Source organism: Sceloporus occidentalis, unplaced genomic scaffold (assembly GCF_023333645.1).
Source record: "Sceloporus occidentalis isolate IW3139 unplaced genomic scaffold, rSceOcc1.0.p SCAF_4, whole genome shotgun sequence".
Taxonomy (NCBI): Eukaryota; Metazoa; Chordata; class Lepidosauria; order Squamata; family Phrynosomatidae; genus Sceloporus; species Sceloporus occidentalis.
The window spans coordinates 179907734-179979822 of NW_028316984.1; the positions used below are offsets into that span (position 1 = coordinate 179907734).

At 40.9% G+C, this 72089-nt stretch overlaps 1 protein-coding gene and 1 long non-coding RNA gene across 8 annotated transcripts; both read left to right on the forward strand.

Moving 5' to 3' along the window:
• Window positions 1–5855: 5855 nt before the first annotated feature.
• On the forward strand, window positions 5856–52079 carry LOC149315098 (serine/threonine-protein kinase VRK1-like). Of its 6 annotated transcripts, XM_089522488.1 has the most exons (16): window positions 5856–5948; window positions 7153–7278; window positions 8670–8720; window positions 15834–15995; window positions 17336–17391; window positions 20757–20826; window positions 21602–21689; window positions 23483–23591; window positions 23733–23825; window positions 26996–27128; window positions 32057–32177; window positions 33084–33142; window positions 35111–35289; window positions 45961–46066; window positions 46354–46432; window positions 51652–52079. In XM_089522488.1, exons 4-16 carry the CDS (start codon window positions 15839–15841, stop codon window positions 51749–51751), a joined length of 1350 nt encoding a protein of 449 aa, XP_089378614.1. In that variant the 5' UTR covers window positions 5856–5948; window positions 7153–7278; window positions 8670–8720; window positions 15834–15838; the 3' UTR covers window positions 51752–52079. The 6 variants fall into 6 exon arrangements, with proteins under 6 accessions (XP_089378614.1, XP_089378612.1, XP_089378617.1 ...); XM_089522486.1 differs by lacking the exon at window positions 8670–8720; XM_089522492.1 differs by lacking the exon at window positions 5856–5948 and having other exon boundaries at window positions 7131–7278.
• Window positions 52080–60447: 8368 nt separating this feature from the next.
• Window positions 60448–68627, forward strand: LOC149315099 (uncharacterized). 2 transcript variants are annotated; one of them, XR_016281157.1, is made up of 4 exons: window positions 60448–60653; window positions 61265–61379; window positions 62898–63018; window positions 68487–68627. It is a non-coding gene; the product is annotated as an uncharacterized LOC149315099 (long non-coding RNA). The 2 variants fall into 2 exon arrangements; XR_016281156.1 differs by lacking the exon at window positions 60448–60653 and having other exon boundaries at window positions 61101–61379.
• Window positions 68628–72089: the final 3462 nt, after the last annotated feature.

The window sequence follows — 72089 nt, forward strand, 5'->3', positions numbered from 1 at the left end:
ATAGCACGTCTTAAGAACACCACGAGCATTTAATACGGTGATGTTTAGAGGTATGCTAATGGCCATAAGATTTTTTTTTCAAACCTCCATAATGCGGTTTAATCACCGGTTGGAGATCAAAAACCACCATGTGATTTTTTATACAGCATGGGCAGCTTCCAGGACAGCCTTACATGGAAACAGATCAATGGCAAAATTGGTAGATACAGCAAAGCATTTTCAATAAAAGCTTTTTATGTATCTTGTTCAAAGCATGTAAGTGCCTTTTAGATCACTGATTGAACTGTAGACAGTATAAAGTGGAACCTTTTAATACTAAAATAAATTTCCAGAGTAAAAATTCCATTATAGGGAAAAGTGTTTTTGCTGCAGTGGGATAGATAATAATTCTTTCACACATAATGGGATTCATGAAATGTTTGATGATAAACAGAAGTCCTTTGTACCACTATAGCAAGACTGTACTGCTTGTGTGGGCCTGTATAAGATATATTGCAGGGTAGTAGGATGTGTGCTTTCTTCAAGGTTATGAAAGAAGGCCAAATGGTGGGACAGGTAAGAGGGTAAAAAGGACCATCATCAACACAAATTTAGGAGCATACCAATAAGAGGCAGCATGAACAACTTTAAAAGTCTCCCCCTGCTCCCCAAGCCCTTTAATTTGGAATTATTTTGTTGGCCTAAATATGCAAAGATTGCCCATCTTTAAGAGACATTTGGTTCAACTTTCTGAGCTTCAATAAAAGCAGGCAGTTAAACTTACCTCTGATGAAGTGGGCTGCAGGCTGCAAAAGATTCTTTGGACTTTATCGCACCCACTTTTTTCAACGTTATGGGTACGAAAAGAGGACGCTCGTGTGCGTGTGCTACCACCCCAAAACTGATTTTACCATATGGCAAAGCATCCCCCAAAAGGCCCCATTCCATTCTGTTGTGGCAATCCGTCCCCATTCAGTGCTGACGGGTGCCATTTTGCTCGGTCGGAAGAGTTCCAACCAGAATATTTCACCGCCTCAGCACTGAACAGGGATGGATTGCCGCAATGGAATGGAACAGGGCTTTTGGGGGACGCTATGCGGTAAAATCTGTTTTGGGGCGGTCGCATGTGCGCACATGAGCATCCTCTTTTCGTACCCATAACACTGAAAAAAGTGGTGCAATAAAGTTCTTTGTTATGTCTGATGCAACTGATAAATTTCAACCCTCCCTGCAAGAGTGGAATCATCAGTTTTCTGGGGGAGGAGAGTCCAATGTAACACGAGAACTATTGTAGTTAAAAAGGCTGTACTGAAACAAGCAAGTTTTGATATGTAATGAAGCATAGCACAGGGGTAGACGCCTACTCAGAAGGAACACTTATGGGACGTTTCTGAAGGCCCACCTCTCCTAACACCAGCTGTCATGAGTTCTTTTTTAGTGCTCCTCCAGTGGGTACCAACTAACACTGCAATTGCTTGCACTGCTCCTGAACATCCACTCACCACTGGAAATAAATATGAGGAAAGGAGCAATGGCCCATGGAGGGCATCAGACGAAGGTTCCTTCCAAGGATCCCCTCAAACCTGCAGTTGGCACTGCTTATGGATGGAAGCACTTTTATCAAATTAGTGAGCTTGCCCCAGCATTTATTGTTCATCCTGGACTCCTCCAGCCTTGCCTTTTACTTTTCAAACCCCATTTACCATAGTTGTGTGTGAAGACAATGGCCCTGTTCAACATCAGGTTGGGCTTGGTTATTTGTGGTCCTCTATATGCTAGACTGCAACTCCCAATTTCCTTCATCAGTGGTTATGCTGGCCAGGTCTGATGAGAGTTACAGTCCTATCCCTGATGAAGATGGTAGCTAGCTCCACCTCCTCCCAATACAATTATGTTAGGTCCATCTCCTCACAACACCATTGTTGTCATCTTCCATGTTGCAAGACACCTTTTGAAAGTGACAACCTCTTCTATTGATGGAACTTCCCCCCCCCCCCATTAGAATGTAATTCCAAATTAACATAAAGGGTCTACAGATGACAGCTTTCTCCTTCAACAAGTCATTTTCTACACTTGGAAGTTGACCAAAACAGCCACATGTGTCGGTAGGTAAAGGTAATTTCACTCATTCCTGTTCCTTTTTTCACATGTGTTTACAATAAGAGCTTGGAAAAATTACTTTTTTGTAATACAAATCCCAGAATATGGAAATTGCAATCACCTTCCCTGCAACTTTTTCAAACTCTAGTACTGCCAGCCCTCTGTATTCACAGATTCAACCATCCATGAAAATATCCTCCTTCCCCCTAAAAATACAAAAAAGCTAACATTGGCCCGTTACAGATTGCCCAAAAGGGGCGGTCTTGGGTCGCTGGCTCCTCCGCGCTGCAAAAAAGGAGTGCGGAAATCGCACTCCTTCCGGCAACCCAGAAGAGACGTCGCAAGTGCCAAAGCGCGCACTCGCGACGTTTCTTCTGGGTTGGGACATGCGGACGCAGAGCGTCCACTACGTCAAGATGGCGGCACCCATCTGTATAGGGCACCGCCATTTTGACGTATCGATTACGCACGAGGGGCAAGGTGCATCCGGAAGCATCGCCCCTCACGCGTAATCGCAGCGCGATGTTGGCGCCTCTTGCGCCCGTCTGTAACGCGCCTTTGATTTTGCCATTTTATATTGGAGACACCATTTTACTACGCCATTGCATATAATGGGACTTGAGTATCCACAGATTTTGGTGTCCATGGGGGATCCTGGAACCAAACCCCAGCAGATACCAAGGGCCCACTGAATATAGAGTCACATAGTAAAGAACACTGAAGCAGGGTTAATATGGACTGCTGTTTGGCACTTCGTATCCAGATTCATTTTGAATCATACTATTCTATTTCTGCCAAACATGGCATTACTTGCCCCTTTCCCTGGCCCCCTCTAAGCATGGATATTTATTTTCTGGTACTTTGTCTCATGCTAAGTATACTAATTAGCATTTTATGACTATTACAATTAATGGGGGGTGGGGGTGTTAAACCTTCCTAGGGATGTCAGTGGTACAGGGCATGCAGCTCCTTGAGTGGCAGGACTGGCAGTGCCAGGACTTGGCAGTGCTAGCCAAAGCTACAGCCTTTAATTCTGGCTGACTGAAGGCCGTTTGTGTGATAGCCAAACTTGATTTTGTAGCATGGAACGCAGAGCAGCTGCTTGTTAATGCTGCTGGGGTTTGTAATAATGTAAAACGTTTTCAGAACTGAGAGAGGATTGATGTAATGGTTGTTGAATGTCATGAAGACATAGACCTCTGCCCATGCAGACTTTGTGTGGTTTCTCCTCTGGCTAAGAAACCTTTGTGAGATGTTGTGATGATCCCTATAAGGGATCACTGTATAGACATTTCCCTGCCTTGCAACATGGCAAACAAAACTCACAACTTCCCCAGCCAGACCTTTACTCAATCCCCTTGCCTTCCACTAGTATACATAACAGCAATTACTCTAGGTTTTGGGGTACTACTTAACTATAACTCTGGCACTAGTGATGATGCTGGTGAGGGTATGACAAATAAGAAGTATAGTTGGTAGAATTCAAAGTTATAGCTGTGTTAGTCTGGAAAATCAGTATGCAAAGGGATGGTGTCGCACCTTTGAGATTAACTGAAACCCAACTTCTTTCTTTCACTTAGTTTCAAAGGTGCTACAAGATCCTTTTGCAAACACAGTTGGTGTTATATTTTATTCACCCCTTATCATGGACTGCTACACTAACATATATGGTTACTGTTACAAGTTGAGCCTCCTCTGTGTGACATGGCTGGGACCAGAAGTGTTTTGGATTTTGGAATTTTTCAGATTTTGGTATATTTGCGTATACCTAATGAGATGTCTTGGGCATGTGACCCAAGTCTATATATCAAATTCATTTATAATTTTGTATACACCTTACACGCATAGCTTGAATGTAATTTTATATACAATATTTTAAATACTTTTGTGCACAAAACAGTTTGTGTACATGAAACCATCAGAAACAAAGGTGTCCTATCTCAGCCACCAATGTCGATGATTTTGGAGTATTTCGGATTTCACAATTCTGATTAAGGGAGATTCAACGTGTACCTTGTATACTTAGTACAAAATAAACCATTCTAAATCTTGGCCACATGAACACAACCTTCCCTCAGAATTTTTCTTCCCTTCTACTCTCCAAAGAATTCAGTCCCTATTTCCGAAACTGTGTTCTTTAAAAAAAAAGTCCCTATCTAGCTCTCATCCTTGCTAGACCTGTTCAGGTGTATGCTTGATGCAAAAAACTGGAGAGGCATGGTGGCATATGCTCCCCAGAGCATATACCACCATGAATAGAGATTTGAATAGAGATTTCTAATCATGTTCAACTAAATATGTTTCCAGAACCTCCATGTTTGAGAATCCCTGTATCACTGTGAAAATCTAATTTACTTCTGTGTTAAAGGCTATTTTGCAGCAAGGCTTACATCCATGCTCACATCCTATTTTTGCAACAGAAGTGACCAGGGTTTTAGGCACAGCACACAACCATACCACTATGGCACCACTTTAGCTGCCACAGCCCAGCCTATGAAATCCTTCGACTTCTAGTTTCACGAGGTATTTATAATCCTCTGCTGGAAAACTCTAATGCTGTCTTTCAAAGGAATGCACCAGAGCAGGAATGGTAATTATGTGGTACCTGAAAGGCTATATTGCAATTCCCAGCATTCCTCACCATTAGCTACACAGCCTAAGGTTGCTAGGAGTTGCAGTCTAAGATATATGGAGGGTTGCATGATTCATTCTCCTGAAGTAGAGAATTCTATTTACAGTACTTCTACATACAGTAATTTTGGCCCTAAAACTGGCCCTCGACTTATACATGAGGTCGACTTATAATTGAATATATAGAGTAGTCCCACCGCAGCACCTTCCTCCTCTCACTCTTTCACCCAAACACTATCCACATTACACTGCAATAAAAAATACACAAACTGTAATACAGTTTGTATAACCTCACAAGTACTGCTTACCAGTGGAACGTTATTCAAACCTAGATTGGCACTACAGTTCAGAAAAAGAAAACTAGGTTTGTAAATGCAGATCATTATAACTCATGAATAAAATTAGACAGGGATGCCATTACAGGAGGTGAGATGTGCGGGTGTCAAAGTGTGCAATGTTTTCTCTTTAGCAATCCACCAGATATATCTGGTCTTAAGGCATCTTTAAAAATCTTATTGCTCCAACAGACGACATACAGCGTATGTATTTAAATCAGCTACTCTGACTTTTATGAACTGCTTTTTGCATTTTTTGAGGGTTTGAATGCTTGTTGTGCCTTAATTTGTACGCTATGTTTACAGGATTTTCCAGACAGGCCTCATTATTATCTCGTGGGTGGATAGTATCATCATGTAATTTTGTCACTAGATGTAATTTCAACGAAGTCAAGAATTTCCTATCGTGGGCTCCTCCTGTGGCGATTCTGCAACATTTGACAAACGTTGTTTATGATGCCACGTCTACCAAAATTTAACACCTGGGCTCTTCAGCCCCACTTCCACATACCACAACCCCATCTCAGTTATCTAATTTAATAAGTCAAAAAAGGCAAGTTTCATTTGCAGTTCTGAAGCTACTGTTTTCTACATTTCTGAAATTATACCACTAAAGCCCTGGCTTTTAAAAAAAGCCATCAATAATATATAGGAAATACAATTTATTAGTAAAAAAAAAAAAATCATTACTAAGGATTCGGTGTGGTGTGGTTTGGGAGGAAGTCAATGGGGGAGTGACCGTGAGTTACCTCACCAGGTAACGCCAACCCTACTGACACCACTGCATTGGACTGTAGTTTACTACTGCATTTTTAGTATCATTGTGGAGACACCAGGGAGATTAGCACCTTGGCACTAGCCAGTGGGAGCAAAGCCAGGAAAAGGTGGTTGCTGCTCCCAGGAGTGAGTATAGTCTGCCCTCGATATCCGCGGATTTGAACATCTTCCCACCTTTTCCTTCCGTGGATTTGAACATCCGCGGATGGCAAGCTCGGGAGGGGAGCAGAGGAGGAGGAAGGAGAAGGAGGAAGAAGGGTGGCGGCAGTGACGGAGGAGGAAGAGGAAAGGAGGAGACATCAGGGAGGAGGAAGAGGAAAGAAGGGCGGTGGCAGTGGAGGAGGAGGAGGGAGGAGGAAGAGCGGTGGCAGCAGGGGAAAGGGGAGAATGAGGAAGTGGAGGAGGAGGAAGGAAGGAGAAGAAAAGCGCTAAAGGCAGGGGCTAAGAGGAGGTGGAGAGAAGGAGGAAGGGAGTGGAACAGAAAGAGGAACAGGAGGAAGTGCAGTGGTGGCAGAGATAGTGAGAGGAGGAGGAGGAGGAAGAAGAGGGGCAGGAGGAGGAGGAGGAGGAGGGAAGGAAAGAGGAGGCAGAGGAGGAAGTGTGGAAGTGTTGGCAGTGGGGGAGGAGAGGAGGAGGAGGAGGCGTGTGCCTTCAAGTTGTTGCCAACTTCCATATCATGGGGTTTCCTGGGCAAGTTTCCTCAGAAACTGTCACCTTGTGAGGCTGAGAGAGTGTGACTCGCCTCAGGTCACCCAGTGGGCTTGGCTGGATTGGCCATTTTGTAGCTAGTCAAAACAAGGAGGAAAAACCCCCACAGAATGGGTGCACTATATATCACTAAGAAGTACAAGTGCTAATGAATAATGAGATTCTACAAGAATTCTTCACCAGTTTATTTAAATTTGCTCAGTTACATTTATAATCGGCGAAGAGCTCTTGCAGAAGCCCATTATTCTTTAGCAGTTGTATTACTGTTCTTACTGAGGAACCTGGTCACTTCTGGGGCTGAGAGAGTGTGACTCCCCTCAGGGCAGCCAATGTGTTTGGCTCGAATTGTGGTTATACATTCAGGGATCAGAGAGCGTCATTTCGCTAACGGGTGTTTATATCCCAACCGGGACTCGAACCCGGCTCCTTTAGAGCCGCAGCCCCGCGCTCACACCGCTGCGCCACGCGGCGCCTGTTGGAACCCGCGAAGAGCGGGTGACGTACAAACATTCCAGGAGGACGCTCCCGCTCAAGCCTCCCACCAACCGTCAAAAAAGGCCAGCGTAGCCCCGCCCACTTTGAAGAAGGCTCCACCCACAACCCTTTCTCCCCCTCTTCCAAGGATGCTTACGAAAACGGAAGTTCCCTTCGCGCGGCAACTCTGAACTTCCGTCCGCCCATTTCCGGTTTGGAGTCATTTCTGAGACGGGCGCTGAAGGGGTCGCGTTGTCTCGCCCAGCTCCTCGAGGTACGAGCCCCGGCTGCCCTCGTTCTCCTCCCCGGTCCCTTCGCCCTTCCCCGCCTCCTTTTCCTGGGCGGTTTTAGTTCTGGTCTGGAAAGCAGCCCTTGAGGCTCAGCCTTCCTCTTGCTGCCCTTTCCACCTTTCAGCTCCACATCCGCAAATGTTTGGGGGACTTTAGGGAGGCTTTTATTCGTTAAGCGGGGGAGGTTCCCCTCGGACTGGATGGCAAACAGCTCCTGCTGCCAGTTTCTTTCAGTTAGAAGCCTAGAGTTGGAAGAGACCCCAAGGGCCACCCGTCCAACCCCACCCTGCCATGCAGGAACTCCCAATCAAAGCACTCCCATTGACAGAGGGCCATCCAGCCTCTGTTTAAAGGCCTGAGCACTCGAAGCAAGCTTCTTTCATATGTTTATCAATCTTTAAACATCTTTATCAACAACTTGGATGGCAGAATTGGGGGTATACTTATCAGATTTGCAGATGACACCAAACTAGGAGGAGTAGCCAATACCCCTGAGGATAGGAATAGACTAGAAAGCTGAGCCAAAGCTAACAAAATGAATTTCAACACAGAGAAATGTAACTTAGGGTGGAAAAATGAAATGAACAGATGTAGGATGGGGGACACCTGGCTGAATGAAACTGCATGTGAAAGGGATCTTGAACATGAGTCAACAGTGCGATGCGGCAGCTAACAAGGCCAATGCGATTTTAGGCTGCATCAATAGAAGTATAGTATCTAGATCAAGGGAAGTAATAGTGCCACTATATTCTGCTCTGGTCAGGCCCCACCTGGAATATTGTGTCCAGTTCTGGGTGCCACAATTCAAAAAGGACATTGAGAAACTGGAGCGTGTCCAAAGGAGGGCGACTAAAATGGTGAAGGGTCTGGAAACCATGCCCTATGAGGACCGACTTAAGGAGCTGGGGATGTTTAGCCTGGAGAAAAGAAGGTTAAGAGGTGATATGATAGCCCTGTTTAAATATTTGAAGGGATGTCATATTGAGGAGGGAGCTAGCTTGTTTTCTGCTGCTCAAGAGACTAGGACCCGAAGCAATGGATGCAAGCTGCAGGAAAAGAAATTCCACCTCAACATTAGGAGGAACTTCCTGACAGTAAGGGCTGTTCGACAGTGGAACACACTTCCTAGGAGTGTAGTGGAGCCTCCTTCCTTAGAGGTCTTTAAACAGAGGCTGGATAGCCATCTGTCGGGGATGCTTTGATTTGGATTTCCTGCATGGCAGAATGGGGTTGGACTGGATGGCCCCTGTGGTCTCTTCCAACTTTGCGATTCTATGATTCTATACTTTAGTTAGCAAAGCTTCTGATGAAAATTCTTGTTTTTGCAAACTTTTTACACCCACAAGCCTGCATTTCCTCCTTGTCTCCTGTTTAGCTGGAAGCTGTGGTACCCCCCACCCCCAGCAGTATCCACAATGTGATGAAGGTAAAGGATAGATAGCTGGAGAAATATCTTTTGTTGAGTTGCTGCAGTGTGCAGTAAACAATGCAATAAAACTCTTGCTGATTTTACTGTGTGTACTTGCTTACAAAAGGCAAGGTACACAGCATGCATGAACAGCAAAGCAGTGAAAAGGGGAAAGCAGATGAGCCTATTTCACCAGTTCTTCCATGTCGTTAAAAAAGCACAGATGTATAAGTTTGACCACCAAACTGAAAATCATAAGATGAGTGGAGGTGGGTAAAAGAAAGAAAGAAAATCTATCCATTGTTACATTTTGGAAGCCGCCTTCGGCTGGTGTGTAGAAGGCTCAACATATTTTTATTTACTTATGCAAGGCTTCCTTGGCCTGGTGGTTTCATTTCCCATGTGTGTATTATTGGTGTGGTACAGACCATGCAAATGCACCCTGCTGGCACTGATTTTAGGCTTAGGGACCACGTGTCAACCGCACAGTCCCTAACCCTAGCATGACACGGTGTACACGGGCGCCACCATTGTTATATAAGCACTGTACAGTGTCCGTATGTCACCATGTGGCACTTACATAACGAGTGTTCCAATGGCACATGCATTATGTTGGCCCTGCGGCGCAAAAAGGACCTGTTTTTTCCGGGTTCTTTTTCTTCTGGAGGGAAGCCCCATAGTTTGGCGGCCATGGCTTCCCTCTGGAGGAAATTAGGCTGCCAGCAGGCTGCCCTTTTTGGGTGGTCTGTCTATTAATTCTGAATAAAACGTTTCTTGAAACATGTTGGCATAGTCTCCTTTTATATGCTGTAGGAAACTTTCCCTATTCTTTCCATGATATTTCTGACTGGTATCAACTTTTCCATTAAAGAAATAATGGTCAATAATGTACGTCTACTTTGTTAAATGAGGTATACATGTATATCCCTTCTACGGTGAGTTGCTTAGGGAAACTTCAGGCATGCATTGCTCACGAACCTAATGGTTCTTTACAACTTGTGCAAAGGGAGCAATCTTGCTTAGATAAACTATAGTTTGTGGTGCATTAAAGCACTACCAAATGAGGAAGGATATCAGTTGTTGAGTCATTCTGTGTTTCCATTCCGCAGAACCCATGAATTAAAAATAAATTAGAGGCATGTTTGTTTTAGGTCTACTTAGTGTAAAAGCATGTACACTTGGCCCTCAACTTTCATGGTGGTTAGGGCCTCAGGATCCCTGTGAAAATGGAAAAACTGCAAATACTTTAACCCCCTCCCCAACATGCATGCTACAGACTCTGAATCAGCAAAAATCTCCACCTCACTCCCATGCTGCCTCTGCTGCCAATCTCCAAGCCTTCTGCCTCCTTTCACAACGATGCTAAGCCAAGACCAGCTACAGTGAGAGAGGCTGGGGGAAGAAATTGGGAAAGAGGTGAAGGATCACTTGCTGCTTCTGTAAACGCCTCCTTCTTTCTTGCTCCTCCTGCAAACCTGGTCTTGCTTAACATTGTCGTCAGAGGCCAGAGGTGGTAGGGGGCAGATGCACACAGCAAGTGAAGGGGGATAGAGGGGTGCCAGAGCAGCATGCAGGCTGAGTGAGGCAAACCAAGCAAGCCAGCCAGTGAGAGGGAAGGTGAGCAGGTGGATCAGAAGATGTCTTGCAGCTTTATCACACTAGGAGGCAAACGGGATTTAAACGAGAGTAAAACTAGAGAAAACCAGGAAATGCCTGATGTTTATCATGTGACATTTCCTGGTTTTCTCTAGTTTAACCCTCGTTTACATCCCGTTTGCCCCCTAGTGTGATAAAGCAGTATGTCGCAGACTGCATGCATCGTGAGCTGGAGGGGATTGTTGGCAGGAAAAGAGATGGAAAGGAGGAAGAGGAAGGTGGTTAGGATGAGTCACCGCCTCCATCATCAGCTCAGACCTATGGTGGCTGCTGCAAAAATCTCCTTTAGTGTTGTCCTCCTTCTTGAGACAAGGATGGCCTTAAAGAGATTTCTGCAGCAGTGCCATCGTCCTAGGAGGCGGAGGGGGGAAAGGCTTGGAGATCAGTGGCAGAGCAGATACAAACGTGTGGATAATCAAATCTGGAAGAAAAACCATGACAGTTGAGTGTCTACTGTAGTAAAAATGGTTGCTTAGAAAGAAAGAAGAGAATACTAGAAGCATTGGCGACAAAGCTAGTCAGGTTTAGGTCATTTTGTGCCACCCGGTGTTATTCTTGCTCTTCTGGTTGCCAGTGTGCCTCTGGGTTCAGTTCAGTTTTACTCTTGTTCCAGGCTGCCAGGGGTTTTAAGGTTTCACTATGAACTTTTCTGTGTTCTTTGTTCAACAATGGAGAGCCGTTTAATGTCTTAGTTGCTCAACGGAGGATATTGTGGCAATGCCAGCAGCACCTACCTTCTCAATCGTGGTAGCTAGTGTCTCATAAATGGTCCCTCTTAATGGTGGCACCTAGATTCTGGATTGCTCTTGGTGAAGAGCTCTGTTTTTTCAAATGAGTTGTTGAACTTTCAAGGAGTAGGCAACATGACATTTCAGCAAAGACTTTGGGATGATTTAGAATTATCTATAGAACTGCTGTGACTGGCTTTGTGTTCTTATAGGTCTTGAGCATGTCCATGTTAGCTATCCTAAATGTTTTATGGAAAAGTACATACTGTAATAAAATAATTAGAGTTGTGGTTCTCAGGCTTTCATAGTGAGCCTTTTTTAGTTTAAGTACTATGCGACTCTGGAAGCAGTACAGTACTAGCTTCCAGGCACTGTCCTTCATGTATACCATTTGCACATGGACAATACCACCATATAGAGCTAAAAGAGGTAACTATTCAAAACTGTAGTCTCATTGCAGCCTATGTGTCTTTCCACATTTCACTTTTAGTTTTCTAAAAACAATGACTATAGTTATGAAATGGGAGTAATTTTAAGACAAAAAGAAAATATCCTTGTTTATAGAGACTAAATATTTATAACTGGAGATATAAGCAAATTGCAGGGTGTTAATTAAAACATAGGGTTTTCTTGGTGAGAAGTTCCTGTAAAGAGGTTCATCATTGCCTTCCTTTAGTGCTAACATGTGTTAACTATGATGTCACTGCTATTCTTGCTGCAAGCTTTTCCACTTCTACTTCTGCTGCCCACCCTCATAGTTTAAACAAATGGGTCCTTGAACAGATCAAGCCTGAACCTTCTTTGGTAGCCGTGGCCTGATACAGACAGGCCAAAATAAAGCTGCTTCGAGTCACTTTGGAGGTATGCTGTTTAAATGATACATGCATCCTAAGAGTCCAGAAGCCGCACCAAAGCCACGCTCCGGTTCTAAGGACTGGAGTGCAGCTTTGGTGCAGCTTCCAGACTCTTAGGACGCATGCATCATTGAAACACCATACCACCAAAGTGACTCAAAGCAGCTTTATTTTGGCCTGTCTGTATAGGGCCCAAGATGATTAAATTGAGGCTGTCATACTTGGCCACATCATGAGAAGGCATGGCTCATTAGAGAAGGCAACGATGCAGGGGAAGGTGGAGGGCAGTAGAAAGAGAGGAAAACTGCATGCCTGATGGATAGACTCAGTCAGGGAGACCACAGACCAGAGATTACAGGACCTGAGCAGGGCACTGGAGCATAGGTTACTTTCATTCAGAGGGTCACCATGAGTCGAGCTGACTCAAACAACAAAATAAGAACATAAAAAGGAATGTGTTGCATCACACATGGGTGCAGTAGTTGATTCCCCTAGTGAAACAAACAACACCAATCACTTGTGAGTCAAGTTCTGGATTCCTGAATCCTTGCTAACCAATCTGGCTCCTGCTTTCAGGCCAATAATAGTGGTGTAAAGTATGACTTGATTTGCCATATATATGGTGCTTGTACAGAAAATATCAGATATATGTGCTGGAACAGGTGTCGGTAGGTTTTGTGGGCCTGGGTGTTTGTTTTATGGGAGAGTTGTAGTTCTCACAGTCTTCCAGAAGTGTACTTCTCCCTTTCTATAAGTTAAAAAGAAAGTCTTTCAGTAGCAGAGTTTGCTTCTGGGGGATACATATGACCTATATGCTGCCCGCACCAGTGCTAGACATTTTAGTACAGGATTTGTGTGAGGAGTCATATTCTTTATTACCTAACATGCAGAATTTCCCAGGTTCAATCTGTGGCACACTTTATTAAAAGAACGGAGTGGTCAGTGATGAGAGAGACCTTTGTCTCCAACCCTGGAAAGCTTCTTCCAGTTAGTGGTGCTTTGTGTTTCAGGGATATTTTTAACTGTAGTTTGCTGCACTGGCTTAAATGACCCTGAATGTCCCTTTCAACTTTGACCTTCTGTGATGCCCATGTTAGGCTTGATACAAAAACAGCTTGAGGTGATATAAGGAAACATCCCTAAATAACATGATACTTCAGCCATTTGAAAAAATATTTTAACAAATCTTGCAATTATTTGTGTAGACCGAAAATCTGCTATTCACTATTACCAACATGCTGTCCTTGAAACTGCAGTTTCACACTGTTCCAAGTCATGTTTATGTATTTTTTAAAATCACTTATAGTGAAATTCATATATTTAAATTCTGAACCTCTCTTTTGCAAAGTGGGATCAAATAGAAACATAGAGATGGCATAAAATGGTCTAGTTAGATAATGTAATCTAGACTTGACATTGCAGGCCAGAGGGATAGAATCTGAGATCTTTAGGAGGAACATCTGGAAGGGAGGAGATGTCTGACAGTGGGAAAGACTGCCTCAGAATGTGACACATTGTTGGAGGGTGTTAAGCAGAGACTAGATGCCCACTTGTCACCGATTATTTAGTTGTTAATTTTCTGCCTCAGGGTTGGACTAAATGACTGTTGAGATCATTTCCAACTGGTAATGTTCTATGATTCTGTGTGGTCGTAATTGGCGTGTTGAAAGATTTTGACATTTCTGCAAGGAGCAAGTTGGAAGTGAATAATTTACCTGTTCAGATTCATTGGTTGGCAGTAACACCATAGTAGTAGCTTTGCCAGCTTTCTTGCTAACCCCCTAAATAGGATAATGTGGATAATAGGATAATAATCAGTATAATGGTGAGAGGTAATATTTTTGGAAGTTCTGCTTTTTTCATCATTTAAAGCAGGGATGTCCAAACTCTGAACTTCCAGGTGTTTTGGACTTCACCTCCCAGAAACCCAGATCATTTGCCAAGATGGCTGAGGCTTCTGGGAGCTGAAGTCCAAATCACTTGGAAGGCCAGAGTTTGGACATCATAGATTTAAAGGGTCACACATGTGAATCTTAGGGGTGAAACAGACAGGCTAAATGAAGCTGCTTCCAGATGCTTTGGAGACATGTCGATTAAACAACACATGCCTCCAAAATTGCCAGAAGCCACGTCAAAGCCACGCTTTGGTCCGTAGGAACAGAGCAAAAAGGAGCCAGGATAATCCAACTCCTGGTGCCACCGATCGGTCCATGCAGACAGTGGGGTTCTGAACCTCTTCTGGCCAGAGCAGACTCAGGCCACTCTTTTGTGTCTGTTCCGGGCCATAGTTAACTTATTTTAAGTGTGCTGATAATGTAGTGGAACTGCCATATTGAGGTCTGGGTTATTTCTTTCACTCATGACCATTAGAGAACTGATATGGAATCGGAGTAAAATTTTAGTAGTTGTTTATTGGGTTAGAGACTATGCTTTCTTCTTCCACTCTTTGTCCAGGAGCCTCCATTTAGTATTGCCATCCTTTTTTTTTCATTTGCTGAAAAGTTAGATGAATTTTTATTTTAAAGGAAAGGGTAGCATAAAGGTGAAACTAAGAACAAAACAAAACCAGCTCTATAGTTCTGTATTTGTATGGTTGACTTAATAATACTAAAATTGTAAGAATGTTGCTATAGTTAGCTTATATTTGATGATTATTGGGTAAATAGGTATATCTCAACTTTATATGTTTGAGGTTCACCACAGTGGGTTTTTTGTTGCTGCTGCTGCTGTTGTTTTGATCCAGACAGAGGTAGTTAAACAGATTTCCTCAACCTGGTGCATTCCAGATGTGCTGGATTGCAAATAGCATCATTCCTAGCCAGGAAAAGTACGACCTTTCACGCACAAGGCCTATCTCCATTCTAGAATTTGTGGCACATGCTTTAACAGATAGTTTTGTATATGACAGGACTAGTGTTAGATGATGCTGACAAGAATAGTAATAAGAATTCCTTATTATTCCTGGTTAGCTGAGAAGACCCATCTCAGGGATGGTAAAGTGAAACCAGGGATGAGAGAAGGCACTTTTTTTTGCCAGCTCTGGCTTTCTACTATATAAGTGCTAACTAAAACAAAAGTGGAAAGAACAAGGGAAGTCTCTTATAAGGAAGGTATATGAATAAGGTTAAAGCACTGTATTTCTGCAATTCTTAACAACCTTGGCATAACCTTTGTTGATGAGCATGTTCTGCATTGTAAATGTTTCGAAAGTTATAAAGCCATCCAGGCCCTGTTTCCATTCTGATTGAATGCTTGTATACAATGTAAATGCAGAAGAAAAGAACTTAGCAGGCAAAGTACAAGTTGTTCCTAAACTACCTTGGAAAGTAAGTAATATTCTGCCTCAAACCTGGAGAAATTCTAGGGGGTTGTGTGAGTTTTGCCTGAATGTAGTAAATACTAGGAAGGTTAACATGTTCTTAGACTGTGGAAGAACAGACACCTTAACCCATCACAAAAGTGGCTATTTACCTATCTGGTAATGCAGTGAACAATTACGTGAGGTGATGGTTGTACAGCTTCCGGTACATGAAGTGATTCTGTCATCTGAATGGTCACAACAGCAGTTTGAGAACTGTCTCTTGGTTAGAGATAGATATGTGCTTTACAAAGTGAAGAATTTTTTAATTGCACTTCATGTGGAAAGTAAAAGATGGCTTCGTTCAAGATTCAATTAGGAAGTGGCAGTTTTATCCCAGAAGAACAATAAGTGCTTAGAACATCAAAATTCTTGAACTAAAATTTACATGTTGTTTATTTTACTACTCAAGACTTTGTTGTGGCAGGATGTCTTGAAAGGAAAGAGGCATAGACATATTACGTAACTAAAAACAAGTGACATTGTGGAATAAACTCGACCTCTTACAGGTGCTTTTTCTTTTAAATTTATTTAGCAAATATGCCTAATGTAAAGAAGGCTGCTGGAAAAAGAGGTCCTCCAAAGCGGAAACTTGCAGAAGAATTCCCTCCTGGAGAAGTTTTTACTGACTTGCTGAAGAAAGATTGGAAGCTTGGCTCAGTTATAGGAAAAGGTGGTTTTGGTTGCCTGTATCTTGGTAAGATCGATCAAAAAAATGTTATTTTGAGACTTGTATACATTTTGTTTTGCTCACCCCTGCTACATTTTTGTTGCATATCCTGTTTTTATACATCACTGTTATGCTGCTCCCAACCTGTTTTCCAATTTTACTGGACTTAGGGAAGGTGGCCAGAGAACTTCTGTTGTCCTTGCAGACATCTTCTGAAGATTGCACTATTTCTTCTCTCCCCCCCAACCTTTCCTAGCCTGGGGTCACTATATGGTGTTGGAATACAATGCCATCATGCCAGTGAGCATAGACAGTGTTCAGGGGTGATGGGAGTTGTAGAAAAGCAGCCTGTGGTGGTGCGCTGGAAAACATGGCCAATGAGGGGAAGATGTTTGGTGCTGTAGTCCAAGGCTGTTAGCGTCCTAATCTTGTATAGCGTTGCTATCTCAAAAATGCCGATGAAAATCTCAGCCACAGGATGCATTTTGGGAAAGTGGCTGATTTATGAGTTGGAAAATACTAGCTTTTTGTTATTTGACAAATAATACAAAAAGGAAATAGTGGTTTGTAGTGTAAGACCTCTTCGATATGTTGTATTGCTTCTCCAGTGACCAGAGTGGGAATACAAGATAAGCAACAGGAGACACTGCATTCTGTCCAGTCTGAGGACTGTTTGGTGCTTCTGCTACAGTGCTGCTTGTACCAGTTTTGCTCTGGAATGGAATGGGCAGGTTCCCTTCCTGACTTGTGAATGTTAGGTAGGCTAATGTCACCATGTCAAACACTCTCAAAGCTCTGTGGTGCTTGGAAGCTGCAAGCAGCTCCCTAAGAGGCACTTCACACTGTAATTTAATGTGTGCACACAAAATTGTTTGTACTTTAAGTGTGAAATGAAATGCTGAGTGCAGTGTACTCACAATTATTACTACACGTATCATACAGCTAAGCTCACTAAGGACATTGGATGGGCCAAAGAACATTTGTAATGTGTGAAGCAGACGCATAGTATTATTTTTCTGGCTTGGGAATTGCCTGTAGTGCAGTGGTTCTCAACCTTCCTAATTCTGTGACTTTTTAATGCAGTTCCTCATGTTGTGGTGACCCGAACCATAAAATTATTAATATAATAATATAAAATATGTATTTTCCGATGGTCTTAGGCTATCCCTGTGAAAGGGTTGTTCGACCCCAAAGGGGTCGCGGCTCACAGGTTGAGAACCACTGCTCTAGTGCAAATATTTCCAGATAAATTCTTAAAATTTAAATTTTAAGAAGCTACAGAGTATTCCTTTCTGATCTTTTTGTTAAATAATATATTAAGAACTGGTTTCTATCATTCTACTGATAAAAAAAATCTGTTTAAACAGCTGATGTTAATTCTTCAAAATCTGTTACCAGTGATGCACCCTATGTTATAAAAGTGGTAAGTTAAATCTTTTAAAAATTAATTTGAATTATGAAATGAAATAGTGTAATAGTGTAATACTTAGACTAGAATTTGAATGTTTGAATGGTGTGGAAGACTAGAATGATTTTCTGTTGTGGAAATTCAGTGGAATTTGATAATGATAAAATCCACAGAGACCTTTTGTCCCATGAATTGCAGGTTGGATTCGGTGTAAACCTGTTACTGCATTCAATTACGCCTAAAACTTGTAAAATTTCCTCTTCTGCCATTATGTTCTTATTTAAAATATCAAGCACAACTGACTTCTCACTCAAATAGCTATCCCTATCATATGCTCAGTTACTAATTCTGGGATAGATTAAAGTTGGAATATGAAATATGGGAAAATGGGATATTTTTTCTTAATGTTACTCTTACTCCTGCTCCTGTAAAAACCTCTTACTCCTTTACTCCTACTCCCTGGCCCTGGTGAAATGCCCTGGTTGCTTTGCAAGGCTGGGGTGTATGTGTAAGTCTTTCTCTTTGCCTCCCAGTCCCTTCCCCAGTGCAATATAATAAAATTGTTTTTTGGTGTTTGCATGTAGAATATAATAACAGGAATAAGGAGTAACAGCCAGTGTAGTATAATAGTTTGAATGTTGGGCTACGATTCTAGGGTACCAGAGTCTGAATCCCTGCTTAGCTGTGGAAACCCACTGGGTCACTTTGGGCAAGTCACACTCTCTCAGCCTCAGAGGAAGAGGCAAAAATTACCCCCCCCCAAACAAACCTTGCCAAGAAACCCCATGGCATGTTCACCATAAGTTGGAAATAATGTGAAGGCACATACCAACAATTTCCCATTACTTGCACTATGATATATTGAACGTTTTGATCTGTCTTTCTTGTTTTACCCTGGAGGAAACTTTGAAATAGTTTTTAGGTCCCAGGGAGCCCCTGCATTAAAATTATTGTATCTACAGCTCAGAACAAATGGAACCCTTAGCAACGTCTCACAGAATCCTATGGTTCCAAAGAACCTTGATTGAGAAACCCTGATTTAGACAATATAAGAGAGCCCTGTCGATTAAAATAAAATGTAGAAACATAAAGTGTCATTTAACATGGCTGCAAATATTATTGCTTGGTAGCAGTAACGTAGTGTCATATGGATTTGCCTGTTTCTGGCTCCCTTTTTATTTATAGAGTTATGCACACTATGAATCGATTAAGTTTACATTTGTAAAAATAGTCTATACATCATGTCTTTGGCTACTAAATGTATTGAAAAGCATTAATGCACAGTTCATGTTGGTGATGTATGTGTGGTTTTAAGAGGATGCTGATATAAACATTTTATTTATATAGAACATCAGTATTTTGTGGTCTACTTTAGTGTACAACCATAATGGAGATAAATTGTGTTAATAAACGAATGCCTCTGTCTACACAGAATAGACAAGTTTGAAAACATAAATGTCTCATTGAAATTGGGACGTATGACACTATAGATACATTGAAGTCCTTGTGTACATTTGAGTTTATCCTGAGTCAGGATTGAGTTGCTTATCATACTAAATCAGACTTACAAGAACAAAATAACGAGGACATATATTTGTGACACATGTGCAAAACATGTACTGCTTCATAGAAAAGAGAAGAATATTGAGACAGGCTTCTTAGCACACAGTGGCTGATTGTTAGTGTTCAGGTTTGCTTAAAAATTTCAACAGGAGATGGTCAAAAACAAAGACTGCACAAGCCCTCTAAGCAAAGATCATTGACATTACTCAGCCTTCTAAAAGATAAGGTTGCCATGCAAACAAGTTCTTATGCTGCCATTAATATAAAATAATCTGTGCTTTTTACAGCTAGAGCCTTCATGGGGGACTCCGTGTTTTTGATGCATAAGGCCCAAAGCCAGTCTCGAGCATATCCAGTTTAAAAGAGCCAGATCATAGAGAAATGCCTCTTTGCCAGCAATCATGGAGTGCTGCAGCCAGTCAGCATAGATAATATTAGGCTATATAGGCCAAAGGCCCGATCTGGTATAAGGTAGTTTTCTGAGCTCCCAAATATATTTGTAGATTTACATCTGCAGGAGGCACGTACTCCAGGAATAAATTTCGGAGGGCCAGCCAGAAGTTTTAAAGCTTGTATTTCATTGTGACAGTAAATGCTACACACATTGATATTTTGAATATGAAATAAAGTTAGAGTTAAAATATAAGAAGCAGGAGTAAGCATACATACTCACTCTGGCCCTGTTTTTATTGCCCCGTCTCTGTTTTTATTGCCTTCCACAGGTGGATGAGGCCTTTCTGAAGAAAACAGTCTCTTCTGTCATGGCTTCCAAATTTCAGGAAGAGCCTTGACTGATAGAAGAGGCTTTTCCCTTCAGGGAGATGCTTTGTATATGTGATGAAAATGATAATGGCAGAAACAGTGAAGCTAGTACAGGTTGAATCTTACTTATCCAGAATTCTGAAATCTGAAATATTCCAAAATTCAAAGTTGTCCACATGGATGGCTGAAATAGTGACACCTTTGCTTTCTGATGATTCATTGTACACAAACTTTGTTTTATTCACGAGACTGTTGAAAATATTGTGTATAAAATCACTTTCACACTACAGTGCTACCTCGGGTTACGAAATTAATTCGTTCCGCGGCGCCGTTCGTAACCCGATACATTTCGCAACCCGAAAAGGCTTTCCGTTAGCGCTGGAAAGCCGCTAGCCGCGCTTCGCATTTGAATTTCGCGCCGAAATGAATTTCGTAACCCGAAAAATCTTTCGTTACCCAGAACAGTTTTTTCCAATCTAACTTTTTCGTACCCCGGAAATTTCGTAACGCGATCAATTCGTATCCCGGGGTACCACTGTATATGTATAATGTGCATACAAAACATACCGTACATGACTTTCATGTTTACACTTGGGTCCTATCTCCAAGACATCTCACCATGTGTATGCAAATATTCCCAAATTCATAAAACTACAAAATCCAAAACACTTCCAGTTTCAAGCATTTTGCGTAAGGGAGACTTGGCATGTATGCTACTCTCCTGCCACACCCACCCACCCCGTTGCTTTAACTTATTCAAAATGGCTGAATAGGAATTTATCTAGATTTTTCATTCACCATATTAAGATGAAAACCCCTTCATATTAAAATTTATAGAACATTCCCCCCCCTTTTTTTTTTTCCAAAGAGGATTTTCCCCATTCTATAGCAACAATTGAGAGTGTGAATTAAAAGGAAGAAAATGTAAATGTTTTAGTTGCTAGAGTACAGGACACTAAGAAGAAGGCTTTACTTAATATCAAATAACTTGCTAGGGAGAAATGGACCAAGATTGTATGTGCAAGGGTATGTTTATTTTAAAATTATTTCTATAGGAACCTAGTGACAATGGACCACTCTTTACAGAATTAAGTTTCTACATGCGAGCTGCTAAACCAGAGATAAGTAAGTAATATATTCTGAGTTTTGATTTAACAAAATATATTTTCCAGTCCTTTTTAAATAGTGTAATATCGAACAGGGAGAAAAGTACAGTAATATGTTGTTTAAAGATTCATTGGCATCTGGAATCATCATTTAAAAAGGCCATTAAATTAGTGCTTTTTGGACATTCTTAATTATAGTGAGGTATTTCTTCATTGTGATACATCACTGTATATTTAGTAAAGTTAATTGTTTATAAACAGGACCTACTGAACTGGAACATTTGCTCATGTTCTCTTTTAAACCAGTAAGTCACAGCCACTGAGGTAGCAGCTACTGATTTCCAAGGGGAAAATGGAATTGTCATAATAAATGGTGTCTGTTTAAAGGGGAAAAAATACAAACATTATTTTTAAATAACATGCCTGAATTTACTATAATAGTCAGGAAGTCTTAGCCTTGCCTATGCAGGATATTTTTCTTGAGTTAAAAGTGCTAGAATATGGAAAGAGGTATGCAAATAAAATGCGTAGACAATTAAATAGTTAGGACCTAGTCAAAGTAAATACTTTAAATTCCTGATTCAGTGGGATAGACTTTCAGATGTTGAACTCACTTGTGCTGAATGTTGGCAAAGTTTGTGTCCTTAGTAGCAAATGTTTAATTACTATTCAGAGCTATTAATCAGTTTTCTGTATTTTTTCTTAATAATCCCATTCTTGTATAAATATAGCAATGATTGCCTTTCAGAAAACTGTTAATGGTGCATATTTGGAAACTTCATTTATATTTTCAGTTAAGAAATGGATTTCATCTCACAAACTGAAATACTTAGGTGTACCAAAGTACTGGGGTTCTGGCTTGCATCAAAAGAATGGCAAAAGGTACAAACCATATCATATTTTAGTGTATATAGGGATTTTTTAAAAAAATGTCTATTACTTATAGCAATAGCAGTTGCACAAATATTATGCTAGGTTCTTAAAGGTATTCTGAGCAAGTATGATTTTTTTTGGCTTTTGATATTGTGTTGGCATTCATACACACAAACGGCTGGGCAAAGAACTGGAGACTGTCTATTGCCAATCTGAAAAAAAATGTAAAGCTAAATCTGTGATAATCAAGTAAATGTTCTCAGTGTATTGGAAATATATGACTACATGCATGTAATAGCAATTGTTTGATGAATTTTAGGAATTTTAGCACTGTTTTGTATTTTTTTGGATCTGCTTACAAGTGAGTAAATGTATTAATGTTTAAAGTTCTATAAGACACTTTATTTTAACTGCAGCGTATTAATGACAGTACCTAGGTTTATAACTTGGAAGAAATTTGTCATTCACAAACATACAGTTTCTATTCCTATGCTATGATTCAGAGATGTTTATGTGTTATGAAAGCCCTCCTGCATGTACACCATACTTCCCAGATTCTTTTTCTGAATGCTGACCCAAAGCTCTTGTGCTTATTTTATTTATTACTTATATAATCAATTTATGTATCATTTACGATAGTTGAAATGATACCACTGAATGATGTTGGAACCAATTCTTTCTGTTGGAATTATTGCTTGAATGTCTGCCAGGTTTTAAGAATAACTTGTCAGAAACGCCATAAGATATGGTTGGAGAGATGGGGGCATGTGGGTGCGTTCCAAAGTTTGCCTATAATTTAAAATAAAATATTGAAGCTTTAGTCAGCTGATGGAAAGCAATGAAAATGAGAATCTATTAGAAGTATCCATGTTGTTGTTTTTTAAATGACCATGCACCAAAGAAATACAGTGGTAGATCAGGAGTGAGAATTGTACAGCCCTCCAGATGTTGATCATCTGCAGCTCCAAGAAGCTCTAGATAGCATTGCCAAAAGTGAGGAATGATGGGAGTGGAAGTTTTTCAAAATCCCACCCCTGTGGTAGATCCACAAGCATCTCTTTTCTTTTCTTGGGGCATATTTGTTTTGGAAAGAGTCCAAAATGTTTTATATTTTTTAACCTGGCATTTAAGCACAGCCTTTCACCATGTGACCTTGCCTACCTCACAGTAATTTAAGTAAAATTTTCTTTGCCCCACTGCCACCTAAAGTATGGCTGATGGATATACCCAGAGTCTACAGTCCTCTCCACATTAGTTTGTAGAAGATTAGTAATAGTTTTCTTATTCTGAAGGATCTTTAATATTATAGTGGTCCCTCCACATTTGCTGAGGTCAGGGGCACAGGTCCTCTGCAAAAGTGGAAAAACTGCAAATAATAATTTAAAAATTAACTGAGAGAATACCTCTCTAGTAGTCTCTAGGTCCTCAAGCACAACTCTATTGTCAACTTCCAACAGAGTTGTGCTGAAGGACATAGAGATACTTACAGAGAATATATTAACCAAATCTACAAATAATCAAAACCCCAAATGTGGAGGGCTGACTGTAGTTGAATTGTTCTGCTGATTGCTCTGTGGTTCATTGTGTGGCATGTTGCTGTGTGGTGTCAACACATGCATAGGATATTATAAGTTATACAGAGGGCATAGTTTCAGTTTTTGCTGTAACTATTTTGTTATGAGAGCCTTGTGTACATTATTTTTAGACTTTTTGTCAAAGTGCATCTTAGACATTTTAAAGTGTAATATTTTGAGTATGTGCAATTCTTCTTAAAGACAATGATCTTTTCCTTTTGAAATCAGTTATAGATTTATGGTGATGGACAGATTTGGGAAAGATCTTCAGAAGATCTTTGAAGAGAGAGGAAAGCACTTTACACGCAAAACAGTATTACAATTGGGCTTGAGAATAGTAAGTTTTAAAATCAGTATTTTAAATACTAGCTTATTCAACTTCTAAAAGTTAGTTTGTAATAGGTAGAGCCCCTATGCTATTTGGGGTTGGGCCTTTTTTCATTTTGCTGACATTGTTCTGTGTTATGCTTTTTGATAGCTGGATGTGTTAGAATATGTTCATGAACATGAATATGTTCATGCAGACATCAAGGCCTCAAATCTTCTCCTGGGCTACAAGGCTCCGCATCAGGTAACTTCCAGTCTGTTCTTTTTATAGTGTTTAACCTATTGTTTTAAAGAAAATAGAGCTGCTGTGAACCCCAGCAGAAATCTTTCCTTTATGAATGTGTACAGCATTAATATTTCTGCTTGACATTTATATCTAGTTAATGTTGTACATTTTTTATTCACTTTGCTGGCAGTTGATCAAATTGGCTATTCTGCCCTGAATAATATTCAGGAGAATGCTTGCGATACAAAATGAATTTCAAATAGCTATTTGGCGGTGGAAGTTTAAAATTATATAGTACACCGGTGAATTACGTTTGCTTGTCTGCTTTGTCAATTTTTTATTTCCTTTGTTTGAAGAATCCATCAAGCATAAGTGTTCTGTTACTTGGAAAGCCTGAGTTTTTAACATGTTGATTATTCAAATCAATTGGTTTACAGAAATATCTGTAGCTGTCTAATTTTATTATTATTATTATTTTATGTCTTTAGTGTTTGGCAAATGCACATATGAAGTCAGTAATTTTCCCTTGTTCAAGTGCTTATTATGAAGTGAATAAAAGCTAGTACTTTTGAAGTAGCCCAACTAACCTTGCAAGTGAATTCCACAGAACCTACTAGTCTGGAAATGTTTCACTGCTGGTTATATGTATGTGGGCTTAACATGCAGAAGGAATGGGAAGGTTACTCCAATCTCTCAATGGTCAGATGTCTAGGAGCAATTCCAGACAAAGGGCTGTCTTCCAGCACTGGCAATCAGAAGGCATTATGCAGCTCTTCCATCTCAGCCTCTATGATAGATTTTCTGTGTTAAGGGAAAAGATGGCAAAAGTGGTGGGAAAACCTTGGGGGGAAAAGCAGGGCAGGACATTTATAAATAGAAGATGACTATATCTGGACCCTCTTAAACTTCATAGAAATTGTGATGGTATGTCCAATGGGTTATCAGCAAGAGAAACCAGTCCGTGCCTTCATTTGGATGAAAATTCCTGTTTGTTCACTGTTGTGTTTTGGCATTGTCACACTGACCCACCATTTCTACCTTTCTACTCTTCTCTCCTTCCTTTGGTTAACTTCTTTTATTTTGTAAGCCTGAGGTCAAGGTTGCTCTTTCTCATATCCATTTATTCACACTGCCTCCTACCAGCAGTAGAAAGAAGTGTTGGTTTAATATGAGTTTCTATGGAAAGCAGCAATTCTCTCAAAAGCAGAACAGTATTCCTTTTAAAAAAGCAGTTAACCCTGCAGCTTTACATTCTTTGTTTTGTGTAATTTAAACCAAAGGAGACTAAATATAGGGTGTTAGGCAAAAAGGAGGGCATAATTTCTCTATTGATGTGATAGTAAGAGCGTTGTTTTTTTTTTAAAAAAGCAGTTCCAAAGGCAAAGTTCCCATTGTCCAAAACAACACATTTGCATTTCATGACCATTTGTAGAAGCTCCTGAAGATTACGCACTCACAGACATGCACACACACACAGAGACAAGCGAACATTCAATTTGAGATAGACTTGTTAGGGCTCAGTTGTACCTCTGAACATGTGCACAATGTTCAACATGTGTCAACGAATAATACTGAGTTACTCACATTTAGCTAGGAAGAGGGAAACCAAGGACAGCCTGGGAATAGACTGCATATAGCCTGTAAGTGTCCTGTGGTGGAAAGAAAATGGTAGTAATTCTCAAATAATCCTTTGCATTTCACTTCACACATCTTTTCAGTTTCCACCTTTTGGAGCAGGAAAGGGAAGGAGATAATGCAGATACTGGCTCTGGATCATTGTGGCAAGCCTCAGTTTTATGCAGATGCAGTAGTAACTGTTTATAAAACAAGCTAGAAACACTTCATATTATTTGTGGCATTGCAGATGCATGTTTTGAAAAGGATTGATCAGGCTTGTGCTGACAATAGCATGCATGATAGAGACCTGGGCTCACCATACGTTCACTAACATGTTTCTCTTTTGATATATGCAACAAGGTGAATGAAAATGAATATGGCTTTGGTTCAGGTTATTTGATGGATGATATTTTCCTTTATGAACCTGGCCATGCTTGGAGATCTGCTGGGTTAACATGTAGTATCCTACTTGCACTTTTGACCCAGTACCATCCATGCGCTGGTGTGGCAACATGCGGGTGTTCACACACCTGCCCATCTCCATGCCATGGAGTTACAGCGCATCCCTTACCTTCCACCATTGTTGTGTCTGTTCTGAAGGGTCCCACTGTGGCTCATAAGGGTGGAAATGGGGGGACTGGCTACACCCATGTGGCCAGGTGCACCCATCCCATATCACAGGCTGTGGCAGGGGTCTTCAGATTGGTTGTGATGGCAGCAACATGTAAGGAGCATGTGGGACTGTTTAGTCTACCGGCTGTCACAGCAAAGCGTTCAGGAAACTCTGTGACAAATAGCAAGGCTTTTTAGACTGTGTTAAGGGCCCTTTGGGCCAGGGTCAGTCTGAATCTGCATCTGGATTGGTCAGTCCCATTCTGGGGCTCTTGGTCCGCATCGTGATGAAAATGATGATGAAGATGATGATGCTAGGAGTTAAGACTTCATAATATTTTGAGCCTGTGGTCTGCATGTGACGCTGAGACCTATTTTCATCAAAGTTTGCTCAAGAAAAAGCCTAACTGCACCCAAATCTTCTGCAAATGCAGTGGTTTAGTTTTCTCCCCCTCATACCTCTCTCAAACCCTAAAAAGCAGGAAAAAGTGACCCATATTCAGTTGAAACAGGGATCAGAAGACATACATTGCCATTTCTGGCATACTTGAGCATACTGGTGCTGGCTGAAAATTGCCCACCACCTCCCATACAGGGGCCTCTGGTGTTCTAATGTTAGCACTGCGTTGAACAAAATGGAAATACAGTGTGCAGGTAGACTTGTCTTAACTTGTTTTTTTCCTTCATAAAAAGCAAGTATAGTATTAAATTTCATGATGTGGTACATTGTACATAGCTGGAATGGTTAATTTGTTAATACATAGGAGAATTTATACTTAGGTTACATTTGAAGATTGCATGTTAATTTGTAAAGAGAGATATATAATGGAAACTTTAAGTTCCTTTTAAAACTTTTAAAAAAAGACTTTTAAATGTATTTAAAGATCAAGAACAGTAGCTGATTGTGGCTCCTTAATTCTTCGACGAAATTGGTTTTGATGCACTTGGAATCTTAACAGGTGTACTTGGTGGATTATGGCCTTGCATTTCGATACTGCCCAGAGGGCAATCACAGGGATTATAAAGAAAATCCCAAACGCTGTCATGATGGAACGCTTGAATTTACTAGTATTGATGCACACAAAGGGGTGGGTAAGTAATACTGTTGTATTTCTTGTATAACATTCCTTCAAGTTACTTATAGGGAATAGAAGGTAATAAACCTCAGCATGTTAAAATATTACTCTAAAATAAATTGCTTTCATCTCGGAAATCCTAAACTGGGGACAAAGCACTAAATAATTTCTGGGTTAATTTTGCAACTCAGGTTGTGACATTAGATGGGGAATGGTAAAACAGCCTTTCTTCAAACGAATTCAGGCATAGCTGAATGTTTACATTGTTTGTGATATTACTATATATACTCATGCATAAGTCTAGAAATTTTAGTAAAACATTGACTCAGAAAACCTGAGTCAACTTATTCATGAGTCAGTATATATACTTTACTTTAATTCTTACTCACAAAAGGAAGCATCCCCTTCTCTGAGTAGAGTGGAAGAAGCTTAGTCTGTCCCGGGAGCAGCTAAAACAGTGGTTCCCAACATTTAGTCCTCCAGATAATTGGGACTTTCACCCCCTTAATTCCCGACTGTTCGTCAAATTGGCTGGGGCTTCTGAGAGCTGGAGTCCAAAATGAATGGAGGACCAAATATTGGTAACCACTGACCTAAAAGAACCACCAACCCTCTACTCTCTCCATTGCGACACAGCTTCTGACCTTCTTGAATGTCTGGGTGGTGGCGGCAGCGGCAGCTCTTTGATGCTTCCCCTGAAAAGTGCTGAGAGGAATGACACTTTGAAGGATTTGAATAACACATTTGTGTATGCCAGCTTTTCTGGATAGAAAACTAGGCTAAGTTACCACATTAAAGTTAAAGTTATCATATCACTACTAATGTAGGCAACATTTTGTTTGTTTTGCCTTTTCATCCTTTCTGACATGTGTGTGTTTTCTCAGCCCTGCTTGTGCCTGGTTGCCTCCCACACAAATCACACAGCCACCATTTATTTTGGTCACCTCCTCATCAACACAGCCTATAGCCGTGATGGCGAACCTATGCCACGTGTGCCGGAAGTGGCACTCTGGGCCATTTTGCCGGGCATGGGGACCAGGGGAAGGAGAAACAGGCACGCGCGTGCCCGTTCCTCCTTCTCCCTGCCATTTTCGGACCTCCTGCTGTCTCTCGGAGACAGCTCCTTCTCCCAGCCTTTTCCCAGCCTTCAGTTGCCTATTGGAGACAACTGGAGGCTGGGAAAGAGTCGGGGGGGGGGGCAGAGCAACCGGCATGTACCAGTTGCTCCTCGCCAGAGACCTTTCCCAGCCTCCAACTGTCTCCAGAAAGACAGCTGGGGGCACGGAAAGGCCCCTGAGGAGCAGTGGTGGCGTGCCGTTTCCTGGGCTCCATCATGGCCCTTGCAGCCCCAGACCTCCCTCCGGAGAAACAGATCTGGGGCTGCAAAGGCTGTGAAAGAGCCCAGGAGAGCGGCATGCCCAAGCCCCTTCCTTCAGCCGAACGGGCCCCTTGGAGCCCGTTTGGCCGAAGGAAGGGGCTGAAGGGAAGGGCCTGGGACGTGTGCCCAAGCCCCTTCCTTCGGCCTCCCTTCCCTTCGGCCGAACGGGCCCCTTGGAGCCTGTTCGGCCGAAAGAAGGGGCCGAAGGGAAGGGCCTGGGACAGGTGCCCAAGTCCTTCCCTTCGGCCTCCCTTCCCTTCGGCCGAACTGGCCCCTTGGAGCCTGATTGGCCGAAGGAAGGGGCCGAGGAGGAGAGGGCGGGCGTATGCCTCCTCCTCCCCGCAGGGCTTCGTTAGACCTGAGGCGTCCTTTGGATTACACCTCAAGTCTGGCAAAGACCTTCAGAAAGGAGCAGGGGCCACGCGCCTGTTGCTCCTGCCCCTCATGGGCCCTTACTGGTCCCCAGCTGTCTCTGAGAGACAGCTGGGGCCAAGGAAGGGCAGGAGGAACAGGCGCGCCTGTCACCCCCTCTCCCAATCCCCCCCTTCTATCTGTCTCTCAGACAGCTGGAGGTCGGGAAAGTGCGCAGGGAAAGCCCACCTCTGGCATGCGGCTCTGCCCCGGAGGGTGGAAGCCCTGCCCCTGGCATGCGGCTCCACCCCCGGAGGGTGGAAGCTCTGCCCCGGCATGGTGAACCAAAAAGGTTCGCCATCACTGGCCTATAGGGTGAGCAAAACAGTTATACCTGCCAGAATTTTGTAAGTTCTTTGGCATCGTTTTCCTTTGCTTTGTTCTTTACATCCTTCATTATATACCCCTATGTTTTACCCTCAACCTATCCGCAGGTCATATCAAAATCCATAATTTTCGCTGCCAAACCTGCCCCCAATTTATACATGAGGTTGGAGTATAGTTGAATATATGAGTAAATTTTATAGCATCCAAGTATAAATGAGAGACTAGTGGTGAAAAGTTAGGAAAAAATCTCATTAAGACATATAGTGTGGTGCACAATAATAATAATAATAATAATAATAATAATAATAATAATAATAATAATCTTTTTATTTCTGTACCGCTTTTCCTCGAGATCAAAGCGGTTCACATATGATAGAATTATATGACACATGTCATATCACAGTATAAAAACAATTACAACAATCTGATAAAAAGTGTTTAAGAACAGCATATTAAAACAGTCAGGGCTATAAAATTTAAAAAACATCTTAATCTAAATGGGGAATACTTTCTCTAGAGAGAATCAGGAGGATATGCTTGCCGGAAGAGGTAGGTTTTCACTGCCTTCTTAAAGGCTTCCAGTGTACCGCTAAGACGAATCTCTTCCGGGAGTGTGTTCCAAAGAGTTGGAGCTATCGCTGTATAAGCTCTTTGGTGAGTTGCTACCAATCTCACCTTGGGGTGTTAGAGTAACAATTTCCCCGTTGTTCTGAAAGTGCGGGGCGGATTGTGTAGGGAGAGGCGTTCCCTCAAGTAACTCGGGCCCAAGCCATGTAGGGCTTTAAAGGTGATAACCAACACTTTGTATTGGGCCCGGAAGCAGATTGGCAGCCAGTGCAGAGATTTTAACATGGGTGTTATATGGTCTGACCTAGAGGTTCCTGTGACCAATCTGGCTGCAGCATTTTGGACCAACTGAAGCTTCCGAACCTGGTACAAAGGTAGCCCCATGTAGAGCGCATTACAAAAATCCAAATGAGAGGTTACTAGTGCATGTACTACTGTTTCAAGGTCCTTTCGATCCAGACAGGGGCGCAGTTGGCATATCAGCTGAAGCGGGTACCAAGCACTCCTGGCCATCGCATCCACTTGAGATGATAACTGTAGAGATGGGTCCAGGAGTACTCCCAAACTTCGAACGTTGTCCTTTAGGGGAAGTGTAACCCCATCCAGGACTGGATGACAGATTTCCCTGTCTGGATTCGTAGGACCTATCATGAGTACCTCTGTTTTCTCTGGATTCAACTTGAGTTTGTTTTTCCTCATCCAGCCCATTACTGACCCTAGGCAGGCGTCCAGAGGAGAGGTGCCATCCTTAGTCACTGTATTAGTTGGAGACATGGAGAGATAGATCTGGGTGTCATCAGCGTACTGATAACACCGTGCTCCGTGATTCCGGATGATCTGTTCCAGCGGCTTCATGTAAATGTTAAATAGCATGGGGGACAGAATGGCGCCCTGAGGGACGCCAGATGTAAGCTCTCTTTTACGAGAGCAGCTGTCCCCCAGCCTCACCATCTGGAATCTTCCTGAGAGGTAGGACCGGAACCACTGGAGCGCAGTGCCCCCGATACCCAACTCTCTCAGGCGTTCCAGAAGGATACCGTGGTCAATGGTATCGAAGGCCGCTGAGATGTCCAAGAGCACCAACAGGGTTACACTTCCCCTGTCAGTGCCCAGACGGAGGTCATCGACTAAGGCGACCATGGTTTCAAACTCTGAAGCCAGTTTGAAATGGGTCAAGATAAACGGTTTCATCCAAGACAGCTTGGAGCTGAAAGGCGACTGCCCTCTCGATCACCTTGCCCAAGAATGGTAATAAGGAGACTGGTCTGTAGTTACACATCGACAGGGGATCAAGGGAGGGTTTCTTCAAAAGAGGTCTTACTATTGCCTGTTTTAAAGTTGATGGAATTATACCCTCCCGAAAAGATGCATTTATTATAAGATGAAGTGCAATTTTTATGGCATCTCCTCCCTGAGCGGTCAACCAAGAAGGGCAAGGGTCGAGAGGACATGTCGTCCTTTTCACGCAACCAAGGAGCTTGTCTACATTCTCGGTACTCACAAACGCAAAACGATCCAGAATAACCTTACTTCCAGAGTCACTGGATGCCTCTGTTATAGGTTCTGTCAAAAGACCAGCGTCAAGATCAGCCCTTATCTGAGAAACTTTATCAGCAAAAAAGTCATTAAAAGCATCACAGCAGGCTATCGTTGATACTATACCTCAAAGTATCTGTAATTATGCCTATTTTCTAAATTTTGGATTAGGATCTTGAGAATGCTGCAATGAATTGAACTCAAAGAAGTTTTAGATAAATAGCAATTCTCCTCCCTTGTTGTTCAATTTGTAACCTACCATAGGACTTGCTGTTCTAAAAAGAAAAATTTTAAAAAATCTCAACTGGTCATGTGCAAATTCTTGCATGCATTGAAAGTAGATTTTTGGATCACAGCCATGCTGATGTCTGACCCCACTTAGAAGCCTAATTATATCCCTCTTCTCCCTGTACCACTTAATCTCCAGCCAGCATAAAAGCAGCTGGGGACTCCATCTCACATATCCCTCCTCACTGATGACACCAGGGCATAATCTACTATTGAGAGACCTTGACTATTCAGCATTCATAATCCTGTGAACAATAATGCAAGAAATTTTGCATGTTCCTTGGTGATGTTTCATGGTTTCATGGCCACCAAGAAGGACTTGTTTAACAGTTTTTAAAGTTACTGCAGTGTAACATTAAGAGTTCATCTTATAATTTTAAGGGAATAATTTATTGCTGTCAAGCTTGATCTTTTTTGTGATTTTTAATACTCCGCAGCTCCTTCAAGACGTGGTGACTTGGAAATTCTGGGTTATTGTATGATCTGCTGGCTTAGTGGCAAACTACCTTGGCAAGACAATCTAAAAGACCCGAATTATGTCAGAGACTCAAAAATTAGGTAAATTGACGTGTTTCATTTTTTTAAAAAAAACAACAAAAGCTTGGCATATTTGAAAACATCTATTTTTCATGTAAGTATGCTTAGGTAAGGCTGAGTTGCAAGTCCACTTCTTGTAAAACCAAAATAGTGTGAGACTCAAAAGCAATGGGAACCAGTTGAAACTGCGGGGCAGGATACCGCAGGATACAACCTGCCTATCTGTACAGGCAAACTATTCTGCAGCTTCTCCTTTCACATGTATTAGGGAGCACTATATTTGAATAATTTTATTTTGCCTGTCATTTCTGCTTGAATATTTTTATTCTACTTTATTTCCAACATAAGTAAATATAATTATATCATCACTTCATTATGTACATGGTTTTCCTGGAGTCCTGTGGTATTTGTCAGACATGCAATTATATTTCCATTCATTTAAGGTGTTCATTGTCTTTACTGTTTTCAACCCCATATTACTGAACTAGAATTTTTAAAATACACACACGCACACAGAGCCCTCCATATCCACTAGATTCTGTGGTAATGGATTCAAACATTCATGGTTTGAATTTCCAAAAATTTCCAAAAAGCAAACCTTTATTTTGCTGTTTTATATAAGGGACATCCATGGTTCTGGAACCAAATCCCAGCAGATAACAAAATCCCCCTCCCTCTCTGTATGCATATAAAATAAATGAGAGAATCATATATGTACATATGATTTCTATTTTATAGTTGTTATTTTATTATATATTACTATATTTATATTATTTCTTCATTTTGATATTAAAATTTAAAATATAAGGGATTACTCTCAATTTTGCTGTGATCACTTGTTCAGACACACTAGATACACACATGAAAGGAATGAAAATACAGCAAAAAAAAAAGCTGTTTTATTAACTTATATTTTTCTTCTGTCAGGTATACAGATAGCATTAAAGAATTAATGGCTGAATGTTTCCCTGGAAAAGATAAACCAGGTAGGACATTCAGATTAAATATCAATGTGTTATAAAACATTTATTTATTTTTAAAATAAATGCAAGTATATATATATGCACTAAGCATGCACCCACAGTGTAGAAATAATACAGTTTAACACCACTTTAAGTGCTACAGCTTCATCCTATGGAATTTTGGGATTGTAGATTTGCAAGGTCTTTAGTCTTTTCTACGGAAGAATGCTGATGCCTCACAAAATTATAAATCTTGGGATTTTGTAGGATGAAGGCATGACAGTTAGAAGTGGTGTCCATCTGCATTATTTCTACAGCATACATGCACTCTAAGAGTAGTTCTCAAAACAAAACTGGCTGAAATTTGTGTAAAATTTGGAAGCTTTGAATAAAATAGTCTGAAGAGATCCTGGTGTGTATTTCCCAAGCAGTTCAAATAATATTAGTGGGTAGCAAACACTGCATGACCAAATTTTCAGCTGTGTGTTATGTTTGCTGTTCATTTTCCATACCTATCTTGCACTGCCCGAATCTTGGCAGAGGGTTGTTTGACCCACTGGAGAAGATTTTGGGAGCATGGAAGGCATTGAACTGGGAAAGAAAGAAAAAAATCCACTTCCAGCGTTGTTTATGCCACTGGTCAATTGAACGTCTGAATTTTTCTTTGTGCATTCATAAGTGTTTTTTTCTATACAGCATAGTAAAGTTCTTCATAAAACCTAGGGAGGAAGAACACAGGTTTTCAAGGATTTTACCCCTTTACTTAATACAGAAAAAAAATGACACCTATAATCCACAGTCATTTAGTTGTAAATAATTGGTTTCAGTGAGATCAGAATTATACCCAGATTCTCTGATGTTTAAAAGCCAAGATAGATAGATAGACAGATGACTTTTCAGATCATTAGGTTTTGTTTCTTAAGGGATTCTTAGAGAGTGGATTTGTAGCTGTAAAAACAAAGAACATTTTATGATTAAAATACCTAAAAACACCCTGCAATTTCTATGATTTTTTAAAAAAATTCCTTGGTGAATTGAGCCTAGAAACTAAGTGACTGGTTCAAGTCTAAATAGGTTGTATTGGATCCAGACAAACGCCAGCAGAACACAGACTATGCTCCCTTCCTGTCAACCTTCGCTTCCCTTCCACCACAAATCTACCAATGATTTGGCCTGTGTCACTGTTTTTCCCCCCCTAAAAGACACCTTCCAATTGCCATTCTCGTTTGCCCTCGGTTATATCACAACCCACTCTGTTCAGCCAGCCTGCCAGATCCTAGGAAAACACTTTACCATTATAGTTCTGGGAATAGGAGAAGGCACTCCATCCACCTTCTTTTGCTGTATTTTGTTTGAATCCAACCTGGTGAAAGAATTGAAGAGCACTCCCAAGCATGACTGGTGCATTTTGTGAAGTCCCCCAAAAGCACAGGCGGGTTATAGACCGCCGCTTTGAGGCAGTCTGCCGCCGCCGCCGTTTGCTCCGTGCAGGAGCTGCAGTAGCCACACAGCTCCAAAATGGAGCTCCTTCTTGCGGTGCCTCTGTGACGTCGCGAGGCGCCGCTGGCGCATTCGCGACGTCATAGGCGCCGTGACACGTCTGGACGCTATGCGTCTGATACGTAAACATGGCGGCCCCCATGTGGAAAGGGCGCCGCCATGTTGTACGTATGGAATACGTACTAGGGTTAGGGGGGTGCGGAAGCACCGCCCCTTCCTAACCCTAATACGTATTCCATACGTATTTTTTGGCGGTCTGTAACCCGCCACAGTTACTCAAGGTAGCTTTGGAGACTATTCTTTTGAAAGTGTCTTCCATTTTTTTGTTTGTAATATTTTTTGAACAAACTTTGGAATGGTTTTCTCATGATCATATACTGGAAAAAAAAATCTGTAAATGCATACTTGCATATGTGTTTTGTATCTGTTTCTAGATTTATAATGTATTCCATCCACACTTGACTTATATAGCTCTTTAATGATTTCCTTCAGGTGAACTAGCCAGATATATGGAAAAAGTGATGGCTTTGACCTATACTGAAAAACCACCATACCAGGAATTGCGAGAAATTTTTCTTCAAGGTCTCAAAACCATTGGTGAGAAGGATGATGGTATATTGGACTTGGAAGTTTCAGAAAATGGAGATGTTCCAGAAAAGCCTGCACTTAAGGTCTTTATTTCTCAATGCAGATCACTGTTTAATGTTTCTTTGGGGTCAAGCAGATGCCCCGATCACTATGGGACCACAGTGAGCAGGCACTGCAGTCCCAAGGCCAGGTGTTGCCATAGTCCCAGATGGGACACGGCTCCTTTTTGCTTTTTGCTGCTCCTTTTGCAGCCAGGTTCGGGCTGCCTTAGGCGGCCTCAGAGCAGCTTCCGGGTGGTTTTTGGCCATGTGTCATTTAAGCACCATGCCCACACAGCACCCGGATGGCAATTTATTTGGGCCTTAGTTTTCATCTGCATGGAGTGTGTAGTTATTGGAAATAGATGTCACATAGGTGAAATCAACGCTGCAAAGGCAACAAGTGTACACTTGAGACATGTCCATATTTCATGAGCAAAAGACTTGTTCATTCTCATTGTCACTGGTCTGAATCCAAAGAGCTACTTCAGGCATGTCCAAGAACTTGTATGCACCCCAAGGGAGATTCTTTAAAAAGTCAGGTAGAGAACTCTGGCATATCACAAACTGCTTTTGATATATCATTCCATTCAGGATAAAGGGGCTGAAGTGGGAGGAACATGAGCTCAGATTCCTCTTGGACAAATATAAAAGTTAAGTGTGTTTGGATACTAGCCATGAACATTTCTGTGAAGTCTGTCTCTACATAACACATGCAGTTGTGTAGGTATCATGACATCACAATAAAGTGAGACTGTGATTAAATCTCCAAATTAATCATGATACCCAGTAATAGCAAGTAAACAAAGCACTTGAATTACTTGTATTTAATACCCAATACTTTATTTAACGTAATATTATTAATGGTATTTGAAAAAAGAAGGAATTTAGAATGAGAGTTCTATTATTAAACAAAAGAATAATGCTCCTCATGAACAGTAGTGATTTGGCTTTTCTATTTGAAGCATTCTTGTGGTAAACTCTTCTGTGGGATAGTCATATTTAATGAATAAAATCTATATAAAATCTAAAATCTATATATTTCAATATTTTTGGTATTATGGCAATATAAATGCTGATTTTAATTAGTGTAGTTCAGAGTGAAACTTCATCTACAAGTGTGTGTGAGTAGCATGCTAGTAGCTCGTCCAATTTTGTACCAAAACCACACTTGGCTGTCTCAGAGATACACTGAATATATTTATTGGCACAGACGTCATTAAATGGCATTATTTGTAATTCAGGCTTAAGATTTATTTGAATGTTGAAGTGACGTAAGTGTTACTGCATACATGGAGGAAATAATTGTGGGTTTATTTTTGTTTATCTCTAAAAATATTTCTATCATGCTCTATATCTTAGGATTTCAAGGTGGCATACCATTAACATCAGTGTAGAACAATTTAAATTTTAAACAGTGAGAAATAGCTTACACCATCCAAAAAATCTTAACGACTAAAAAACCTGCACAAGTTTGGGCAAAATTGCTAAACAAACAAGCTTCATTTATATACCGCTTCATACCGCCTAAGCAATGTTTAAGCGGTTTACAACTGTAAGCTAATTTGTCCCCAACTGAAAGAAGCTAGCAGTGGTGCCATTTGGGCCTCCAGAGGGAGGAAATTCTACAACTAGGGCCTGGACCAAATAGAGCTGCTTACAGCTGCTTCGGGGGCATGTCATGCAGATGACGCATGCCCCGGAAGAAGCCAGAAGCTGCTCTGAGGCTGCCTAAGGTGGCCCAAAGCCTCCAGCAAAAGAAGTGGCAACACCCCACTCCTGCTGGCAGCCCATTTGGGACCTTGTTGGCAGCCCACTTTGAGAGTGGGCCATCTGGTCACCACAGTTGTGGGCTGATAGGGCCCGATCGTGGCTGCAGCAGCCAGAGGCCACTCCTAGCCACCCATTTGCCTCACCCCTAGGGCTCCACAGTGGAGAAGCCCCTATCCCAGATGCTGCCCCTAGTGAGATTAAAGATATAATGGTTACTTGGATGGGAGACAGCCAATGAATACCAGGTGCTGTAGGCTCTGTTTCAAAAGAAAGCACTGACCAAAACACCTCTAAATATTCCTGGCCTAAGAAAATCCCATAAAGTTCATTTGGTCACCATAATTCAACAGGTGGCTTGAAGACACACAGACTGTGTGTCTGTTGCTAGCATACTTGAAATTCATGCACTGGCCCTGAAATATTGACTGGTGTACCCTGTGCAACAGCTAGATATTTTAAGATGTTGATTTTACTTTGGTGTAAAATGGGGATAGCATCTGGGATAACTGTGATCTTGCCTGTGGATTCATATGTAGAACAGGAAGTGCTTTTTCTAGGAACATCCGAGGAAATGGCTAAGCACATGTTCAGCTGACGGTTGTTGCTCAAGTCAAGTACTAATGGGACTTGTTATATACTCAACATCTCCATGAAATGTATTGAAAGGTTGAAAACAGATATCACCATTGGCTTGAGTGACTGGCAGATGTGCTTTATGCACCTTATAATGTGGCATGACTTGTGACATTGCACTGATACAAATTCTTTTTGCCTAATCTTACCGGTTTTTTATAGAATTTTTCAAATGTGTTATTAGCTACTCAGAACATTGAAGACTTCAGTAGAAAGCTGGGGTACCTGCTTAAATAAATATCTGGATACCCTGACTTTGAATATCTACCAGTGTAACTTGATAGGCTTGATCTTCTGTCGAATTAGGCTTTATTTGCCAAATATCTGCATATAATAAAAATTAATCATAGCTGGTGACTCCATCTCCCTTCCCTATTCATTTTGTTTTGTAATGATTTAGGTGATCAGCCAATGAATAATTAGTTGAACCTATAAGTTGCACTGAATAATTGGCCTTGCTTCTTCATAAATAATAGTTGGAATCGGGATGTAAATCTTTCCCCCTGAGTGACTTAAAGTATAGGTGCTGGTCACGTGCTGGCCTCTTTTTTCACTGGCTAAATAGTGAAATTGCATCCTGAAAAATGATCCCCAAATCCCTTTCTTGAATGAAAAGAATGTACATAGACTGAAAAGATATTCTCATCACTGAGCATCTTTCATAGAAAAATGCTCTGATTTACAATCCAGTTAAAATCCACACTTTAGTTAACTGAACCAATTAATCTATTAATGCACTCAGCTCTAATCTTTCTAGATTTTTTTCACTTGGTTTGTCTTGGCATTTAACTTGGTGGAAATCCTGAATCCAATCAGCATGTACTTGTTTGCTATGATAACTTATCCAGAAACAGGGTGGGGAGGAGAGGGCAGGTACAAATAATGGAGCTGAAATCTATTTGTGGTAGTTTATTGTGAAGTGTTTGTTGGAGACAGGTATTCAAATCTCCATTTAGCTGTAAAGCTCACTATGTAACCTTGGGCTACTCATTGTATTTAAAACTAACCTACTTCACAAGGTTATTGTGTGAATACACCACATATGCTGCCTCAAGCTCCTTGAAGAAAATAGAGTGGGGGAATATAAATTTAATTTTTAAAAATCCTGGGAGTAAAGGATTTTGGTCCACAGCAGTTATTGATAAAGAATTAGGTTATTTGTTTGATGTTACGAATTTTATTAGTTGGAGATTTATGCTCCATATTTCAATATAGTTAAGCTAAACCAAGAACAGGAAAAACAGTGCAGTAAAACTGAGCAGAAATTTCAACAGAAATTAAAAAGAAAGCAGGTATAAAGCATTATGTAGCTTGCAGAAGATCAAGGGAACCTATGGAAATTACGAAAACAGTATTCATCAGACATCAAGAACAGCATTACAGGTGGTACCAAGCTAGCCTTCCTGGAGAGTGCATTCTATTCATGGGATACCACCATCAAATAGTAGTTTTCCCCTGTACCTCAGAAAATGAGTGTGTGAAGAAGCCCCAAAGCATGAATATCTTTAAAAGACTTTAAAGCAGTACTTTGAATTGAGCTTGGACACAAACTAGGAGCCAAAGTAGTTGGCATAACACAGATATAATGTCCTCACTTGGCAGCCATGTTTTGCACTCATTGCAGGTTTCAGATCATTATCAAAAACCTCTCAATGTGGTCTGACTTGAGAGTTCACCAGGGTATGAGTCACCTAGAGGAAGGTAATTATTTCCAGGTACAATCACAACTGGTATATAACAACACATACGAGATCTGTGCAGATCAAGGAGCAAATCTAGACTGTGAGTATGCTCCTTCAATGAGAAGGCAGTTCCAAACATTATTCTAGGACACAGTGAGCACCACTAAGATGGAGAGATGAACCATTCACCAAAAAGGACCTTGGTTCTGCTTGGATTAATATTCAGTTTTGTAACCCTTTCTGCACCCGTATATGGGTAGCAACATCTCTGCCTTATTTGAATGGGATGAAAGAGAAATAAGGGCCAGCCCGGTGTAGTGGTTTGAGCATTGTACTATGGCTCTGGAGACCAGGGTTTGAATTCTGGCTCAGTCATGAAACCCACAGGGCGACCCAAATTCATGCAGACATTAAAAAAAAATTGCGGGAGAGATTATGAATTCCTCTGAGTGCCAGACTTTATATGCCAGGAAATTGAGCAGTAATCCATGAGCACCACCATTTGAGATCGGCTGTCTAAGAATGAAATAACCAAAGAACCAGTCACCTTTCAAGACAGGCTATCAAAAAATGAAATGACCAGTACCCAACCTAAACAGCATATCTAGACAGATATAATGGTTACTGGTACCATAGCCCTTTAAGAAATCGAAGAGAATCAATAGGGTGTAGTATTTAGGCTAAAATACTAGGTAGACAGCAGTTGCAAAACCTAGAATTGCAGTTAGTTTGTATTTTCTAAAAAGTGAATCCGCAACATAGTTTGAGTATTTATCTTTAACTCGTGACTGCTGGGTGTGTTACTATGAATCAATAATGAGTCATTTTATATAAAATGAGGTGGGTTTATCTCTTATTTCTTCCCTTGCTCGTGTTAAAGATCTAGGGTTTATGTTATTGAAATCTTTAAAATTTAGCCATGCCTCAAAAAAGGTAGATTTTTCCCCCCCTCCCAGATGAAGATGTGAATTGTGAACAAGCCTGCTGGTCATGTAAATGTTCTTTGAGAATGCCATAGAACTTGTCAGATTTGTGGTTCACTGCACTTGATATTGTCTCATTAGTTTCTTTCTGACTGGCATGTGAAATAATGCTTCTAAAAGACAGTAAATGAAGGGGGCTTTTAGTAGTTAGTAGCTGGCATGAATGAATACCAAAAATCATCATGGTAAAACAGGACTTGGAATTAGGATACAGTTCAGTATTGAAGTTTCCGTTTCTACCTTATTAATTTCATTATGTAGACCTCTATTTACTTTGAAAGGTAACCTTTCAAGAAGAAGAAATAAACACTAGGATTGAAGAATTCTGTCATATTTTTCACTGTTTTTAAAAATAAAATGGTTAATGTAAGGAAATGATTGTGAATCCCTTACAAGTAAAACTATCGGTTTCAACAGCAACAGGGAGGGAAATAATGGCCTGTTACAGACTGCCAAAATAAAACTGCTTCAGGTCTCTTTGGAGGTATGCTGTTTAAATGATGCATGCATCCTAAGAATCCGGAAGCTGCACCAAAGCTGCACTCCAGTGCTTAGGAATGGAGTGTGGCTTTGGCACGACCTCCAGACTCGTAGGACCCATGCATCATTTAAATAGCATACCTCCAAAGAGACCTGAAGCAGCTTTATTTTGGCAGTCTGTAACAGGCCAATGAAATCACAGAATCCTAGAGTTGGAAGAGACCACAAGGGCCATCCAGTCCAACTCCTGCCATGCAGAAATTCGCAATCAAAACACTCCCATCAGATAGCGTTCCAGCCTCTGTTTAAAGACCCCCAAAGGAGGAAACTCCACCGCTCTCTGAGGCAGTGTGTTCCACTGTTGAACAGCTGACTTATAGTTAATGCTTACACTCGTCCCTTTACATTCTCAGGGTTAGGGGCACAGGACCCTCTTGAACGTGGAAAAACTGGAAATAACAAAAACACTATGTTTTTACCTGAGAGAACACCTCTCTAGGAATTTCTAGGTTCTCCAGCAGAACTCTGTGGTCAACATTTGCCAGGCATTGAAAGTATAATTATGCTGGAGGAGCTACAAATGCCTAGTGGAATGTTTTCTCTAGGAATCTCTAGGTCCTTCTGTGCGACTTTTGGTTAAAGTTGACCATAGAGTTGGGCTGGAGGACCTAGATATTCCTAGAGAGAACATATTAATAAAATCCATGAATAATCAAAGCCACGAAAGTTAAAGCCGCAAATGTGGAGGGATGAGTGTGTTTTCAAAAGAGGCGGACCATTAAAAGGGATGAAGGAAGGAAGAATTGATAACAGTAATACAGTGCTGTTATCACTGCGTCATACGTGGGCACGCCTTACGCAGCTTTCAGCATATGCTGGAAAAGCCGCACTGGAAAAAGGGGTAGCACGCCCCATACGGTGTAATGGCGTGCACATCCATGGTGCGTGTGCGCCGCTGCTGCATGCACGAGCCCCATTCATTTAAATGGGGCTCAAGCATACGCGGAATTCCCTTTTTTGCAGGGCCAGGGTGTGTGTGTTCGGAATGGATCCCCCGCATAAAGGAAGGGCGAACTGTAGTAGTATTTTTAAAATGAGCGATTACTGTGACTCATAATTTCCTTCTTGCTTAAACACATTGAAGTAGTAGGGTACATAATTATTGGTGACAAAATAATTTTCTGTTACACTAATATTGGTGATTTTCTCTAATCTTCCATTTTTAATGTTTTGCATTTTATTGCCCAGCTCCTCAAATTTCAGAACCAAATTTACCCCCTTCTTGTTTCAACCTGTTCAGATCCAGTGAAGATTTGGCTCTGCTCTACCTCTCTTTTGCTTATCTGCTATCTTGTTTACATTATCCTTCACCTGTTTCCTCTTTCTGTGCTACATAAATTTCTCTTGCCTTCCCTGGTGTAGTCTTTTTTGTGTGCCAGCATTTTTGTTAGCCATAACTAATCTTGATTTGGACTCATGTATGACTCCAAAGAAGAAAGTCTTTGAACACACCCAAACTAATCTTGGTTAAGAGAATAGGCATCCTTTTATATTTATGACTTTTAGATGACCCACCCTTCCTTTCTGAAAAATGAATCCTCATAGAAACTAACTTCTGTCTCATAATTTGTGTAAGGCAACAATTCTGTACACATTTATTATTGGGTAAACTATATTGATCATATACTTCTGAATAAATATGCATAAGATTTAATGGTAAGCTTCTCAGGTTATATTATATATTCAAGTCTTGGCTTGAACTCTTGTCCAAGCTGAACTTTAATCAAACTTGTACTACTGTGTATATGGCATATCCAAATGGCCAGTATTGTGAAATAGGAGCAACAGCTGCTGCCCATCTTAATCGAAATTCTTTCTCACTAGGAGATCTACATTTTGTCTGCTATAAATTTAAAGCGATTCTAGTTCTGAGATTTATTAATGAGACATTGTTCCCAACTTGCCTTGAATCTAATTCACTTTCATATGTAATGGATGATGTTACTCTAATATTTGCATGGGTTCAGTTAGCTCCTGCTGAAAGAAAAGTTATCCTCATTGCATTGCATTGAAAGCATCCATTATTGCTGCTATAAACCACTCAAGGCATGGGGTATGTCTTATGCTCGATGATGAGTCCATTGATGGCACTCGATAACTGCTAGGAAATATTTGGAGTGAAATAAATATGAATTAGTGCTTCATAGTTTGCCTTGCACTTTGCATCAGCAATGGGTGTTGTCTCTGTCAGAGAATGATGCCTGACTTCTCTTGCCATGTAAGTCACCTGCATCAAGATTAAGAAACTGCTTTTTATTGAATAAGCTTGGAGACAAGATAAATCGCCTTTTGCTTTTTGTGTGGAAAGTATTTGATACCAGCTCTTGCAATGAGCCTTTTAAAAATCTCTCTTCAGTGCAGCCAGGAGGAATGCATTTATTTTCTTTATATAAAAGCAATACAGTGGTGAAATATTCCTCCTTAATTTTGGTCAGAATGAACAAAAGTGTCTGTGTTTATTCCTGCCTAATGCATCACAAATCTGCTGACATGCTAACCTTGGAGTCTTGGTTGGCGTTAATCAGGCCTGTGCACCGGCAGGAAAGATGTACCTAATGCACTCCATCAGTGCAGTTTGCATATGGAAGTTCTCACAGGGGAGCTGCCCTGTGCCAGCTGAGGGTTACCTGCCCACTGCAGTTATTGTATGTAATTATCGAACCAATCTGTTCAGCCCAGCAGGGTTTAGATGGTAATCATGAAGCAACACTTTGGAAAGATGTAATGCACTCTCCTCTTCCCTCGTCAGCCATGTGAGGTTGTAACCACTTCAGCAGCTATTTCAGTAAAGCTACACATTTGTCAAAGTTACCAAAAAGAAAAAAAAAAAAAAGGGGGGGGGAGTTGAAACTTTAGCAGTTATTTTTATGCTTATGGGTGGGTGGGGGATGTCTAGCAAAATGTATGAGTTTGACCATTTTGCTTGAAAAAATGGCGGGGGGGATTTCCTGTTCATATTAAATGTTGCTGTTTATTTTGCTTTTTTCAGAATAGGTGTAACCTGGCAAATCTTTGGCTCAGAAGCAGTTCTTGCCATGAGAGCAGGGGAGAGGAGAAATGTGTGCTAGTAGTTGCAAAATTAGCGTGTTTTGTAACTAGCACAGTTACAACCTCTAGAGTTTTCCTCAGTTGAACCTTCAAAAATAAACGAAATAAACAAAAATACTTTCTAATAATGATAACTTCGGTAATTGATCTTCGTGCTTGACTGGAATTGAATGTATTCCATACCAAACATATTTTATTTTTTTCTACCTTATGTTTATGCTATTTAAATATGAATAACTGGGTTTGTGATAATTGACTTCATAGTAAATTTGGAACATATTGATGAAAAGTTGCAGTGGCAGGGGGTACGGGGATGCTAAAGCCTGGCAAGGCAATGTTTCAGGGCTCAGGTGCCATGCTTTCCTTGATTTCTGTTCTTTCAGCTAAAATTTTGAAGAAATCAATTTGTTTCACATGTTTTTACTCATAATTCTATCCAGTTTCTGTCTTAATCTACACTTGAAATAATCTCAGAGTAAGATGTGAATGTACCTTGACTCTCAAAAGTATATTGCATCACAATATTGATAGAAGCATGAACTAGTGGATAGGCAAATTCCAATATGGTTATTTGTCCAAGAGGTGCAGCTCAGGTCATTTTACAGTTGGATCTCGCCAACCGTGGGCTTGCCATCCACAGATTGAAGCATCTGTGGATGGCCCTGCCCCATTCTCCCCAGTGGCAGCACAAGCATTGTGCAGCATGAGCATCAAATGCCATTGGTAACAATGGGGCATGAGGGCCCATGGTTTCTGTCATCCTCTACGGGGTGTGTGTGTGTCTGGCATGGAACTGCCACATATATGAAGGACTGACTGAATTTCTTACCCCTAGTTGAAACTGACATTAAAAGTTATGTCTTTCCGCATTCATGGAGATTGAAAATATTAAAATTAGGCAAAATAATGTGTTCAAGATGTGATACCAAGAAAACCCAAAAAGCACATTTTAGAGTGCAGCTGCCCCCCCCCCCAAATATCCATGTAGTCAACCATCTACAGATTCAACTATCAACAGCTTGAAAATATTCAAAAAATAAAAATTCCAAAAAGCAAACCTTGCTGGGGTTTTTTGTTTGTTTTATATAAGGGGCACTATTTTACAGTGCTATTGTATTTAATAAGACTTGAGCATCCATGGATTTTGATATCCCCATGGGGTCCTGAGGAAAGATATTTTGAAAATTGTATTTTAATTATGATAATTTTTTTCCTGGTATGTGAGAGGGGATACTTAAAATGGTGTCAGAATAAGGCATTTTCTGTGGCCTAATACAGCCTGGATCTCGGTGACTCTTTCTCAGACAGCTTTGTTCAAAATAGCCAACACAGCAACCTTGAATTATTGGAACTAGAAAGCTACCAGAATTTCAAAGGCAAGGCCTGAATAAAAGATAATTTGCTGAGCTTGCTAGTTTCAAAGGAGAAAGATAGGAGTTGTCCAGGTTTTGGGATGGAATATAGGGTCAGCTTGACCAAGAGACTGGTTTAAGCCAGAAAGATAGAAATGGAGACATTTGATGGGTGACAGTGGATGTGTTGGGCCAAGTATAAAACAAGGAAGTTGTGAAGATAGGATGGAGGCATCAAGAAGAAGATGCCACGTTGAACCAAACAGTTGGCCAAGGTGTTGATTAGAGGTGCCAAAGAAGTTTGCACATGTCAAATAGAATGGTAATATGTAATCAATATAGGAGAAGTTGAAGTTGTAGCTTGTAACCAATCATAAGTCTGAATTATGCTTTCATTATTGTAACTACAAGTTAACTGTATAAAAATATCAGCTTTGCAAGGAAAAAAGGGTCCCTCTCTTTATGAGGCACCCTTTTGCATTCCTAATCAAGAAAACCCATCTCTTCTGCCCATTTGTTGGGGTCCTGAGACTCCCACCCCAAAGAGAGCTGGGGTGACAGGTAGAAGCTTTTGAAGTTGTTCACACACAAAGATGGGGAATTCAGCATTTACTACAGTGTGTTTTCATTTTATGGTTTAACTTGGCTGAATGCATTTCCCCCCTGTTTGGCATAAAACCTGTTTGTTTTTCTTTTTTGTGGTAGACTAAAAGAAAACTTGCTGCTGCATCAGGGCCAGCCACCACTGATGAAGATGATGCAGAAACAAATGATATGAAAGATCTCAAAAAAAGAAAACGTGCATCACCTAGTAAGACAAATATTTTTATTAGTAATTGTCTTTGATCAGACATTTTGGTAAAAAAAAGTTTACGTTCTGTAACAGAACTATTTTATTGGGTAACTTGAAGAAACTAAGATTGTCAGCTATCGGCTGACAGCAAATGTGGAGTATACTTGCTGCCCATCATATAAAACTGGTGACAGTTAGTTGATGAAAGGGGATAGTAGTGGTGATTTTCTGTCCCCCTTCCCACCATTTATTTTATACCTCTGTTCTCATTTTTATCCTCCCTATCTTGTCCAATTCACTGTCAGGAAGTACGGGCTCCCCAGGACCAATTCATCACAGCAGGTTGCAGCCAGAGGCTAGTAGCAGCAGCCACCATTTACAACAGTGAGTGGAGATACTTTAAGAAAAGGGAAGCTATCTAGAAGAAAAAAAATAATCTTGGTACTTTTTGGAATAATTGTGGTACCTTATGACCCATAATTGCATGTCAGGAGGACTATTGAAAGCAAGACCTGTCAGCCTTGTTCCTGAGAGCCAAAAGCAAAAAAAGGGGATCAAAATATCAGCATAGTTTATCTGACAGTTCTTGCTTCTTGTAACTAAGCATTGAGAGAGACATTTCTTTTGGAATAGAAGGAAGAAAAAATGTTTAAAAACTGGTGTCATGAGAAAGGGGTGTGGTTATCTTTAAAAAACCCAGCAAAGAGAGATTTGTACCCAGAGCTTGAGCATTCCCATCTTTGGGTTAGAGATTGGAACTATACTGTTGGTTCAACTGAGCCACATGCTATCATTATATGAGTTGTTCAGCAGAGCAGGTGGTTTTTGTTCCAGGTGAGATGTAAGATGTAGGTGAAATTTACAGGACCTTACTTAATTCCACCTGCTGTCTTTTCTGGGATATCAATTTTTGGATTTTTTTTTTAATTGAAATAGAATTATGTTCTTCTGCAGTTTAACTTCAATATAATCAAACATTAAAGATATGATCAACATTAAAAACAAATCCATATTCTGCTAAATGGGAGACTAAAAGGATATTGTCAAAAGCCTAGCTGGTGTGGTGTAGTGGTTTGAGTGCTGGACTAGGACTCTGGGAGATTAGGGTTCAGATCTCCACTTAGTTGTGAAAATTTACTAGTTTGGGCAAGTTATAGTCTCTGAGGCCGGTTACAGACCGGCACTTTAGTGCGTGACGAGCACGCACTAGGGTTACAAAAGGGCGGTGCTTTCGCACCGCCCTAACCCTAGTGCATGCTCATCACGCGCTAAACGGCGGCGGCCCTTCCATACGGCCGCCGCCGTGAGGACGTCACGGCCACACCACCTCTAGACGGGGCGGCGCGGACATGACGTCCTTGCTCCGCGCCAGGGCGCTTAGTGCGCCCTGAACACAGAGCAGGAAGGAGCTCCGTTTCGGAGCTCCTTCCTGGTTTAGTCCGCTGGGTGCAGCCTTCAGACGGCTGCGCCCAGCGGACTAAAAGAGAGAGGGGCCAAGCGGCCCCTTTCTCCTTTTCCCCGCCACTGCAGGGTGTCCTTGGGGCTTGAAGCCCCAGGGACACCCCTTTTCAGGCTGTGGGGAAGCGGCGTTTTGCTGCTTCCCCACAGCCTGAAAAGCGGCGGATCGGGGCCTCAGCGGCTGCCGCTCTGCACACTGAGGCCCCGATACACCGGGGAAAGGGGCGGGTGCAGACTGCCCCAAATGGGCGGTCTATAACCCCCCTTTGTTTCTTTTTGAAATAAAACAAAAAGAAAAAGAAACAAGCATGTTCTTATTCTTTAGCTCTTTTGGGTAGTAATAAATTCTTATTTCTCAGGTTCTTCATCTTTACTGTCCTCCTCCCTTACATCCCTCCTTTCTTCATGCTGTGCGCTTTTTGGAGAGGAGATCAGGATGGGGAAAGTTAAACTAAATCCAGAGTTAGCTCCACTGCTTAGAATCCCTCAGCCCCCAAACATGTCTGAATAATAATAATAATAATAAAAAACATGAATGCTGTTATCTGCCTTCTGTTGGAACTGTAAAGATGTGTACTACTCACCAGCAATCCCTTTTGCTGCAGGCAGCCACCTCTGGAAGTCAGGCAATTGATTTAGCAGAAGGGGATATTAACCCCACAGAGGCTGGTCTTAGATTTGCCTCCAGCCTTGAAGAGGCAAAGATTACTGTGCTCACTTCAAGACCCAGTTAACAGAGCCTGAATGTACTTCAGCACCAGTCTACAAACAAACCATTCTGCTTTCAAGCATGTTCAGTCTTCATTAAAGCAATAGGGGATAGGGAGGAGCTTGGGAAATTGGCCAGTGTCCAATATTTTGTTTTTTGGATATGATGCTAGTCTTTTGGATAGGGTGCAGCTCCAGGAGTTCTGGATGAAATAATTAGCTTGATTTTAGGCTTGGTTATGGGCTGGAGATAGCTTTGGTCATTTAGTTGATTATTTTTGCCAGGAATTGGACAAGTTGAATGCATCCATATTGGTTCTGCAGTTTCATTCAGTAACTTTTGATTCCATTAACCATGGTATCCTTTTAAGCTGCCTTCCTAGTCTATCCTTTTGAGCTACCAGTGTGTGGTGCCTCCATTCCTTCATGAAAGACAAGTTCAGATGGTAGTGCTGGGGGTTCTTGGCTGTTGACATGTGGAACCCTGCAAGGGTCCATTTTGTCCTCTGTGTTATTTGACATATTCATCTATGGAGGTTTGGGGTTCAAAGCTAGTAGTATGCTGTTTCCATGCATTTCCAAGGAAGCCAGTTTGTTTGTTTGTTTGTTTATTAGAATATTTATCATGGGATCTCAGGGCAATGTAGAAATAAAACATATAAACAATTTAATCAATACAAGATTAAAGTAATAAAATAATTTAAATAGTTTGAAAGGCTACAGCAACTGGCTCTGCAGATAGACTCAGCCACTACAACCCTGTAGTTTTTACTTTGATCCACTGGAATTGTTCTTGTGTGCTACTATGGTCAGTGGTTTCAAAAGCTGTTGAGAGATCCAGAAAGATCAGCAGAGTACCAGTTCCCCTGTTTTGGTTCTAAACCAGTGTCTGATATCAGCCATGGACTGAATGAGGACAAAACTTAATCCAGGCAATTCAGCCAGCATACAAGGGGTTACACTCCCTTGAAATTGTACATTTATTCTTTGGTGGTGCTTCTGGTCTGGTTCGTGCCCAGATTTCTATGATGGCCAGGAATGCATTTGCACAATTAAAACTAGTGCACTATCTGAACGTGGTATTGGAGCTTGCCCCCCCCCCCCCCCCCCAATTGGGATTACAACAATATTGTCTACATGACTTGACTTTGAAGGGTGTTTGGAAGTGCCAGCTGATCCAAAATGCTGGAACCAAAATGGGGCTGTTTACAGGAAGGATATGGTTCTCTTGTTACAGCTCCTCTACTGGCTAGTGGTCTGTTTCTATCACAATTTAAAGTGCTAGCTATGACTTATATAGTTCCATCTTGCTCAGCTTCAGTCTATCTGAAGGATAGACCCTGCTTGGGCTCTGAAATTACAAGAGGGCCTTTTCTCATCCTCATCCCCATCACAGGCGCCTCTAGTAGAAGCATACAATATAACATTCTTGGTGGCTTCTCCAGGGCTTGTTAGTCAGTACAGCCTGTACACTTGAATGCTTCCCTGTCCTTGTTTTTGTATTGAGGGTAGCTGTGAAAGTTTCAGAGCCTTTTCTTTTTGTGGTTCCTTTGGAAATTCAGAAAGAGCCATGATTCATCCTACTGGTGTTGCTTTAAGTATTTATGTGAAGGCAGTTTGCCCATTGCAGAGCAAAATTAAATGAGGATGAGAGGACTTCTCATAAATGTAAGAGAAATATCTGCACCCTCCTTCCTTCTTGTTATTTGCACAAAGTACTCACACAGTTACATTCATGTCCTGAAGTATCTTGGAAGACACAGATCACATCTTACAGCAGGCAAGGTGAGAGATTTGTATGTTTTCAAAGTGAGTTATCCATTAGGGTATTAGTGAGAACAAATTAAGGTGTCTTTTACACTCATGTTATACTGCAAATGTACTGTCTGAATCAGACCTTACTTTAACCCAGAGGTTTTTCTCTACTTTAAATCTAGCAGAGTGGAATTTAGTAATCTGTAAAGCTATATTATGAATTTTTCTATCAGCATATCTTCTATCCCTGTACTGTCGTTCATTCATATTTCTAAATATGTTTTTGGGATAGTCCTGAAGGCAAGAAACAACACTGAGGCCCAGTACAGACAGCACAGAAGTGCTGTCCTGGGGCCAAAAGTAGGGCTGGGAAGCGCACAGCAACCTCACACTCCCCAGCCCTAGTGCGTATGGAGGGCGCCGTCACACGTGCGCTGCGTCCAAATGGGTTGGCACATGCCTGACACCATCGCACCGCTGGAGGGCACTTAGTGCACCCTATTTGCGGCATGAAAAGGACCTCCGAAATGGAGCTCCTTTTGGGTGTGTGCTTTGTTCCCACGGCAACTAGATTGCTGTGGGAACAAAGCCAGGGAGAAAGAAGCCGAGCGGCCCCTTTCTCCTCTGACTGTGTCTGTCAGGGTGTCCTGAAGCCCCATGGACACCCCTTTCTAGGCCATGGAGAAGCAGCAGTTTGCTGCTTCTCGGTGGCCTGGAAAAGCAGTGGATTGGGGCCTCTGGAGTTGCTGGTATGGCTGCCCTGGCCCCAACCCACTGCTGAAAGGGGCAGCTGCAGACCACCCCTTTTCCATGGTATGTACCACGCTTTAGAGGGTGGGGAAAAGAAACTTCTGTGCCTGTGTATGTGCATATAGATTCCAGGATACTCGTCTCTGGCAAGGTCTGCAGCTGCTTACCATTAAACATTTGGCATACATTTAGTGTGGCCATTAACTGCAGGGAAAGGATCCTTCATAGCCAGAGCACCCAGAAACCAGGCTAACCCCAACTGTGATGTCACTGGTAGGGTCATAGTAGAGAGGATGTTTCTTCAGCATGTATGGAAACAATTCACCTCAGATTAGAGCAATGGGGGAGGAATGTGTGACTTTCCAGGTGTTGTTAGACTGCTATTCCCAAAATCCTTAGGCAGCATAGCTAGTGTTGAGGGACGCAGGAAGTTGTGATCCACCAACATAGAAAGGTTTGCACAATTCCTGTCCTTGAAGCAGGGCTCATGCAGGTTTATAGAGGAGCCACAGTGGATAGATAAAATCACATATAGAGCTACAGACTGCCTGAGGGCTGCCAATCCACTGTCCCTATCAAGTTACTTTATATAGCTTTGAATACTATAAACTGTATCTATGACTTTTACTACTGTAAATGAAATTTGTGAGACTCAAGAGTGTCCTAAAACAGGTATGAGTAGGTTTTTATGTGGGGGGTGTAAATCATTGATAATATTTCCTGTTATTATTAAATATATAATATTTCCAAATATTTTTTATTATATTCATCTTGTCATTGTCATGTCTTAATATCAGCTATAATTATTCTTATAATACATTTCAATATACATTTTCATTTAAATTCCAAATATCTAAGATGTGTTATTGTATTCTTGCCATCTTTCTGTGCTCTTTCTAATTTTTAAATTGTCGTTATTTTTATAACTGTAGAGAAGGGAGTTGTGAAACCCAGATTACCGAAGACCTCTCCCAAAGTCAAGACAAACGTGAAACCCAGGAAGAGAGTCCAGAAGTAGAAGAGCCAGAATAATATGTGCTTGCTACCTTTGCTTGGATTTGTTTTCTTTGCAATAGTAGTTTGTCTTTTCACCTTTTTGCATATGTATTTCATCCACAGACTGTTGGAATAGTGCTGCTTTGTGAACCATGATTGGAAGAATAAATTTCGAAGTCTTTTGTAGAGAGTGTATAGTTCAATAGGAATGCAGATGTTTCCAAAATTCTTAAATGGCTGTTTTCCACACCCTTGTGTAACTTCAGTAGGCTTGTTTGTTTGTTTTTTTTAAAAAAATCAAACTTGAATAAAAATAAAGTCTTAATTTTACTGTTTATAAAATCATTTGAGGCTGCAGCTGAAATATGCTTATGTGCAAGTTCTTTTGAAATCCACGTAAATTACTTCAAAGTTAGGTGAGTATGATTAAGGTATAACTTGGTGAAATTATGTTCAAAAACAGTGTATTGGCTTGAGGGTGTGTTAAATTTTATTTTCATTCCTGGATTCTAAGAACACTTTATTTCTAAAATGTCCAGCAGAAAACTAAAAGCCAGAATAGTCTATTTGCTTAGAATGCCAATAGTATTTCATAAGGCCATAGGCTTCGTGTTCCTTGAATCTGCTGTGTTAAGGTCATATGTTGTTGTTTTTTCTGGGGCAGAGCCCTGAGATCAGTTTTTTCAGACAGACCTCTCCACCTTCCAACTACAGTGATATGTTATGCAAATATTTCACAAAAAGTCTGCACCAGTATACATGCATGGATCAGCCCATAAATAGAAATGTGAAAGGTTAATGTGTACCTGGGATCATTCTTCAGTAGTGGTCAGTCAGATACCACTGGGAAGCTTCCAGCAAGATAAGATGAGGATATTAAAAATAAGAAAGAAATTAGCAACGGTTTGACGTAGGGTCTGGAATACTACCTCTGCAATTACCCTTGGCCTCAGTTTTCAAAACTTAAAGCAGTTTAAAAATACTCAAGAGGTTTCCAGCCTCATCAGAATTAGCAAAAGAAAAAAAAAATAGACATATATGCTGTGTCCTGTTTCCCTCTGTTCTCAGGAATGCGACTGACCTCTTCTGAGTCAGAAGGGAATCCAAAGAAACAAATCCAGTTTGAAAAGGATTGATTGGCTGTGAGTGTGCTGTGCCATTCCGTTCTCAAACAAATTACAGGGTTCTGATTGGCTCTGGGAATATACAGGCTTTTTTGCACAGAACAATCCTCCTGGATGCTCTGGAGCTTTAGAGCCCATTGAAAAGGAAAAAGTAATGAAACTGAAAGAGGTGAGAACATGTGAATTAGATAGCTGAACCTGGAATCCTCATGGTGCTTTATGCTGTAGGAAGAAGGTCTCTAGCAGATGAGTGTGCATTGTCCGCTTAGTTTTATCCCCACGCTTTAATGGGGATATTTTAAGATGCTTGTTGTTAAATAGTAAAGACTCAAGGTCAATTCTGCTAGAAGTCATTGTAGAGATCTAACAGTAGATCTGTTGTTCACTACTGGTAAATGTACATGTTGTAACTAAAAATTTATCCTGCCTTCTGGTTCAGGACTGGGCTGCTCAAGGCAACTAACAATTAAAAAAATATCATGAGATAACTAAAAACAAACAATATGAGATCAAAACCAAAATAGAACCAAGTTACTTCAGCTAACAAAATGGGTTTTGACTCGTGGAAAGTATTCAGTGAAAAGAAGCTCTATCCATTCACTGTGTGAAAAATTTAGGATCCAAGCCATCGTATTTCCTTTTAATAAACCTTAATTTAACAGAGAACAACGGAAAAGAGTTCAAACACTTCAGTCTGATCTCCATGCATTTCCCAAGATGGGTTTTTAATTTGTACTTACATTCTTTATTTTGCTCAAGTACTTATCACCCTCAGTTTAATAGGGATGTAATTCTCTTGCAGTGCTTTGATATAAGGATCAACAGATGAGCAAGTATATTCTTTTTTTAATAGGTAGAGAATAGAAGCCAACAGAGGCTTCTCTTGCAACCTAATAATTTTTTCCAGTTGACCATGCATCTTAAGCAAATATGTACTTGAGCATAAAACATACAAATGACAGGTATCATGGTTATTAGTTATGCTATAAACATTTATTAAAATTATTCAGTTTTATACAAAGTTTTAGCTGTTTAGAAGAATGCATGCTCTGGCTGCTAACTAAGCATGGGAAGATATGAACAGTATGATTTAGACTAGCATTCTCCAAAAATGATTTGGCAACAATAATCCTATTATCCCCAACCAGCATGACTAGTGGTTGGGAATGATGTAATCCAGTATATCAGGTTGAATATGGCTGGCTATGGTACCCATAGGCTACCTTTAACTTTTTAATGTGAGAATTGCTGGGCTGGACTGGTCCAAAGGCTCACTTCACCACCTCTGGTACCTATCAAGTCCTCGGCAAGGCATGGATTCAGTAGTATTCCTATGCTCCCTAGCAACTGCTATTGAGAAGTATACTACCTTTAGTTATTGGTAGCCTCATCCTCCATGAATTTTATTTATGTATTTTTATATCCCAACTTTCTCCAAGTACGGGACACAAGATGGTATGCATATCTTTAAAAAAATAGAGAAGTTAAGATACAATTAAATGAATTTTGTTTTAAAACACAAGATTAAAAACTCAAATGAAGAGCATTGAAAGATAAACACAGTAAAATAGAAACTCTACAATATATGCATGTAAAAAGATTGTATCACCACCAAATTCCTTTTGTAACACCTTCCAGTTTGCTTGTGAATTCCCTAGTTTCAGCTATGTGGTTTATGTGAAGGAGTATTCCTTTCTCCTGAATTTCCATACCATCCATAATTGTATACACTTGTATCAACTTCTCCTTTATCTTTTTACTTAAGTTTTAAAAAGCCCCAAGTGTTGTAATCTTTCCATTGCACCAGCCCTGGATTATTCAGAGGGGTCAGCTAAACACAGTAGCCTTGCTTCTTTTTCAAAAATGTATGTAGATTTTGCACTTCATTCTTTAAAGGCAATGTATACCATTCCCAACATTTCTGGGAGGGGAAGGGTAGTTATGCTAGTTTGTTGTAAAAGTGGCATCTCCAAGATTCCCTGTCCTCTACTGCACTGATCACCTCCTGTAGGCTCAAGTCCATGGCCTCCCTGATGGTGTTTGTCTACCTGGTGTACAGTCTTCCTCTCTTTCCACTTCCCTCTACCTTTTCCAGCATCATTGTCAGCATCTTGCTTTCTCATGATGTGGCCAAAGTCCAACAGTTTCAATTTAGTCATCCTGGATTCCAGGGAGATTTTTTGATCTGTTCAAGGACCCATTTTCTTTGCATTCTTGGCTGTCCATAGTATCCTTAGCACTCTTCTCCAGCATCACAACTGAAGTGAGTTGATTTTCCTTCTGTCGGCTTTAATTGCTGAGGATTATGGGATTTTTAGTTTTGTAAGATTTTAAGTTTTGTTCTCTGACAGACAACTGTAGTGCCACACCAAAGTACAAATCCCAGGATTCTATAGCATGGAGTCATGGCAGCTAAAGCAGTGTTAAACTACATTAATTGTGCTGTGTGGCAGCAGCTTTAGGTGGCAGAGCTTCTTCAAGGTAAGAGGAAGGGATGTATCAAGATGGAAGAGCCAAAATAACAAGGGAAGGCTAAGGCAATGGAAGATTTTGAAGGGATGAACAAGATACTTGTTCATCCAAGGAACACCTGCAAGGTCAAGGAATGGAGTTTCTTAATGAAGTAAGAGAATGGAAAGGCATCTGTGACGACATCATTAGAAAGATACGCCATGTCTTCAGAGTGGTGGAAAGGAAAGAAGGGGTGGCACAACTCTTGGGGAGTCCTGATTTGAATGTAAAGTCCCTTACACAAAGGAAGACAGCTTCCTTGTAGACCGCATTTACTGCTCTTGATGACTCCAGTTGTGTGTAAATATTAGAAAACAGCAGGGACCTGCATTCCAAGAATCACTTGAGCAGTGCCATGAAGACAAGAGTCCTTACCAGTATTGTAGTCGTACTCCCCAGCTCTCCTGCTGTTTCTAATCTGTGCACACAGCCGTGAAAAAACTGGACTGACATTTACAGGCACAGCAGGGAGACACTTGAGTGGGAATGTTAAAGACTCCAATACCTACGTAGGTTTTTTTAAAAAAACCCTCCCTTCTCCCTTTTTCAAAGTGGCCACCATATGATAAATCTTCACAGGAGAACTCGTACTTACTTCAGCTGATGGTGTAATGAGGATATTGATAATGAATCATACAACACTTCTTTTAGTGACAAACATTCAGCAGACAGATCCTTGTTTACTCCCCCCTACCGCACTCTATGTAATCTAAAATATCTGGAGGGAGAATCCAATTTAATTATAGACATAAGGAGTTTACTTTCTTACTTTCTTCCTTTTATGAAATCAGCACCACAAAAACCTTCTTGCAGCTTAATGGTTTTATTTTCTCTTTCTCCCCAGCTCCCATTATAATTTTAAAGGGATATGTGTATGGGGTCTGTGAGCCTGCAGACATACACACCCCGCACGTATGTATGCATATAGGTACAGTACTTACAAACAAAATATATACACATTAAGTACATATACCTTTAGGACATGTGTATGTATAACCATATGTATGCATAATTGTAGGGTACATAAAATGTATGTGGGCATATTGTGTTTTTGTTTTTTTAATGTATATATAAAAAGATGTATGTAATGACTGAAATGCTGGATAAGGGTTGGGCAACATGATGCTTATGTTCAACATCATCTTGTGCAGCTGCACCATACACACCCCACACAGATACACTCACACATGCACATACACACAGTAAATTCTATTTTAGGGGAAAGGTGGGATATAAATCCAAATAAATAAATTTAAGAGATTTATCTCCTGTCTTTCTCCCAAATTGGGATTCAAGGTGGCTTACAATAACTGAAAAAGAACTAAAACAATTTTTTTAAAAATAGTAATGATAATATTAAAGCACATTAAAATCAGAATAGTTAAAATCAGTGAAAGACATTAAAGCATTAAGACAGCACACTACACAAGTAAAATTCATCCACCAAATGCTTGCCTAAATAAAAATGTCTTCAGCTGCCGGCAAAAAGATCGGGGAGGGGGCTGACCTAACTTCCCATGGAAGGGAGTTCCGCAGTTTGAGAGCAACCATGGAGAAGGCTCTCTCCTGAGTACACACCAACCATGGTGTGAAGGTGGTGGGACTGAGAGAAAACCCTTCCCAGCTGATCTTAGCACTATTGACTGACTTGTATAGGGAGATACAGTTTTTCAGATAGTCTGGACCCAAGCTGTTTAGGGCTTAAAGGTCAAAACCAGCACTTTGAATTCTGCCTGGAAACAAACCAGTAGCCAGTGCAGCAGTTTCAGCAGAAGAGTGACATGATTGCTGTAGCCAGCCCCAGTCAACAACCTGGTTACAGCATTTGGGATCCACTGAAGTTTCCAAACATTTTCCAAGAGCAGCCCCATGTAAAGCATGTTACAATAGTCCAAGAAGGATGTAACCAAGGCATGTGTTTCCATAGCCAGAATCGCCCTCTTAAGGAATGGGCACAGCTGGCACACTAATTTTAACTCTGCAAATGTACTCCTGGCCACAGCTGAAACCTGGGCATCCAGGCTCAGATCCAAATCCAGGAGCACACCCAAGCTGCAAGCTAAAATTTCGGGGGGGGGGGGGACCCCATCCAATACAGGTTGATTACTGTTTCGTGATCTGCCTTCCAACTGACCAGGAGCCCCTCTGTCTTGCCTAAATTTCAATCTGTTTACCCTCATCCAGTCTATTATTCACAGCAGACACTGGTTTAGTACAGAGACAGCTTTCTTGAAGTCAGATGGAAAGGAGAGAGAGATCTGGGTGAATAAAGACAATCATTGTGCAACCAAATGCACAATAAAATGTCCATGTTAGTCCATGTACCATCCAGATTGCACATCCTTGTGCCATGCACACTCATGAGCATTATGCATTCATGCACAATGGGGCTGCATATACAGTTCTGTTTCCACGACCTTGAACTAAATGTGGATGTTCTGATTTGGACAAAAATGTCCAACCACTCATAGGGAAACTTAAGCATGCACAAGAGAATTCCAGCCACAGACATACATGTATGTGTGTCTATGTGAGTACACATCCTAAATTTGAGTAGCTTGCCATTTCCCCAACGGCATGTTAAAACAGTTTTCTGAGCACTTGGTCCCCTAAGCTGTCAGGTTTGGGATGTGAAACCACCCATAAATTAAGGGGAGTCATTTTTGGTTTGGGTGGCTTTGTGTGTACATTGTCTGGTAGACTTCTCAGTTAAGAGTTTTGTTTCCCTTTGGGAATAGGACTAGACAGACTGTCATTTGCGATTACTAATTCTGCTTAGCATTATCACCCGAGTTCCTCTTTCTCTCCTTTCCCTCTTTTTTTGTAATTAGCTATCTTAGTTGGCTCTTAAATTTTAATAGCCAATTGAAGCTACGTTTTAGCCAAGTTCCATATCTAAATTGTATTCAGTCCATTAAGAAAGTTGGTTAAAAGGCTATTAAAGGAAAAAACCAATACATGGCAGTTAGTGATTATGTTTGCAGCGGTAGCAATGCCAGCCGTCAATGGAATTTTTTGAAGGGCCCTGTTCTACCTTCTGCTGAGGAGGAAGCACACGAAGACTTAACAATGCTGATGCTACAATGCTGTGGAAACCTACAGGGGATTAAAACCCACTATGCACAGTGGGAATCCTATACATGCCCAGGGCTCAGAGATGCATAGACTCATAGATTCATAGGATTGGAATTGACCCCAAGGGGCCATCAAGCTGTATGTCCAGCCTTCCCTAAACAACCTGCCTGTCTATAGACTGGACAGTGAATGACCAGGGTAGGACAGATGGAGGATGAGAGTGTGAGGACCTCCTCTTATCCCACTACTATGGCACTTAATATGCGGGCACACTTTACTTGGCTTCCAGCTTACACAGAAGCCACATGATGATAAAAGCAATGGCATCCATGGCATGATGATAAAAGCAATGGCCCATGGCGCACCCACTGCCCCGAGCCGTGAGCACGCGTCCCATTGTTTCCAGTGGGGCGTGAGCATATGCGGATTTTCGCTTACGTGGGGGGATCCACATAATGACCATGGAAGAAATGCTTAACTTCAACCTAGACAACGAAGAAACTGAAATTGTTAAAAAGTTCCTATGCCTAGGATCAGACACTGATCAGAACAGTAACTTCAGCCAAGAAATAAAAAGAAGACTAGGAATAGGAAGGGCAGTAATGAAAGAACTAGATAAGATCCTAAAGAGTAAAGACATACAACTATCAAAGTCAGAATTGTCCAAGCCATAGTATTCCTCATCACCATGTGAGAGCTGGAGAGTTTAAAAAAAAAAACAGATAAGAAAAAAGATCAACTCCTTTGGGATGTGATCTTAGAGAATAGCTGAAGATACTATGCGCAGCCAAAAAGACAGACAAAATAGGTCCTTGAACAGATCAAACCAGAACTCTCCCTGGAAGCCAAGATGATGAAACTGAGGCTGCTGTACTTTAGTCACATCACAAGAAGGTATGACTCACTCGAAAAGACAATAATGCTAGGAAAGGCGGAGGGCCGTAGAAAGAGAGGAAGACCACACACCAGATGGATAGACTCATAGGGAGCTCATGGGCAAGACTTAAGCAAAGCAATGGAGGAAGGGGGCTTGGGGATGTCTCACTCCTAGGGTTGCCAGGAATCTAGATGGTAGTTAATAAATGACACCAAAGATGACACCACACTTGAACTACTGCAACCAACAGATTGCTGTGTATCAGTTCAAGCACTAAGATGGCACTATTGTAGCTTTCCTAGAGACACTTGCATATATTTCAAGAAAATTTATTAAACAGAAGTTCAAAATACAGGTAAGGATTATTTGGTATACAGAAGTCTATGCTTATAAAATTTCAAGGCTTAGTTATTCCGGTTACTTGTTTAATTCATCTAAATTCTGACTGACTCCAACTCATCTCACTAACCCCATCTCTGCACAAGCCTAACTGAATCTAACTAACCCTAAGCACCAAATCCTTTCCATCACTCTCTCATCTCTCACTCCACCCCTCACTTTCTCTTTCTCTTCTCTTCTGTTCTCTGACAAAGGCTGCATCTACACCATACAATTTCTGAAAAGTTGTCTGAATGCAGATGTGACACATCATCAATGGGAGGAGGAAGAATACAAGGGAGGGTGGGCAAGGCAAAACTAGGATATTTCAAGAAATAGTTTGGATGCAAAATCATGAATATACTGATAAAACCAAAACAAAAAGTCTCAATATACCCAGGGACTTCTTTATGACTTTCTGGATAACTGATACAGACTACTGCCCACATTTTTTTTTATTTTTTATTTTTTGCACTAGGAAACAACATGTTTCTGCACAGAATATCCCCTGGAAAACATCAGAGCAGGGGATGAACACCCTGGAGAATAGTGTGCCAAAATAATAGTTTTATCTTGCAGCAGGGCTCAGTCTCTAGAAATTATTTGTTCTTTATATGTAAGGATGAAGCACTCATTGCCATTATAAAACAGTCTGGTTGCAGCCTTTCTTTTCCTTTAAATGTTAACCATTGCTTTTGATTAATAATAATGCTCTAATTCTGAAATGCTGGCAGTCTCTTCCTAACTTTCTAGGCAGCCAACCTGCGTCACGTGTTCCATCACTCTGCGATTCCACCTGCAAAAGAAAAAAAAAGTGTGCATTATAAGTAGCAGCACATGGAAGTCAATTACTGAAATGAAACCATTGCAGGCTAAAAGGGGACTGGCAAATGACAAAAAGCAGCAATTAACTACATTTCCATAGCACTTCCAGCTTGCTGCTGCTGGGAAGTCTGGAGTGGCATTTGAAGCAGTAAGTCTTCTGGCCTGATGTTAGTGCAGTGCTTTGTTACTCCTTGTGTCACCGATTGTAAAGTGCCAGGACTCACTTGGGAATGTCTATTCCAGATCGTTTTAAACTCTGCAATCAAGCTTTAAACTTCGCAATTGGCTTGAAGTGTGATGTATTAAGAGAGAGAGAGAGTAATTCCCTGGGCCTCCAGTATATGCATCTGAAAACTCCAGGGCCCTCTCATTTGTGTTAAAGCTTTAGTTTAGGTGTGAATTTCCATATATCTGCCAGAAATTCAGGAGCCCAAAGGGAGAGAAGGGAGGCAACCCTGACAGGTTATCCAAGCCTCTTCTTCCAGTGGATCGTAGTAGCTCAAAGGAGTCGCTCCCCCACCTCTGCCTATAGTTTTTAGGGGAGCTTCTACGCAATAAGCCCAAGTTTGAAAAATTAGTTTGTTGGAATAGAACATCCAGAATTCCTCAGCCCAGAGGGATTCGACTAGGGATTCTCAGATTTGTAGTTCAAAATAATGTTTCTAATCTCTCGAATTAGCATAGGTCACAGAGGTGCCCTTGAGCAATGTTCCAGAAGGATGGAAAAAGATGTTTATTACTTGCATGTTTATCTTTCAGTGAGTTCAAGACAGCGTCCATGGTCCTGTCTGCACTGTCCAGGCCCCTCATTCCAATACTAGATGGCTGTTTGCACGAATGTCCCACTGTGCCGCCCAGCGCAGCCACCACATCAGTGAGTCACTTGCTCCTGAGGTCAGAACAAGACATCCAGCCTCAATCACATCACTGGGTGCCTTGTTTTGCCCTCATGCCAGTGGCAGCTATGCCAGGCAACAAAGCGGGATAATTTCAAACAGCTGCTTGGCATCAAATTGGAATCTTCCTACAAGATCCAGAGCAAACAAGTAGTTACTTAAACCCATTTTAACAGGGGTAAACTCCTGGTTTCGTACAGAATAGTCTGGTCTCTTAGTGCCAGACTCAGGGTTTGGATTACATATCTTCTCACTGAGATAACAGTTAAAGTTTAGAAGAGGGATATAACTAAGAAGATCAGGAATCAGAAAAGAAAGATTAACCCCAGTATGTAGGAGCAGTTGGATCATATACTACTATAATCTGCCCTGAGTCCATGCAACAGAGTGGGTAATAATTACACAAATATCTCCCAACAGGAGTATCTTCCAACAGGGGTGGAGAATCAGTACTTTTCCAGGGTTTTGCCACACTGCAGAATTATAGCAATTTGGTAGCACTTTAACTGCCATGGCTGCATCGTGTAGAATCCTGGAATTTGTAGTTATGTGGAGCACTTCAGTCTACTTCCTTAAACTACAGTGTTACTGCTTTCTGGGAGAGAAATCTATCTCATGTAACAACAAATCCTGGGATTTCATCATTTGGAGCAATAGCAGTAAAAGTGGTATCAAACCACTGTAATTGTGTAGCATGGATCTACTGCAGGTATTCTTGAACTCCACCTCCCATCAACCCTGGCCAATGTCTAGGGATGATGGGGCCTGTAGTTCAATTAACCCCCTGTTTTAAATGGAAGCAAACGTTCTAATAATATATACTTGGATAGACAAAAGGTAGTTGCTATGCTCCTTCAACTGTTTTGGAACACGCCAACTATAATTCTATCTGTAAGACATTCATGGGGGAGCAAAATAAAACAAAAATATCAGCAAGCTATTTGAAAGATAAAAATGAAGAAAAAGGGGGGGCATAACCAATAATATCGAGCATAACAGCATATAAAAGCCTAACGGTTTTCAGCTGTTTATACAAGTTAGGTTTCAAATAGCAGGTGCTTTGTTTGTGATGCTAATAAAATAGCTGTACTCCTTTTTACCCCTCCTTTCCCTCTTTTCTTTTTGAGAGGAAGCAAAAATAAATATTATGCTACATTTCCTCAAATTGCAGGGAAAAAATTAGATTGCTGGCAAATAGCTTCCAATAGATGTAGCAGCATTGTTAGGAAAGGAAACGGCAATATCCAGTGTTTCCAGATCTATCAACGTTGAACGTAACCTCTGCAAGTGTACATTCCGTGCTGGTGGGCAGGAGGTAATCAAGCCGAATAATTGCTATGCATGGCAAAGTGTTCCATCTTTACCTTTCCATTGCTTTCTGCAGGAGAGGATAATAAAGTCGACCTTGTTGTCATTGGCCTGTGTTTTATTATTGTGATTTTTTTCTTAATCTTAAATATTGTTTTAGACTAAAACATCCTGTTGTTTTGTTGCAGAAGCAAGCATCATTGCGTATTGTTCCAAACTGGCTCCATCTCAACCAGAGGTGGGAGTTGTACGGTGCTTCAGATGTCGTTTGACAGGAGCTCTCAGCAGCCTTTGCAAGCATAGTGAATGGTAAGCAGTGCTGGGAGATATAGTCCAAGAACCGTTGGAGGACTTTGATCATCCTTTGGTCTGCATTAGTTCAAGAGAACCGTGACACAAAGCTTACACCAAAGATGAGAGAACTGTAATGTGCTTGGTTTAAGGCAGGCCTTAACAAGTATCCAGAAACCTCAGTGAGAACAAATTAGATTGTAAGCCTGAGGGCAGGGAATGGTCTAATTAATAATAATAATAATTGTAAGCTGCTCTGAGAGCCTTTAGGGCTGAAGGGTAGTGTATAAATACCATAAATAAATAAATAAATAAATAAATAGTAGTCATGAGGTTACCAGCTAGATGGAATCAGAGCTTCAAAGTGTGGATGGGAGTAGATAAATACATGAGCCTAATATTTGTTTGTTGCTCTCTGTCTCCAAGTCATTTTGGCAACCCTAAGGCGAACCTATCACAGGGTTTTTTTGGCAGGTTTCCTCAGAGGAGGTTTGCCACTGCCACGTTCTGAAAGGGTGTGACTTGGGTAAGGTCACCCCAATGGGCTTACATGGCTGAGCAGGTATTTGAACCCTGGATTCTAGAGTCCTCGATTATGAAAAAGAGCCCTCCCTTCAGTCCATCTGCCTTGGTCCAGGCCTCAGAGGGAGAGAAGAATGCTGGACCTGATCCTCTCCCCCCCCACCACCACCATTCCCTTCTCCTTTTGTGTCATGTCTTTTTAGATTGTAAGCTTAAGGGCAGGGAACCGTCCATTATCCCCTCTGTTGTAAGCCGCCCAGATTCCCAGTGATTGGGCGGCATATAAATAAATCCTATTATTATTATTATTATTATTATTATTATTATCCAACACTCAAACCGCTATACCATGCTGCATTTAGCAGATGAAAACTCGTGGCCAAGCAACATCAGAGTGTACTCAAGAAGGCAAGTTGTTGATATTATTGTATTGTCTGGTTTTATTTGATTTCTTTTCTGAGCCACATTGGGTCTCACTGCAAGAGAAAGGTGGCACATAAAGGAAATAGACAGACAGACAGACAGACAGACAGACAGATGAAGAACAAACAAGCTGGGAGAGGATGCAGCAGTTTACTTTTGCCTGAGTCTACAGGGAAACTACTTTTGTACTTTGAACTGAGCAGCAACTGAAATAATCCAGGATGAAGGGACAAAGTGGGGAAAGGAGAAAGAAACTAGGACATTTAAAGAGCAGTTGAAAAAGTGGGATGGCAGAGGATTAATCAAAACTGTACTTGCCAAATTGGGACAGGTGCATGGTATGGCATAAATACCCAAATAATATTTAATATCCATCAGTCCACCTCCACAGACTGGAACCAATGGAAAACTTTTTTGGTAATAGTCCCAAGTTTTTTAAAAAGGTTATTATTTTTAGAATGCTGCAATAACAAGCAAATCCCTACCACCCATTCCTCCCAATATTATCAATTCACTCCTCTGATATCTATCTATCCATCAATCTATCTCCATCCATCCATCCATCCATCCATCCATCCATCCATCCAGGGCATTGACCCCTCAATAAGAATTCTGCACCCCTAGATGAAATTTTCCTTTAGTCTCCAAATTTCTGGCGTTACAGTAACTTAAAACTTTAGCTGAATATTTACAAATACAATTTAGGCAGTCAAAGCAAAGTCACCAAGGGAATGTGAACAGAACAGGTTTTAGTAAAGTTGTACATGTGAAGGATTTTCAGTACCTCACTCTCAGCAGTACCTATAGCTATACCCGCATCCATCTATCCTGTTGGAGGTTATTGCAAATACCTTAAAATATGTTCCAGGTTGCTACGAAGTCCAACTAGCTGAGCATATTCTATTAAGATATATACCAACAGAAGAGTGACACTGTACAGAGCACCCCAATGTGCACTAGACTTCAGCTCTTTACATTCTTCACCATTGGCTATGCTGACTAGAGCTGGCTGAATCCCAGTGTAGGTACAGAGATGCACTGAATGACCAAACAGACATTAGCCATAGGACAAGGGAAAGATGTGGAATGTGTAAGTCTCCAGCTATTGCTGGGCTACAGATTCCATGAACTACGGGAGGATCAGAGCTGAAGGGCTACATGGGATAACACGTACAACATAAGATTTGATGCTCTTGATCATATTCATTCCAAATGATGACAAGCAGAACCCAATTAAAAACACTTAAAGCAAATGGCCATCTCCTATATTCATGCCCCAGAAATGCATAACCAAAGGTAGAGCATGAGAAAGGTTTCTTGTTCTTTTTCTTTATAGTGACTCCCATGGTTCCCAGACTCTGGATACCAGGGTTTGAATCCTCGCTTGGCCATGGAAACACACTGGGTGACCTTGAGCAGGCCACACTCTCTAAGTCTGAAAGGGAGGCAAAGGCAAACCCACTCTGAACAAATCTTGACAAGAAACCAGCCTGATAAGGTTTGTCTTAGGATCATCATAAGTCAGACACAACTTGAAAACACAAAACAACAACAACGGTTCTCAGGCAGCATGGTCAACAGCCCCCAAAAGCAACTTTTCTGAGCTCTATAATGACACATTGCTTTGGAAACAGAGCTCTTCTACATCACCAGTGAACAGATGAAACTTTCGTAGAATTTCATAATCCTTAATGCCATTGAGGGAGGCAGTTTTCACCACACGTTGTGACAGTGTATTCAGTTAGGTGGAGTCAGCTGTGGGGCAGTGGCATCACTAGGGCTGGCATCACCTGATGCGGTAACTCATGGTGTCACTCTCCCATTGACCTCCTCCCATACCACACCATACAGAATCTTTAGTAATGTTTTTTGTGCTACTGTTACTCATAAATCCTAATTCCCATATATCACTGAATGCAATGGTAATAGCTGTGACATAAAACAACTAGCAAAATTTAAATGATATCTTTAAATTACAATATCATACATACACCCTAAATATATTTATATGTTCATAGTTTCATGTGGTTAAAGTGAAAATTTAGTAAGATTCGATGTTTTTAAGAAAAATTAAAAATAATATATGTTGTTTAAATGTCTGGGGCCTCTCCTTTCTCCTCCCACTGAGCCTCCCCCAACTCACACCATCTCTTCAGAGTTTTAAAGGGCCATTTCTGCCAAAAGGCAGATGTTTGGGGAACAGTGGTGTCACCCTCCCTTAGGATGTCACCTGATGTGGTCCACATCCTTCATGCCCCCCTAGTGATGCCCCTGCTGTGGGCCCAAGAAAATAGAGTAAGTTTAGAAAAAAGGCAGATTTGAATTCTGAATTTTGTGAATTGCTGGTATATCATGCAACAACAGAAGAGTCTCATCCAGTTCTGAAGGTGAAAACAATAATAGACCTACAGTGTATCAAAATGCTTTCATGGCGTCCCCATCAATGCATCATCTGTCTTCACTTCCATTATCCCAGGAGTTAATCTTGATTTCCTCCTTTCTAGTTGTTCAGGGCTGCTTGGAATGTATTTAATTTGCCATGACCCAGACTATGCCTCGGTCTCATTTCTGTTCCCATCCTCACTCTCTTGATATGACCAGGGCATTTTGGTGGCCTCACCTTCCATTTTCTGTTACTTCTAAGGCATCCAGATGGGGCAACAAAATGAAATGGGGAACTGGCTCACCATCTGTTGATGGGAAATTAAATACAGGGTTTTATTGTTCTGTAAGTAAGAACAGATACGGCCTCTGCATCAAGGCCAAGCTATATGCTATTAAATCTACCCTTTGAAGTCTTCCATCAGGCTGACCAAGGACAGATGGTAAACTGGTATCACTCGATACTGGTTTGGGTCAAGTCGAAGTTCAAGATTAAAGGTAACAAGAGCCTCTGTTCAGCTGTCAAATGTGTTCTTCTATATACTGAATACCCTCTAGTTGCCTTTAGTATTGCAGGTTAAAAAAAAAGATTTTTTTTTAAAAAAAATCTTTGGCAATGCCATGTCTGAATATGAAGGAAACACTATTTGCCTTTGTAAAAAAAAAAAAAAGTACCCTGGATTCCATGCAAATAATGATCTCAATACTGACTGTTCCATTCTGCCATCCTTGGTTCTCAAATGCAAATTATTTTGTTAAATATCACAAATTGTTTTTCCCTCCTTAAGCCAGTATAGGGTAATGGTTTGAGTGTTGGACTAGGACTCTGGGATACGAGGGTTTGAATTCCTTTTCAAGTCTGGAAACCCACCAGATTACATATTCTCTCAACCAACAATAAAGGTAATGACAAACCTCATCTAAACAATTCTTGCCGAGAAAACCCTGTGATAGTGGTTGCCATAAGATGCAGTCAATTTTAAGGCCTGTAACAGTAACCTTAAACCATCAGCCAAAAATCTCCTTTGGACTTGTTTTAATGACATGGGTTGCATTTGATAGCATCCAGTTCCAGAATTAATTTTTCTCTCCCTGAAACATTTGCTCTCCACAGTCTACTTCAGAAAGTTGTGAAATTCATGCCATGATCTGCTCTATGGGGCATGGAAGCTGCTTTAAGGGACATGGAAAGAAAGGGGATCTCTTTTGTACATCTAAAAAACTGCTAGTGGAAACAGATTGAATAGCCCTCTATTTACATTGTATGATATAAGCAACGCTGAAGCCCAACTGTGTTGGAAGGGTTTGGGTGGGTGGGTGGGGTATGAAGGGGACCTGAGTTTTTAGAAGTCTCCCATTAACAAGGCATCAGCTCTCCAAACTGGCATCTTATAAACAACAGTATTATTAAGGTAAGGTAACATTTCTATTCCCTATTGTTTAATGGACAATGTTATTTCTGTTCCCTGTTGTTTAATGAAAAGAAGCCAGTCCATTGTGGAACCAATCCAAGTGATCTCTTTTTGAAGTACATCCACAAATACTGTTACTGAGGGAATGTGGCTGAAACAGACCACAGGATACAGAGAGCGAATGGCACACTTGGCTACTAGAAGGTGATGGCTAGTGGTTTCCATGTTGGGAGGGTGATGAATCTGCTGCTCATTTTATTTCAAAGGAGCTATTCAAGGTGCTGATCTTACTCTGAAGACAGGCTTTGGCATTTTTGATTGCTCCGTTACAGTTTGGACTAGAACTTGGAATAGATTGACTGCTCCAGCATTTTTACTGAGACAGCAGTCATGTGTTCCTGAACAGAAGACTAAAAATAGCACTTCTTTCTTTCTAACCTGATATAACTGTTATGATTTGCATCAATTTTGATTTTACATCAATAGTTTTAAATTAATATTTTTAAAGTAATTTTATCTTGCCTTAAACAACATCCACACATGCATGTATATCATGCGATCGGACCAAGTTGCAGACTTCTTGGACTGGCTTGAATCCTTCAGCCAGAATTCCTGCAGTTGAACTGGTAACAGACTGCTATAGCTGTGTAGTATAAATACATCCAAACAATGATACCTTAATTGGACCAACCAAAATGCACATTTACATGATACAAGCTTTCAAAGTCACACTGGCTTCTTCGTCAGACAAACAGTGACCACGTGGCCAAAGGGGGAGGTGCCAGCCTGCAGATAGCCCTCCCTACCATCTGAACTAAGACCAGAAACAGAGAATGCAAGCCTGTGACTAACATCTTCAATTTCTTTCTCTTGTTTGCCCGATGAAGAAGCCAGTGTGACTTTGAAAGCGTGCAACATGTAATTGTGCATTTTGGTTGTCCCAATAAAGGTATCATTGTTTGGATGTTATTAGATTTGCTATATGGCCAACAGATGTTTTCAGTATAAATACATTCATTTTCTTATTGAACTCAGTGGAATTTATCTGAGAAGACACACACACACACACACACACACGCAAATATAAATATAGATGTTGCTGTCCTAAAAATTAAAAGCAGTGTTATAAATGTATGACTGGTTTCATGGTGTAGTAATCTCTGGATAGTGAGCAATGGCTATAACTATGATTTATGAAGTCTAACATGGCATCCCATGGTTTCTGCAAATGATGGTTTGTAAATCCCTCTTCAAACCCCGGTTTCTCTTTCGGGTTTGTGAAGCTGACTAAAAGTATGGTTTCCTAGAATAATAATAATAATAATAATAATAATAATAATAATAATAAAGCTTTATTTATGTAGCGCTGTAAATTTACACAGCACTGTACATACAATATTTTAATTAGACAGTTCCCTGCCCTCAGGCTTACAATCTAAGAAGACATGACACAAAAGGGGAAGGGAGTGTAGGATGGAGCCAGAAGCCTTCTGGGATGGGCTCAGTTCCTTTGGGGAAGCCTGATGGGATTGGCCTACCTTCTCATAGAGTGGAAGAGATCATAGAGTGGAAGAGATCACAAGAGTCATCCAGTCCAACCCCTTATTTGACAATTCAGATATGCCAAATTATAACCATGACAAGTAATTAAAAATCTGGGGTAGCATAGAAACTCTATCAGCAAAGAATTAATGGTAGAGCAAAAACTCACCTGCTGTATAAGGAAACGTTATACAGATTGTAATTTTAAAATCTTGACAGTTTGAACATTTAAAAGCCTTTGTGAAAATGAAAAGATCTTCATCTGCCAGGGGAAGGGCCATAGAGGAGACACCAAGAGAGACTTTCATATGAGAGCTTTCCTCCTTCAGGGTACCACCACTAAAGACCATGCTCCTGGTAACTACCTCCTGCCTCTTGGTTGGTTGGTGAACCTGGGGTCTTGTCACACTACACTATTATAATATTATATTCCACTTTAACTGCCATGATAACATTATAAGGAATCCTGGGTTTTGTCATTTGGTAAAGCACTCAAGTTCTCAGAGAATTCTAAATGCCCCTTTCTAAACTACAGATCCTAGCTTGTTGGCATGGCAGGTAAAGCGGGACATAGTGTTATAGTGATGTGGTGTGAAAAGGCCCCAGAAGATGATCCACTGAACAGAGTCTGAAAGTCCATGTACAGTAGGTGCATATGGGAGGTAAAGTGATCTTGGGGAGAGAGAGGCAGGCTAGCTCCAACTGCCTGCCTGAAAGAAGAAAAAGCCCTCCTTCCGACCACCATCTTGAGGGGGAGAGAGGCCTGGCCTGAAAGACTAAGAGCCCTCCTTCTGACCACCATCTTGAGGGGGAGAGAGGCCTGTTATGTTTTATTTTGACTATGTATTGTACTTCCTGTTGTACACCGCTTTGATCTAATTTGGAAAAGCGGTATATAGATAAACATTATTATTATTATTATTATTATTATTATTATTATTATTATTATTATTATCATCTTTTAAGTAACCTGTTATTTAGGCTTAAATTCAAGGTGATGTGATGCCATTGTCACCCTTGTCATGCCACTCTTCTTGATTTTCATCTTAAATGTGTCAGTAAGGAAGGGATTCTAATAATGTGAACTGGTGCAAAGAGGGGCAAAATAGCATCTAAATACAGTTGTAGCATAACATGAATGTGGATAATGTTGGCATTGAGATATGTGTTTTAAAAGACTTGCTTCTGATCCTTCTCTTTATCTTAACTTCCAGCATAATGTTGTTGCACATTCCCTCCCCCTAATACGTTCCACATTCAATTACTCTTTGGAATAATGCTTTTATTTTTGAAGGATAGTGCGATGCAGTTTAGTTCCATGAAATTTCACTTAAGTGCCCCAAGATCCATGGATAGAACTATTACTTAAACAGTAAGTAATGGTTGTGCACACAAGAATTAAGAAACATATTGTTCTTTAGATGAATTACATTCAAATTAGTTCTTATTATAAATGGGCTAGAAAATGGATTTTTTAGCTCTGGCTGGCCAAAGAACTAACATTTGTCTCTAGTTCATTTGTTTAAATATATTCAGGCCAGATTGAAATCCATATTGCCTGACATTAATTGAGTACTCAAGCATCAGTGTACTCAAGTTTCATAAACCACTGATGACTGAGTTTTTACAGGCTTGATTTAAAAATATACCATCCCTTTTATAGGAAAATGATGTTCTGTTTATAAAGTCATATTCAGAGCCCACCATTAAATGCCATACATCTTAATAGAATGAATTTAAATATGACATTTGTACTATTGCGATGACATCTTGTTTGCTAAGAAAATTATATTTTTTCTCCATTTGATAATGTATTTTTACAGAGCCTTCTGTCCAATATCCTCAGTCAACATATTTCTCTTTTCCAAGAGAGCTTCAGCTCAAAGATAATTCAAATGCAGCATGCAGGCAAAAATCATTCACATTTGGCTGTACAGATTTGGGGAAATATTTTTCAGTGAGTACGGCTCAAGCATATAGGAACAGAGGAAGTTTCTTTTCTTTTCTTTTCTTTTCTTCTTTCTTTCTTTTGCACTGTTGGTCCATCTATTTAGCTACAGTTGGCATAGATTGCGTCCTGGGTTTCAAGTGAGAGGTTTTCCATACCCATCTGGGGATGTCAGGGCTGGATCTGGCATCCTTTGGGTGCAAAACATGCTCAATTCCTGAGCTACAGGTTGACTTGTAATATACAGGACAACAGATAAAAATGAGATCCTATTTGAAGCTGGTGCCACTAAGTAAATTTCAATCAGCAGTTTTACACCAAGGCCATAGAATCATAGAATCATTGAGATGGAAGGGACCACAAAGGCTATCCAGTCCAACCCTCTGCCATGCAGGAACACATAACCAAAGCACCCACAACATGACCATCCAGCCTTTGTTTAAAAAACCTCCAGACTCCATCACTCTCTAAGAACTGCATATTCCACTGTCAAACAGCTTTCACTGTCAGGACGTTCTTCCTAATGTTGCACTGAATCTATTGCTCCAGGTCCTTTTCTCTGGAGCAGCAGAAAACAAGCTTCCATCTTCAGTATGGCATCCCTTCAAATATTTAACCATGACTATCATGTCACCTCTTTATCTTCTCTTCTCCAAGCTAAATATACCCAGCTCTCTAAGCTGCTCCTCACAGGGCATGGTTTCCAGACATTTCATCATTTTGGTTGCCGTCTTCAGGACAGGTCTGTAAGGTCAAAAATGAAGGGAGGCTAATGGAGAGGGAAAGCCAGTGTGCTGTAGTGGTTTCAGCCCTGGACTATGACTCTGGAGACCAGGGTTCAAATCCTGGCTCAACCATGA

What these genes read in the sequence shown, in the direction of transcription:
- LOC149315098 (XM_089522488.1), top strand. Translation starts at nt 15,839, where the DNA reads ATGCCTAATGTAAAGAAGGCTGCTGGAAAAAGAGGTCCTCCAAAGCGG. An exon ending in AGCTGCTAAACCAGAGATAA is followed by an intron (nt 20,827 to 21,601) that starts GTAAGTAATATA and finishes TTATATTTTCAG; the next exon opens with TTAAGAAATGGATTTCATCT. An exon ending in TGATGCACACAAAGGGGTGG is followed by an intron (nt 27,129 to 32,056) that starts GTAAGTAATACT and finishes AATACTCCGCAG; the next exon opens with CTCCTTCAAGACGTGGTGAC.